We start from the raw sequence: 72,089 nt of genomic DNA on the forward strand, positions 1-72,089 counted from the left end.
TTCATTACTTATATGGCTGATTTTGGAAAACGTGGCTTCTAAGTGTTAGGCAAGTGGGCTCTCCACTACTAAACCCCAGAAACAGACTGACACATCTACACAGTATCAGGTAGCACTGGAGCAGGGAAGGCCCCTCACAAAGGGCTTGGGAGAAACAGAGAATATTTGCTCTTTTCCCAAATGAAAGTGAAGGAGTCTAGTTATGCATACTCAGTTTCTTCTCCCAGACTCTCCAGTAAAGTTGGCTAACTAGGGCAGAGAAAAGCCAAGATGTCTTACCATTGAGATTCTTGTACTGGAAGGAAACATGGAGAGTAGGAAAGAAGCATTCACAAAAGTACTATCTGAATAGGTGATTCAAGGCTGTGCTCTCTGCAAGAGCTTTAAAGCAATGGCTGCTGATTAAAGACATATTCATAATATCAGTGACACTTGGGGGTGTCATATCTGTGTTTCTTTTTTTTTTCACTGTTCAAGGTTTATTTGGTATTTTAGTTGGTATGACACTTAGTTGGTTACATTGTTTATATGCAGATCTTTCTTTTTACATTATATTGCAATGTATACCATATTCTGATACATAGAGTATACAAAATAAGGTCCTTTAGAACAGCTATGCACAATACATGCAATATTGAATTTATCTACTAGATCCCAAGATGGGATTGACTGGAGGAAAAAAAGTTGGATTGGCATGTTGGGCGAAGGAATCGAAAGTTCTGTAACACACAGTAAATACTTGTCTGGTTTGAACAGCAACTACAGCATAGGCAACACTGACAGTGGTGCCTCTGAGGTGGTAGAACTATTTTACATGAACCAATTTAGCACAACACAAGATAGGGTTCATCCAGTATCAGGGTATACCTAGGGTTCATCCAGTATCAGGGTATACCTGCAGGGTTTTGTGAACTATTCCTATTTGTAACTTTAGAAAACTGGTATTTTTCCTAGGCCCTCTTAATATTACTACTTGAGTAGCAGATCAGATAATAAGGACAATACACAACCTCCAACTCAAATCCTGTTGTCGTCTAGACAGTGAAGTAGTACAACATTAGAAAATGTTAACACTGCAGCTCTTTTTGGATCCCCCAAAGTGCATCTGCACTGGTCTTCCAAAGGGCCTCTTCCTCAGCGGTCAGATTCACCTTCGCAATGTTTGAGATTCCATTCTGTCCCAAGATGCAAGGAACACTAAGGAAGACATCATCTTTTATTCCATAGAGATCCTTAGTCATTGTGGAGATTGGATGCGCCCGCCTAAGATTCTTCATTATACTTACTGCCAGATCTGCCACAGACAGCCCAATGGCCCAGGCTGGATAGCCTTTCAGTGTGATCACCTCATAAGCACTGTCAACCACCTGCCTGTGAACCTCTTTCCATGTTCCTCTTCTGCATCAGTGCCTAAGTCAGGGTGCAGATTCTTCAGGGAGACACCAGCAACATTTATTCTACTCCATACAGGCACACTAGAGTCTCCATGCTCCCCGAAGACCCACCCACGACAGCTTAATGGGTGAACTCCCAGCCTCTCCCCCATTAGGTAATGGAACCAGGCTGAATCCAGGTTGCAACCACTCCTGATAACATGGTTTTTGGGAAAGCTACTTATCTTCCAAGCCACATAGGTGAAGATATCCACTGGACTGGAAACAACACACTTGCAGTTTGGGCTATCTTTTACAATATTAAGAATGTTGAATTTGAAGATATTCACATTAGGCTGGATTAAATTTAGATGGCTTTCTCCCTCTTGCTGTTGTGTCCCAGCTGTGATAATAACAAGCTTAGAGTTTGCAGTCATGTTATAGTCTTTGCCAGAGACAATTTTTGGCGTTCTAAGGAAAAGGCTGCTATCTCTCCCTTCAGTTTATCTTCCATGACATCAACAAGAGCAAGTTCATCTGCCAAGTCCTCCATGAAGATGCCAACAGCACCAACCCCAACAACTGTAATCTTATTCTGGTGGTACAGTCTTCCTGAAGAAGATTCTGAATCAGCTAACCATGAAGAGATGCTATATTGGACTTCAAACCAAAAGGAATCGGCAGTGCATGTGGGTGGGCGTTGGTGGCATGTGGCGTTGGGACCGGACTTGGTGGCAGTGGCTTGGGTACTCTGTCACATCTGCACTTCCATGATGAAAGCTGAGAGGTTTAAGCAGTTGTTTACTCAGATGGAGTGCTGCCCCACTGTGGCTTGAGCTTGTAGGCAGGGATACCTGTGAGCAAAACCAAATTCCTCTCCTAGAAGCATGGGCTAGTGTTTGATTGAGACTTCACGCTTCGACACCATAATGCATAAACAAAGTGATTTTTGGCCTAGAAAACAATACATTGTCTGCTTTTACAGCTGTAAAAGGAGGTCCGTAATACCCAGGGAAATGCCAAATTCTAAGCAGCGTAAGCTCTTGGTATGAACACTGGGCTGCAGTAGCTGAAAAATGTACCCCCCAGGTAATGAACACAGTGACTTCCTGAATCAAGTGAACAGGGAATTTAGAGTTCTGAAATAAAATTCATTTTTGGGATAGTTGGAGGTTTTATGGACAAATACATTTGATTTTGAAGGGAAAGAGGAGAAATCAAGATAATAGATATATAGGGTATACTTTTTGATTTGTTGCCAAAATAGTAACCAAAGTATTTCTTATTAAACAACTGAGTGATTTAATGGTTGGTAAGCTAATTAACCACAACCAATCAGTTTTAGTATCATAGCTATATCACAAGCAAGGATTGGAAAGGATGCATGGTAAGTGGTCTGAGCCACTTCAGAGGTGAACTTGAGCAGGGTCGCCCAGAGCAGAATTTCCACCTTTTGCAGCTTCCTTCCAAGGGTTCCACTGGGAGCTTGATAAGAGCAGCCAAAAAGTGTGAGTAACTGTTACACCTCAATTTCTCTCAGTAAAAGGATTTAATTATACTCAATTATACGCATAATTCACACATCTTTGATTGTTCTTTCTCAGCCCCTTTAGATATTGCTATGGCTGCTAATTGTAACTTGCTTGGAGTAGAGGAAGATTTATGCAGGGCAAACATATTGAGTATCTTTGTCTTTACTTAATAAATATGCAGCTGATAAACACATCCAGTAATTAGAGGAGACTACATTAAATATGTATGTACATTAAACATGTATGCCATGGAAGAAGGAGATTTGGCCAATAATAATTTCATAAAGTTAGCAAGAGTCACTATTATTTACTGGCCCATGATGAATTGGATTCTTATTTCTTCATGCTTGTTGGGGGTGCCATAGGTTACGTTGTTTCAGAATCTGCATTGATTGAAATTAAGCTGAAGGCTAAATTCTTTAGTAGGTAAAAGAAAGAAGAGAACTGGTGTTTTCTGCTGAATTCCTCACTGTCCCCAAACTTACATACCTTAAAGCCAGATTTTATACCATTTATCTGCTAAAAAACCTTGATAGCTCTCTATTATCCATAGAATAATTCCTAGAAAAGAAAATTTCATGAGAGAATTCAAGGCCTTTCATAATTTGGCCTAATTTTATCTTTATAGAGACCAAACATTTTTTATTAGTGTGTAGTCATAATAATCAGTAGCTTTTCTTTAAACACTGTGTTTCCTCTTATCTGCTCTTGTTTGCTCAATCAATTCTGTGTGTGTGTGTGTGTGTGTGTGTGTGTGTGTGTGTGTGTTTTCTCCCTGAACTTAGAAAAATATTTCATAAATGGAAGGATTTTGAAAAAGAATCTTAAAAATAGAAGGAAGGAAAAGACAGGAAATTAATTTTTTCCCTTTTTTTTAAAAAATTGAAGTGCAGTTGACACACAATGTTACATTAGTTTCAGGTGTACAACATAGTGATTCAACAAGTTTATGCATTATGCTGTGCTCACCACAAGTGTAGCTACCATCTGTTCCCATACAACACAATTACAATACCATTGGCTACATTCCCTATGCTGTATCTTTTATTCCTGTGGCTTATTCATTCCGTAGCTGGAAGCCTGAATCTCTCACTCCCTTTCACCCATTTTGCACCCCCTTTCCTCTGGCAACCACCAGTTTGTTCTCTGTATTTATGGCTCTATTTCTGATTTTTGTTTGTTTGTTCATTTGTTTTGTTTTTTAAATTCCACAAATAAGTGAAATCATACAGTACTTGTCTTTCTCTGACCTAATTCACTTTAGAATACCCTCTAGGTCCATTTATATTGTTGCAGATGGCGATATCACTCTTTTTATGACTAATATCCCAGTGTGTGTGTGTGTGTGTGTGTGTGTGTATATATATATATATATATATATATATATATATACCATGTCTTCTTTATCCATTCATCTATTGATGGACACTTGGGTTGCTCCGATATCTTGGCTATTGTAAATAATGCTGTGATTAACATAGGGGTGCATATATCTTTTCAAATTAGTGTTTTGTTTTCTTTGGGTAAATACCCAGTAGTGGGATTCCTGGATCATATGGTATTTCTATTTTTAATTTTTTTGAGGAACCTCCATACTGTTTTCCACAATGGTTGCATCAATTTACATTTCCCACAGCAGTGCACAATGGTTCATTTCTCCCCCCATCCTTGCCAACACTTTTCATTATCTGTATTTTTGATTCTAGCCATTCTGACAGGTATAAAGTGATATCTCATTGTAGTTTTGATTTGTATTTCCCTGATGATAAGCATCTTTTCATGTGTCTGTTTGGCCATCTGTGTGTCTCTTTTGTAAAAATGTCTATTCAGGTCCTGTGCCTATTTTTAATTGGATTATTATTTGTTTTTTTGGCCACAAGTTGTGTGAAGTTTTTATGTATTTTGGATATTAACCCCTTATTGGATATATCACTTGCAAATATCATCTCTCAGTCAGTAGGGTGCCTTGTTTGGTTGATGGTTTCTTTGAGGTGCAAACGATTTTTTAATTTTGATGTAATCCCAATAGTTTATTTTTGCTTTCATTTCCTTTGCCTGAGGATACATGCCTAGAAAAATGTTACTATAGCCAATATCAAATAGATTAATGCTTATGTTTTCTTCTAAGAGTTTTGTGATTTTAGATCTCACATTTTGGTCCTTACTCCATTTTGAGTTTAATTTTGTGTATGGTGTAAGAAAGTGGTCCAGTTTCATTCTTTTGCATAAAGCTGTGAAGTTTTCCCAGCACCATTTATTGAAGACTGTTTTTTCCACATTGTATATTCTTGCCTCCTTCATCATAGATTGATTAATCATATAAGCCCAGGTTTATTTCTGGGCTCTCTGTTCTGTTCCATTGATCGAGGTGTCTGTTTTTGTGCCAGTACCATACTGTTTTGATTACTACAGCTTTGTAGTGTATCTTGAAATCTGGGATTGGGATACCCCCAGCTTCGTTCTACATTCTCAGCATTGCTTTGGCTTTTGGGGGTCTTCTGTGGTTCCATACAAATTTTAGTATTCTTTATTATAGTTTTGTGAAAAATGCTGTTCATATTTTGATGGATTGTATTGAATCTGTAGATTACTTTGGGTAGTGTGGGTAGCTCAATCAGTTCCCTATGCATTGTAGCACAGTATTTACAAGCACAGCCTCTGTGCTTCACACTTTGCTCTACTGCTTAGTAGTTGAGCGATCGTGAACAAGTTGCCTAATCTATCAGTGCCTCCACGTATGCATCAATAAAATGGAGCTGATACTATTACCTCATAGTCTTGTCATGAGAATTAAGTGAAATAATGCATATAGACTGCTTAGAGCAGTGTTTGGCTCATTGTAAGCATACAACAAGCATTAGTGATAATGATGATGGTGGTGGTGATGGTGATGTTGACTGGAATATCTCCAATATCTACTTATTAAGTATTTTACTCATTCTAGGTCAATTCAAATTCAACCTTCTCTAAGAAGCCATCTCTCCCTTCCCCATACTCCCAGTTTGTATTCAAATACAAGTTGGAGTGATGATATTTAGTAGAACAGAAGTACAGCTAACTAGCTTCATGAAGTAATGGAGTTTTGACTGAAAATTTTGAATGCAGTGATCATTAACGTAGGAGAGAGAGCAATGGTCAAGTACAAGTGAGGAGGAGGATGCAGTGATGTGATAGGAAAAGGCAGAGTATTTATGGGAAAATGTCATGAGTTTTGTTTGGCTATATATGAAGTCATTCAAGGGAAGATATGATTCTGGTGCTGGGGAAACGGGAGAGGGTTAGAGAGATACTTCTAGTTGTGTTGTGAAATTCCAGTGAACGTGTTTTAAGAAATCTTTCCCATTCCTTCATTATCTGTCTTTTTTATTTTTATACTTATGTGCAACACATTTTTAAGTAGGCTTCAAGCCTAACGCAGGGCTTGAACTCAACACTGAGATCAAGACCTGAGCTGAGATCAGAAGTTGAATGTTTAACCAACTGAGCCACTGAGGCACCCCATGTGCAACATATCTTTATAATAGTATCTTATTTATATGTGTAAGATATTGATGTAGTTATTAGGAGGCAAATAAAATCTGTTTTATGGGAAGATGACTCCAAGAAGTTAAAAGAATGGCCCATGTGTCAGGCCATTAGCGGGGAAACCAGAGCATCCTTTTCCAGGTCATTGATGATCGTTTGAAATACTGTGGCCTTGGTATAGACTGTGTGGTGTTCTATTCAAGTCTAGTGAGCTGGATGAACCATGCTGTGGCCTGCAGTAATGCAGCCCTATTGTTCCTTTGGATTATCCGTAGTACTTCATCTACATGTTCTTTACTCATTAGAGTAGGAGTCCTGTCCTGCTCCAACACTTTTTCAGGCCTGAGAAGATTAAACCCCATTACAGCCAGAATGGTTTGATCCCACTCAACTGTGAACAGTGAGGACCTTTTTCCTAGTAGGCTAAAGCTCTGCTGAATTCCCTAATTAAACCCAGTAAGGCAGCCATATTCAGTAGCTTTGTCCATCTGCTGCTTAGATATGGAATGAATTTTTTGCAAGAAAAGCTATATATGGGCACTCTGGGTGAGCGCAAACCTTCTCCTAATCTTGCTGTGTTCACTGAGCTGACCTCTTGGTTTTCTTATTTGCACAAGGACCAGAGGCTTCCATGAACTTCAACTCAGTTGACCAGGTTTCTGATACTTCTCTGCCTACCCTCGACCATCACTGTTCCCAGAAATTATGTCCCCCAAGAACTGGCTGAGATTTTGTTCTTAACCAGATATACCAGTAGCAATCAGAATACCACCATGATTCTATTGTTATTCTCTGAATTCAGTCCAACTGAATTGGACTACCTTTGATACTAGCATAGCACAAGGTTAGATCAATCCTGCCCGTCGGGGATCAATCCTATGTCTGGGGTGGTTTTTTTGTAGATCATTTTGCCCATTGTGGATTAGCCTGCTGCTGATACCCCAGCATGCATGGAGTTTGTGCCTGCCCAAGACTCTTGAGCTGAGTGTACCCCTGGTCTATCTGGCCCTGAGCATTCTTCTTTGAAAAATATGTGGGAAGGAAACAAGACATTCCTTTATAGGCTGGTCAAATATTTGGCAGGAGTTTATCTCATTTTCAACTCTTTATCTTATTTTATTTTAACTTGTCTTTAGTCAGAATATATAATAGCCTTTAAATTATTTTAGATGGAATAGTAACTTAAAAAATCTGGTTTGTACATTTCAAGTATCTTCAGTTTTCCGCAACTGTCATTGAAAACCCTTTCAAAAAATTTTGTTGTGGTGGTTGGTAAGTGTGACTCTTCAGCCATTTGCACTGTACAGCCAAGCTTAATAGACAGGCTGAAATTCTAGGCTTTGAGCCTCTCAGGTGGCTCATAGAGACTCTGGGATCACGCCCTGAGCCGAAGGCAGATGCTTAACGACTGCGCCACCCAGGCACCCCTGGAGATAACCTTTTGGAGAACTCAAATGAAAATTGTTTCTTCAGTAGGTTACAAGAAAACATGGCCCCAGTGACTGGAAAGAGAATCCATAACAGTAGTCAAGAAGGACTTTTAACAGAGTAAAGGGAAAATATAACAAAACGAGACAGAGCAAACCAGAATAAATCAGCCAACTTCTTATATACATTTGCATCTACTTCTAGACTCTGTTAATCCGCCATTGTTCTATCTATCCCAGTGCTAGCAGTACACTCTTTATTGCAACTCTGTAATGTATCAATATCTGATAGGGCAAGACTGTCTTCATTATTCTTCAATATGCATTTATGATAAAAAGTCTTTCTCAGCAAAATACAATAAAAGGGAACCTCTCTATTCTGCTAATGGACGTCTAGCAGAATCCTGCTGCACACATGACGTTTAATGGAAAATTTTCAAAGAATGCCCTTTAAAGTTATGAATAAGACAAGGAGGCAAGCTATCACTGCTTCTATTCAGTATTGTTGTAGAGGTCCTACCCAGTAAGACAAAATGAGAACTAAATGATAAAAGGATTTGAAAAGAAAAAAACAAAACTGGCATCAGATGACATGATTGAAACCATAGGCATTTGGAGAGAATCTACAAATTTACTACTAGAACTAATATGAGTGCTCACCACCCTCCCTGAGTACGAGATCAAAATACCAAAACCAGTTAGATTCCTGTACATTCAGGAAGCATAACTTTTCAAAGGCTTCCATTTACAATAGCAACATAAACTATACGATGGTCTTAGAGTTTGAGGGGGGCCAGACAATACACCCTTACCTCTCCCTCACCTGAGCTTGGAAACAATTGAAAGATGGACAAAGTCACAAAGAGGGACATCAAAACACAGGCAGAGACTCAAAGAGAGCGAGGGATTGAATCCTGGTAATATCTAGAAAAAGAGATTACAAGGAAAGGGGATAGAGAATGCCAAGATTCCTAGGTAGGAGCATGTGTGGTGAGATGGAGTAATAGTACGGAGGTTGGTGCGGCAGGAGCAAGGGATGGGGGGTGGGGAGGCAGCCAAGTGGTTGAGGTCAGGAAGGTCAACTGAGGTGTGGAAGGCAGACAGAGACTCAACTGATCAATCAATCGATAGATCATTTAGGGTCTTGTGAGCTTGGTGAGAGGAAGATGACACTAGGGGAGCCTTTACATAAGAGTTTTTTAAAATTTATTCATTTGAAAGAAAGAGAGAGCATGAGCGGTGGGGTAGAGGGCTAGAGGGAGGGGGGGAAGCAGACTCCCTGCTGAGCAGGGAGCCCGATGTGGGACTCAATCCCAGGACCCTGAGATCATGACCTGAACCAAAGGCAGACACTTGATCTACTGAGCCACCCAGGCGATTTTTGAGGAAGAGTGTCATGACCACACTTTTGTCCTAACAGGCTTCTTCTGACTGCTGGGGAATGAAGTGTAAGAGGAAGAGGGGAAGCAGAGAGCCTGGTGAGGAGCTGTTGGTGTAGTCCTGGTAAGAGATGGCCGTACCTATATTTGGATGATAGACGTGGAGATACGAGAAATTGTTGTATCAAACATTAGCCAATGATTCATGCAAATAATTAATTTAAATTGGCATGAGTTCTAAGAAAGAAAAAAAATGCTCAAAATGAACATATTACGAAAAAAAATTGCCATAATCTGGCAAAGAATGAACGGCTTAATACATAAAGAACTCATTTCATCCAATAGGAAAACACAAAATCCACAAGAGTTAGAGTGTCTGTTCTGCTTGCCTTTGTGAACTGATTAATAGCCATTCACGTACCTCAAAACAGATCCTAGACAAATATGTTGACTAATAAAATTCCAGTGACATTCAGAGAGGAAAGAGAAACTTTTCAAAGTAGATTGAATTTATTCACTCGACCAGAAAGGGCTGCCCTTCATTTCTGAAAGTCCTAAGAAGTCCAAGTACTTAAGAGTTAAACAACATAAGTAACATATTTTAGTTTAATCTAGAGGATATAAATAGAATTTTCCATCTAGTTTTTATTGTTGTCATTTAAAAATGTTCCCAATGGAATATTTTATATGTGAAGAATCTAGAAAATGGAAAGGAAGGGGGCACACCAGTTTTGCTGGGCCCAACTAGCAGCACTGGGACAGACAGATACAACACCATCAGTGGAAAGGTGCTGCAGAAGGAGACGTGAATAAAAACAGAGGAATGACAGCCGTCACAAGATAGCTACCCAGCCATGGGGATAAACTCTTGAGAAACACCCCAGGGACTTTGAGAAATCTTTTTGGGACATATTGCTGGAAGGTGACATTGCTACCTTACTAAATTTCCCACTCAAAGAATTATTTTGGAAATTAGAGTAAAACACCAGTGAAGATAAAGGTCCTATTTAGAGGGGCTTGAGCTTGCAATCAAACAAAGCAAATGCTTGTTCACCTCTCCAGACAGTTCAAGGGCATAACTCACACTGATAGCATCTGTACCTGCCTGGTTACAAAAGGCCTTCTTCACACTTAAAAAGGACGCATGAGGCACGTGCCATGCAGAATCCATTTATGAGTCCAGGGCAAGTGGAGAGCCATAATTAAATCCTTCTCAGCCTCTGGCTCATCCACTTACTAGCTGTGTGAGCACCACAGCAGCCTAACCCCTTTGTTTTCAGCTTTTGTTTGTCAACATTACATTTTAAAATAAATACATCATGCTTAGGGTACTGTTTTTGAAAAGTCTTTATTATAATAAAATTAGCTATTGAGAAAAAGAGGTGGCAGCTTGCAGAGTTGCCCTGAAAAAGCCAGCAAACACTATCTTTATGAATATATACCTTATAAATAACATATATGTATGTTCTATAGAAACATATATATGTTATCAGGAGAGATGGAATCAAACAACTTGAGCATCAAGAACCCATCCCTTAAATATCCCTGCAAATCTGCTCTCATGGTCTTGAAGGGAGAAAAATTAACATGAACATTGGTATTTATTTCCTATTGTTTCATTTAAATGAGTGTCGTTTCTGATAACGGCCTGCCACCCGAAAGAATCGAGGGAAGAATCAAGTTGCCTTTGAAAACAGGAGCACAGTGCTGGTGATGAGGAGGGGACCTGAGCTAAGGTAGGGCCTCGAAGTTCCCCTGGTGTTTTTGCCAAGACATCCTTCCTACGAAGATGCCAGATTTGGACCACTGCCCCGTGCAGAGTGCTCTATTTCCCCGGCCCATTGCGAGCAACAGAAACTGACCCTGGATGATTTTTGAAACATGTAGAGATGATACTGGAAAGCCCGTATGATCACTGGGGATGCTGGAGATCTAACTGTGCAGCTCCCCTTCTGTGCCCTCAGGGTCCCCCGGGCAACACCGCCAGGCCCAAGCTGCTCTCCCCAACTGCTGGATGGGCCGCCCTGCCATTATACTATCAGTACTTGATTCCTGTCGGGGTGTCACCGTTGGTCAAGTGCAGACCACACACCCACCTCCACCTCGAAGGAGACTGAGAAGAGGATGGGGACTTCTCAGAAATGTTTTCCCTACCACAGTCATAAATAAGATAGGGAATTCCTCATAGGGAAGGGTTCCAATGCTGGGCTGTAAAAACCAAAAACAAAAACAAAACACAAAAATAACCAAAAAAAATGTCCACAGCTTGCCAGGTTTAAGATTCAGGATGCAGTACATTGCTGGCAAATTCGGAACACGGCCACCCTTCCCATCCGATTGTTCAAACTCCATGGCTGCTGGTAAAGAAAACCCCCAATTGGCAGTTAGAAACGTCACGCCTTTTCCTTAATTCTGCACTGGTGTTCACGAAGCTGTCGTACCTTCTTGCCAACAAGTGACACTTTGAGAGCTGTTTTTGGCCACTTCCTTTTATGAATGACTTTGTGGATACAGGTCCGTGCACAGCCATGCCCTCTTGTTGGCTGTTGTTGCAACGTGTGAAGGGAAAACTGCCACACCCCCTGCGGATCAGGCTCTGAACAAGCTGCGCTCAGGTCTTAGTGGGCGGTTGTGGGAACCTTGGACATGGGGTTAAGGGAGAGTGAACATGGGGTCCACACGCTTGAAACGATACTGTGTGTGCAAATAAGAAACAAATTAAAAGGCCAAACTAAAAGACCAAAGGTATTTTCTTCCATCTTCACATTTTGTAAACAGGCATCTGGATGTTTCCATTATTTGCAAGAGAAGGACCTCCTTTAACAGAGCTACCTGCTAAGCGTTGACCCCAGATAAACCAACCCGTTTATGGTACAGAAAATAAGGACACTCTAAATAAATCTGGATTGTTCCAGACCACATCTGTGCATCTCACGAAGATTACAATGGGAGAAGAAAAGGAAAATACAGCAAAGAAAAAGTATGACTCTGGAGAAAGATAAACTGTTGGAGTGATCTGACGTTGGATACCATGTACAATATCTTGCCAAGCATATCTGTCATAGTGGGTTTTGTGGGTTTCTTTGTTTTTGTTTTCCCAATGAAAGTGGGTATCTGGCAACCGTCCCGTGATTTGTGGGATGCGAGTAGAGCACTGCGTCTACCCTGAGTGGTCAACCGACTCTCCTAAAGTTTCACTTGGTAGTTCCTTTTTAACAAAATCTAAGTCCCAGAAAGGCCTCCCAGGCCCTTTACATGTTTTCCTTTGCTGTTGCTCACAGCTGACTCATGTCAGTGGTCACTTAAAGTCTATTTTCCTTGTTGTTTACCCAAGTGTTGGAGATGTGTCTTGCAGATGGCAGATTGTTTTAATGTTGGCTTATAACAAGTCATGTCAATCAGTTTGCACTTCAGATATGCTGAGTGCCAACTGAGCTAGGGAAGGGTTAACTTTCGGGGTGAGAAGTCTTTATGATATTTTAGGGAAAAAAAATTATATTGGCCTTAAAAAAAAAAAAACCAAAACCCTGTGCTCTCAAAAAGAGGAAGTGTTTTTTCAGAACCCAGCAGTAGAGAGATAAAACTAGAATAATTCAGTTGAGCTTCTTAGGTCTGGGGTTCCTCAACAGACGTGATAACAGAATGTAAATATTGATATCCAGCTGTCAGCCTATTGGCCTTCCTCACAGAGGTTAGGAGAACTTGGCCTCTCTTGCTGAGAGCTGGCTAAAGGCAGCCAGGAAATTCAGAAGAGAATATATTTATCGGGTTTTTCTCTTCTAAGTTTAAGACTTAAAAAAACAACAACAAAAATACACGCAAAAACACACACAGAGGAAATACAGGGCTTCCTCCCCAGCGGGTCTCGTTAGCTCCGCTGCTATCTTTCCCTTTGGTCACTGTTCCACGGGACGAAGCAGTTGGCTCTTTCTGAGCGCTTTTCTAAGTGGTTAAATTCGACTTTGGTGGGGAGTACCTGAACTGACTTAGCTGTAAGGCACAGAGCTTAACCTTGAGAGCTGCAAGCTCACCACTGGCCTCCTTGCCTCCCCCCACCCCGGCTCCCCCTGCTTTTGCTTCCGGCCCACTGAGGTCTGCCTTCCCCTTTACAGCCTGAGTGAACCTTCCGAGGTATCAGTCCCATCGTGGTGGCCTGTACTTAAAGCTCTGACTGGGCCCATGCTTAGTGGAATCTTTTCATTTGGTTTATACTCTGACAGTATACAAATGAAGAAAATAGGGGGTGAAGGTAAGTACTGTGATGGAACAAAACAGGAAAGGGGGAGAAAATGACTGATACTCCTTTATATAGGCTCAGGGAAAGCCTCGCTGAGAAGGCGACATTTTTGCTGGGATCTGAATTGAAAAGAAGCAGCCAGCCATTTGAAGATTTGAGAGAAGTTAAGTCTAGAAAGAAGAAATAGCAAAAAGCTCTACAAGAGCTATTTGGAGATCACTGGAGCCAGGGGGAGAGGAAGGACTGGGGTCCAACAGGCATTGGTGGCGTGGAGCACTTGGAGCCATGAAGTCTATGGTAAGGACTGTAGACCTTGTGTCTTCGGTGATGGTAGAATTTTAAACAAGGGAGTTATGTACCTTGGTGTTATGTTTTAAAAAATCTCCTTGGCGGCTGCATAGAGAATCAGTTATGTGTGTGGGGGTGGAAGGAGTGGAAGCAATGATCTCAGTGACCAGATTGTCACAGCAGTCCAGGAAAAAAGGTGCTGCTGGCTTAGGCTTAGGTGGTATTAGTGCAACTGGGACAATGGATGGATTTGGGATGTGGTTTGAAGGTAGAGTTGACAGACCTTGCTGATGAATTAGTTGCTGGAAGTGAGAGAGAGGACTGCCCCATTATGGATGGGTTTTCAGGTTTGAGCAACTGGGGAAATTGCAGTGTCATCTACTAAGGCCAGGAAGACTAGGGAAAAGCAGATCGGTGGATGGGGGACACAAAATCTCTGATTTAACCATGGCAGTTTTGAGATGCCAGTCAGAAACCAAAGTGGATGTGTTAGGTAAGCAGTTAGACGTGCCATCCTAGAGCTTACGTCAGGAGCTCCAGGTCACATTGGGACTATAGTGTAAGCTTAAAAAGTAAAATGAGAAAGTGCTGAAAAAAAACTAAGATGACATTTTATAATCTTGGGCTATTATAAAAATATTATTTCAAATCATAAATTAAAAGACTAGCAGATTTGACTATATGACTTTTTTTTATTGAGGTATAATTGGCTTGTAACATTATATTGCTTTCAGATGTGCAACATGATTTGATATTTGTATATATGGCAAAATGATCGTGACAGTAAGTGTAGTAAACATTCATCACCATACATAGTTACAAAATAGTTTTATCTTGTGATGAGAACTTTAAAGATCTACTGTCTTAGCAATTTTCAAATTGTAGTGCAGTATTATTAACCATAGTCACCAAGCTGTACATTACACCCCAATGGCTTAACTTATTTTATAACTGGAAATTTGTGTCTTTTGACTTACTTTACCCATTTGGCTCTCCCTTTGCTCCCACTCTGGCAATCACCAATTTGTTCTATCTTTGAGCTTGGTTTTCTGTTGTTTGTATTTTTAACTCCGCATATAAGTGAGATAACATGGTATTTGTCTTTCTCTGACTTATTTCACTTAGCATAATGCCCGCAGGGTCCATCCATGTTGTTGCAAATGGCAAGATTTCATTCTTATTTATGGCTGAGTAGTATTCCTCTGTGTGTGTGTGTGTGTGTGTGTGTGTGTGTGTGTGTGTGTATCACATTTTCTTTACCCATTTATCTATTGTTGGACAGTTAGGCTGTTTCCATATCTTAGCTATTATAAATAGTGCTGCAATGAATATGAGGGTACAGATATCTTTTTGAGTTAGTGTTCCCTTTTTCCTTATCTAAATACTCAGAAGTAGAATTGCTAGATCATAGGGTAATTCTAGTTTCAATTTTTTGAGGAAACTTCATGCTGTTGTCCATAGTGGCTGCACCAATGTACATTCCCATCAACAGTGCACAAGGGTTCCCCTTTCTCCTCATCCTCACGAACACTTGTTATTTCATGTCTTTTGAATAATAGCTATTCTGTCTACAGTCATACCACCCTGAATGCACCCGATCTTGTCTGAATAATAGCTATTCTAACAAGTGCAATGGGATATCTTAATTGTGGTTTTGATTTGCATTTTCCTGATGATGAGTGATGCTAAGCATCTCTGTCTGTTGGTCATCTGTATATCTTCTTTGGAAAAATGTCTATTCAGAATCTCTGCCCATTTTTTAATCAGATTTTTTTTGGTATGGAGTTGAATGAGTTCCTTATATATTTTGGATATGAACCCCTTATCAGTTACATGATTTGCAAATATTTTCTCCCATTCAGCAAGTTTTCTTTTTATAATGGTTTCCTTTGCTGTGCAGAAGCTTTTTAGTATGATACATTCCCATTTCTTAATTTTTGTTTTAGTTGCCTTTGTTTTTGGTATCAGGTCCAAAAAAATTATCACCAAGACCAATGTCTAGAAGCTTACCACCTATTTTTCTTCTGTGAGTTTAATGGTTTCAGGTCTTATGTCCAAGTCTTTCTTCCATTTTGAGTTAATTTTTGCGTATGGTGTTATGATAGTGGTCCGGTTTCATCCTTTTTCACGTGGCTGTCCAGTTTTCCCAACACTGGTTTTTAAAGAGACTGTCTTTTCCCCATTGTATAATCTTGGCTCCTTTGGTGTAAATTAGTTGACCCTATATGTATGGGTTTGTTTTGGGTTCTCTATTTTGTTCCATTGATTTATGTGTCTGTTTTTATGGCACTACCATACTGTTTTGATTACTATAGCTTTGTAATAGAGTTTGAAATTAGAGAACATGATGTTCTCCAACTTTGTTCTTTTTTTCTCAAGATTACTTTGGCTATTTGGGGTCTTGCAGTTTCATACAAATTTTAGGATTGTTCGTTCTAGTTCTGTGCCATTGGAAAAATGCCATTGGAATTTTGATAGGGATTGTATTGAATCTATACATTGCTTTGGGTAATATGGGCATACTATATTAAATCTTCCAAGCCATGAAAATGAAATATCCTTCTATTGACTTGTGTCTTTGATTTCTTTCATTATTGTCACAGTTTTCAGTGTGCAGGTCTTTCACTTCCTTGGTTAAATATAGTCTTAGGCATTTAATTCTTTTTGATGTGATTGCAAATGGGACTGTTTTCTTAATTTTTCTTTCTTATTATTATATAGATTAGTATATAGAAATGCAACCTATTTTCGAACTGAATTTGTTTATTAGCTCTTAATGGTTTTTCTGGTGGAGTCTTTTGGGTTTTCTATATATAATATGTCACTTGCAAATAATAACAGTTTTACTTCTCACTTACCAATTTGGATGACTCTTATTTCTTTATGTTGCCTAATTGCTCTGGTTAGGACTTCCAATACTCCATTGAATACAGGTGGCAAGAGTGGGCATTCTTGTCTTGTTCCTGATCCTAAAGAAAAAGCTTTTAGCTTTTCACTATTGAGTATGATTTTAGCTGTGAGTTTGTCATGTATGGCCTTTATTATGTCGAGGTATGTTCCCTCTATACCCACTTTGTTGAGAGTTTTATCATAAATGGAGGGTGAATTTTGTCAAGCACTGTTTCTGCATCTGTTGGGACAATTGTATGATTTTTTTTAATCAATCATTTTGTTACTATAGTGTCTCATGTTGATTGATTTGCAAATGTTGAGCCATCTTTGCTTTCCTGGAATAAATCCCACTTGACCATGGTGTATGATACTTTAAATGTATGGTTGAATTCTGTTTGTTAATTTTTTTGAGGATTTTTGCATCTATGTTCATCAAGGATATTGGTCTATAATTTTCTTTTCTTGTGGTGTCCTTCTTTGATTTTGGTATGAGGGTAATGCTGGCCTCATAAAATGAGTTTGGAAGTGTTCCCTCCTCTTCTGTTTTTTGGAAGACTCTGAAAGTAATTGATATTAATTCTTCCTTGACTGTTAGAATTCACAGTGAAGCTGTCTGGTCCTGGACTTTTGTTTGTTGGAAGGTTTTTGATTACTGATTCAATCCCCTTGGTAGTAATTGGTCTGTTCAGATTTTCTATTTCTTCATGATTTAGTCTTGGTCAGTTATGTTTCTAGGAGTTTCTCCATTTCTACTATGTTGTCCAATTTGTTAGCATATAATTATTCATAGTAGTCTCCATTGATCCTTTTGTATTTCTATGGTATAAGTTGTAATGTTTCCTCTTTTATTTCTGATTTTATTTATTTGACTCCTCTCTTTTTTTCTTGGTGAGTCTAGCTAAAAGTTCATCAATTTTGTTTATCTTTTCAAAGAACCAGCTCTTAGGCATGTTACTAAGTAGAAAAAGCCAATCTGAAAAGGCTATATACTATATGATTCCAACTCTATGACATTCTAAAAAAGTCAAAACCATGGAGACAATGAAAATATCAGTGGTTGCCAGGTTGGGGAAAAGGAGGGATGAAGGATCTTTAGAGCAGTCAAACTACTCTTTATGCTACTCGAACAGAGGACACGTAATTATTCACTGTCAAAACCCATAGAATCTACTGTTAACACCAAGATTGAACCATAATGTAAATTATGGACTTTGGGTGATAATGATGTGTCCATGAAGGTTCATAACTGTAACAAATGTGCAGTTTGGTGGGGGATGTTGGTATTGGGGGATGCTGAGTATGTGGGGGGGGGGGGGTGGCAGGTGCTATATGGGAACTCTCTGTGCTTTCTGTTCAATGTTACTGTGAATCTAAAACTGCTCTAAAACATAAAGGCTATTTAATTAAAAAAAATAACAAAGAACCAGCTCTTAGATTATTGATCTTTTCTATTGTCTTTAGTCTCTATTTCATATTTCTTTTCTTATCTTTGCTATTTTTTTCCTTCTACTAACTTTGGGTTTTATTTGTTCTTTTTCTAGTTGCTTGAGGTATAAAGTTAGGGTGTTTGGGGGCACCTGGGTGGCTCAGTCTTTAAGTGTCTGCCTTCGGCTCAGGTCATGATTCCAGGGTCCTGGGATTGAGCCCTGCATCGGGCTCCCTGCTCAGCAGGAAGCCTGCTTCTCCCTTTCCCACCCCCAATGCTTGTGTTCCCTCTCTTGCTGTGTCTCTCTCTGTCAAATAAATAAAATCTTTTTAAAAAAAAGTTAGGGTGTTTATTTGAGATTTTTCTTGTTTTTTGATTTATCACTGCAAACTTTTCCTCTTAGAACTGCTTTTGCTGCATCTCCAAATTTGTGGTATGTTGTATTTTCATTTTCATTTGTCTCAAGGTATATTTTTTATTTCTCTTTTGATTTCTCTTTGACCTATTGGTTGTATAGTAGCGTGTTGTTTAATCGCCACATATTTGTGAATTTTCCAATTTTTTTCATTTCTAGTGTCATACCACTGTGGTCAGAAAAGATGCCTGATATGATTTCAGTCTTCTTAAATTTATTTAGACTTGTGTTATGGCCTAACATATAATCTGTCCTGTAGAATATCCCATGTGCACTTGAGAAGAATGTGCATTTTGTTGCTTTTGAATGGAGTCTTTTGTATATATCTGTTAAGTCCATCTTGTCTAACATGCCATTTAAGGTTGAGGTTTCTTTATTAATTTTCTGTCTGAATGCCCCATGCATTGATGTAAGTGGGGGTGTACCTTGCTTTAAAGTCCCCTACTATTATTGTATAGCTATTTCTCCCTTTAGGTGTGCTAAAATTTGCTTTATAGAATTAGCTGCTTCTAGGTTGGGTGCATAAATATTTACAAATGTTAGATCTTCTCATTGGATTGACCCTTTTATTATTATGTCATCCCCTCTTTGTCTCTTATTATAGTCTTTGATTTAAAAAATTATTTTTGTGTGATGTAAGTGTAGACATGCCAGCTTTCTTTTGGTTCCATTTGCATGGAATATTTTTTCCCATTCCTTCACTTTCAATCTGTGTGTGTCCTTACATTTGAAGTGAGTCTCTTGTAGGCAGCATATAATGGGTCTTGTTTTTTAATTCATTCAGCCACTATACATCTTTTGATTAGAGAATTTAGTTCGTTTACATTTAAAGTAATTATTGATAGGTATATGCTTATTGTCATTTTGTTCAATTGTTTTCTGGTTGTTTTGTAGCTCCTCTCTGTTCTTTTCTTCTTCTCTTGTTCTCTTCCTCTGTGGTGTGATGACTTTCTTCAGTGGTATGTCTATATTCCTTTATCTTTGTCTATCTACTTGTTGCTTTGTGGTTACCATGAGGCTTACATATAACAACTTATAACAGTCTATTTTAAGTTGCTAACAACTTAAGTTTGAACACATTCTAAAGCTTTACATTTTTACTGTTCCCTCACCATGTTTTATGTTTTTGATGTCACATTTTACATTTTTTAGCCATGTGTATCCCTTAAATTATCATAGTTTTGGATATTTTTACTACTTTTGTCTTTTAATCTTCATACTAGCTTTATAAATGATTAATCCACCAGCTTTACAACATTAGATTATTCTGAATTTTACTATCTATTTACCTTTATCAGTGAGGTTTATATTTTCATATGTTTTTCCGTTACTAATTAGTGCCCTTTCTTTTCATCTTGCAGAAATCCCTTTAATATTTATTGTAAGGCCAGTCTGGTGGTGACAAACTCTATTAGCTTTTGCTTGTCTGGAAAACTCTCTATCTGTTCTTCTGTTATGAATGACAACTTTGCCAGATAGAGTATTCTTAGTTGGAAGTTGTTTTTTTGTTTTAGTACTTTGAATACATTGTGCCACTTTCTTCTGGCCTGCAAAGTTTCTGCTGAAAAATCCACTGATGATCTTATGGGGGTTCCCTTGTATATTCTTTTTCTTTTCCTACTTTTAAGATTCTCTCCTTGTCTTTAAATTTTAACACTTTAATTATAATGTGTCTTGGTGTCGGTCTCTTTGGGTTCATCTTATTTGGTACTTTCTAGCTTCTTGGATCTGGATGTCTATTTCCTTTCCCAACTTAGGGAAGTTTTCAGCCATTATTTCTTCAAATTAACTTTTTGCACACACCTCCCCCCCCTTCCCTTCTAGGAACCCTGTAATGCAAATGTTGATGTGTTTGATGTCCCATAAGTCCCTTAAGCTAGTCACTTTTTTTCCCATTCTTTTTTCTTTTTGCTGCTCTAGTTGGGTGAGTTCCACTGCCCTGTCTTTGAGTTATCTGTTCCTTTCTTCTGTGCCCTCTAGTCTGATACTGAACCCATCTAGTATATTTTTTGGTGCAGTTATTATATTCTTCAGTCTGTCATTTCTATTTGATATTTATATTTTCTATCCCTTTGTTGAAATTCTCACTTTATCCACTCTTCTGAGTTTGGTGAGCATTTTTATGACCATTATTCTGAACTCTTTATCAGGTAAATTATTTATCTTTATTTCATTAAGGACTTTTCCTGAAGTTTTATCTTATTCTTTCATTTGGAACATATTCCTTTGTCTCTTCATTTTCCTTAATTCTATGTGTTGGTTTATATGCATTAGATAAAATAGCCAACTCTCCCAGTCTTGAAAGAGTGGCCTCATATAGGAGATGAACCTTATCATTCAACCCTGCTCTAGTTCTTGGTTGTGTCTTAAAACTTTGTGATCATCCAAACAGCCAATTTTATTTTTAGTGGCTTCCAGTAAGAAGTTGAGGGTGTGCCAAGACCTGTCAGTGTCACAAAGGGTATGATTTCAGTCAACACCTAGATTCAACCTTATTAGAAGCCAGACCCTCAGGCAGCAGCCTTTAAAGTATGCAAATATATATATATATTCCTGTGGGGCTTCAAGCATAAGTCCTGCTGGCCACCAGAGTCACATGATCTAGAGGTGTCCCCAGGGAAGTAATCACAAAAATTGAGGTGTCAGATGGGTGTATAAGCTCCTTTCTGGGCAATACTGGTGACCTGGAGTGAAACAGAGGGAGAGCACAAAGGTGGAATTCACCAGCCACCATCCCCAGAATGAACCTTTTTAGGCCTCTAGATGTGTGCCAAACTAGAAATCTGCCCCTCAGGCTAAAGCTCCAGTATAAGCAAATAGGCCTCTTTCACAGAAAGACTGGGGGTGTGTTTTAGTCAGCTATCTGTGACTCTCTTTCTGATTGTTATAATCCTATGAGACCTAGGAACACAAGTCCTCCTGGTCACCAGAGCTAGGTCACCAGGTTATCAAGGGACAGCCCCTGGGCAGCAGGCAGCAGCTGCAAAAACTTGAGCACTAGACATATATACATGCTCCCCTCCAGGAGATACTGGTACTCTGGAGCATTGCAGAGGGGGAGCAGGAAGAGAGCACCTGCCCTCTGAGGTCTCTGGAAAGGGTTACAGTCAACCCTTAGATGTGTGTTTAATTAGAAGCCTGCTCCTCAGGCCACAGCTATAAGGATAAGTTGATAACCCTCTTTCATGGAAACACTGGGCTCCCCAGACTCTTGCCTCTTTCTGTGCCCTGGGGGTGTTAGCCATTTAGAACTCTTTCTCCATTGGTTACACTTCTTTGGGACCCACGAATGTTGACCCCACTGGCCATCAGAGCTGGGTGATCTAGAGGGGTCTCCCAGTAGTAGCCGCAAAAAAATAATGGCACCAGAAGAGAGTACAAGTTTCTTTCCAGAAGACACCTGTGAGCTGAACTGAAACAGAGGGAGAGCACAAATATGGCATCTGCAGGCTGGAGCAAAGCAGAAGGAAAATGCAAAGATGGTGCCTGCCAGCCTCCATCCCCTGCGAGTACCCCAGCAGGTCCCACATGTATGTTCATGTAGATCCCTGTCCCTCAGGCCAATGCTTTAGGATAAGCAAATAAGCCTCTTTCATGTGAAGTCTGGGTGCATCTCACTTGGCTGCCTCTCTGCTAGTCCTTGGGGTAGGTTAAGTCTGAGTACACAAGCCTTTAAGAGGGGTTTCTCAGTTCATTATAGCCTTATGGGTTTTGTGGGCATGAGCCCCATTTTTTTCAGAGCTAGAGAGTTTAGGGGCTCATTTCTCAGGTGTAGGTCTTAAAAGTTGGGGGTTTTGATGTGGGGTTCAAACTCTTCACTCTTCAGGGAGAAGCTCTGGGTTTTGAGTTCCTTCCTGATTGTGGGTTGCCATGCCAGGGGTGGGGTTTATGGCAAGATTGTATCTCAGCCTCTTCTACCCATTTCTATGTGGGTTTTTTTCTAATTTGCCTGATGTATAGGATTCCGTCAGACAGTTTTTAGGGTTTTTTTTGAGGAAACTGTTCCATATGTGGCTGTAGATTCGGTGTGTCCATAGCAGGAGCGATTTCAGGATCTTACATTGCCATCTTAAACTGGAATAAAAAAGATTTGTCCTTGAATTTATGAGAGGGGTAAGCTGGAGGAAGGAATCAAAGACATCCTTTAAGGTTTCAGGCCTAAAAGCTAAGAAAAGAATGGTGCTAATCAGAGAAATAACAAAAAATGAGGGGGTGGGAAACCATGTTGACTAGGGAAAGGATGAGCTTGGTTTTAAACAGGTTGAATTTCAGGTGACAACATTTATCTGAATGGCATATTGCTCTCAACCAGGTGGAAATGTGAGTCTGAAGCCTAGAGGTGTCGGAGCCAAGGACATAGATTTGGGACTCATCCATACAACAGTTATCAAAGCAGGTGAAACTGCGAAGGGGACCACAGAGAGGAGCCTGATCAGAACAAGGCTGATTCTTGAGCATTATTCACATTTCCAGGTCTGAAGGAGGAAACTAAATCATAAAAGAAGAGAGAAATATTCAAAAAAAGTAGAAGGAGAAACAGGCAAAGGGAGCATCACATAGGAGATGACAGTTTTAGGGTGAGGGTAAACGACAAAGACAAATGCTTCAGAAGGCCATAAAAACGAGCTCTGAGAGAAGTTGACATGTAGCTAAAAGAAGCAGAATGCCAAGGTCAAAAAGGACTCTTAGAGGTCACATAGATCAAGCCCTCATTTTATAGATGAGGCCTTTGGGTCTCAAAGAAGTTGGTTATATTAAAATAGTCCAAGATAACACAGATCCTGCAGTGTACCAGTGGAATTTTATCTCTGCCTGCTGGTTGAGTGTTCTTTCAGCTGAGCCAAATCCTGCCATCCTGCCAATTTTCTGATTGTGTCATATAATGTAATCTATAATCCACCATATTTAAGCTTGTAAAGTTGGGGGGGGTCCATATAAAAAAAAAACTAGATGAGAAAGTCTGTGTAACCTATTGGTGTCCATAAAAAATGGTTCATGATATTCTTTTTTTTTTTTTTAAGATTTTTAAAATTCATTTGAGAGAGAGAAAAAAACAAGCAGGGGCAGAGGCAGAGGGAGAGAATTTCAAGCAGAATCCCCGCTGATTGCAGAGCCGGATGCAGGGCTCAATCTCACCACCCTGAGATCATGACCTGAGTTGAAATCAAGAGTTGGCCACTTAACCAACTGAGCCACCCAGCACCCCGATTCCTGTTATTCTTATGTAATGTTCAGGATGATGCTGGTGAATGACGAATTAGAGAAGTCTAGCAATAAGATAAACATAAACATAAAATACATTTTATTTTGTAAATACTAATTTATTCTCATTATAAACTGGCAAACAATTTAATAAAACAAAGAAAAGACAGAAACCTACCTATAAGAGAATAAATATCACTGATAATTCCCCCACCCACTGACAGTTACCTTTAACATTTTGGTAATTTTTCTCATGTTGTGTCTATTGGTTTATAAAGCTGAGGTTATACACAAGAGATGGTTTTCTTTCTGGTCTTTTTTTCCTGTTAATGTTATATTACAAACATTTGTTGTGGTTTACACTCTTAAATGCCTACCTTATATCCACTCTTCCCTTCTGTGTTACTAACAGAACTGAGAGTTTGCTTAAGGAGCAATGTTCCCAGATAAAATATTCACCTGTCTGGAGCTGTTGGCAGCTGGGGTTGGTGATGTGACTGTTTTAGGCAGTGACACATAAGGAGAAGTTGCTGCTGCTAGTGGTGGTGGTGGGGGAGCTTCTGAGAAAGCTTTAAAAAGGAACAGACTCAGCAGACATGCTACTTTTGTCCTTTTGTCCTTTCCCTCTTCTTCCTGCCCAGTATGCATACCTGATATGTTGAGGGTGACAGGTGCAGCAGCTGCCTTGGACCATGAGGATGAAAGCCACACATAATGGATGGTGGAGCTGAAGGGTGGAAAGACCCTGAGTCCTTGGTTATCTCATTAAGCATCCATATCAGCCCCGGACCGCATTTCTCTAGACTTAATGTATAAAGTAAAGACTGTAAGCCACAGTAGTGTCAGGTTCTGTTACGTCCAGACAAAAACAATATTGATAGATGTATTTGGTGAATACATTTTAAATGCTCCCCCTTTGCATCATAAAATGCTGTTGTGCACTTGATTTTAAATTTGTGCCTCATCTTCTTTCAAAAACCATCTGAAGTAGTTTATTATAAATGGCACAAATAGTATAGAACCGTTCAGACCATGGTAACAGGATAAGATCAAAGTAAGGTGAGAGAAAGATAGTCATTCTAGAAAACCAAGGTGAATGAGAGCTACTGATATTAAATTTAAAATTTACCTCTGAGTTTCTGGCATCAAACTCAGGTTATCTAATGACTGAAAGCATCCCAGTGTATCAACCTCTTCCTAGCAGAGTCCTAAAAAATGTATCAAGTAAATCTAATAAAAGGATATCAGAAGCTATGAATATCTTTTTTTAAATATTTTATTTATTTATTCGACAGAGATAGAGACAGCCAGTGAGAGAGGGAACACAAGCAGGGGGAGTGGGAGAGGAAGAAGCAGGCTCCCAGCAGAGGAGCCTGATGTGGGTCTCGATCCCATAACGCCGGGATCGCGTCTAGCCGCTGTGCCACCCAGGTGCCCTGAAGCTATGAATATCTTTAAAAGCAGTCTTTAAAAGATGCAGTGATATTATCATGTATTATCTAATACCAAATCCCAGAAAAGGGCAAAATTCAAAATATTAAACTATAATCCAGTCTGGTCCCTTTCCAAAAAATATAATCTCAAATTGTCTGTGGCTATCTTTTGGGGTTTTCTGTTTGTTTGTTTGTTTGTTTGTTTGTATGTTTTGAGGATTTGGGGAGTTTTGTTTTTGTTTTTGCCAGAACAGTTGAGAGGAACTATATAAAATGGAAGAGAATTTAAAGGACATGAAGTTCCCCTCTTGCTCTTCGTGGTCTATGTTTTCTCTTAGATAAAGCCAGATCAAAAAGAGAGGTCTCAAATTGGAACACCTTGTCTTGAGCTCCCACAACTGCCTTCACCATGTTTGGCTTTGTTCACTTGGCATATACTCTCATATTGAATCAGTGAATACATTTATTGTCCAGATATGACGAGCACATTAGCCATTGTAGCCCACAGCAAGTCTCAGTATTCACATATGAAAAATCAGACAAAACATTTTTTTTAATACCCAAGTGTCAGGAAAATATTTTTATGTACTGTTTGTGTTCCTGAGGAAATGGTGTACTTTCTTCTTTTGGACAATATAGATATATAGCCAATCGTATTTCCTTTTTCTTTAGTTTTCAGGAAATTTAGAAGCAAATTTGCATCCCAGCCTTATTTTTAAGATTTTATTTATTTATTCGACAGAGATAGAGACAGCCAGCGAGAGAGGGAACACAAGCAGGGGGAGTGGGAGAGGAAGAAGCAGGCTCATAGCGGAGGAGCCTGATGCGGGGCTCGATCCCAGAACGCCAGGATCACGCCCTGAGCCGAAGGCAAACGCTCAACCGCTGTGCCACCCAGGTGCCCCAACCAGCCTTATTTTTATGTCCATCATGTCTGTGTACTATTTACTTTAACACTCAATTTTATTTGTAATTTAAATAAATTATATAATTTAACTTATATATAAAAGATATTAAATATGTAATTAAATATTTATACATATTAAGATATGTATACATATGTGTATATATATATACATACATATCTGTATATATATAAGATATGTATATATATATAAATTTTATCTCCCCCATTTATATTTTCCCTGGATATAATATGTTTTGTTTTGTGTTGTTTCCCAAGTACTCATTTAAAGACCATTCAAGGTGGAGTAGAGGTGTAGGTGGGGAATTGTTCAAGAATATTCAAAAAGATTGACTCTTTAAAATAATTTTTTTTAAATTGAAGTTTAGCTGACGACAATGTTATATTAGTTTCAGATGTATGACATAGTGACCCAACAAGTCTATATGTTCTGTGCTTACCACAAATGTAGCCACCATCTGTCACCATACAACACTATTACAATACTGCTGACTCTATTTCCTATGCTGTACCTTCTATCCTTGTGATTTATCTAATCCATAGCTACAAGCCTGAATATGGATTTTTAGAATTTCTATTTCATTTGCATATATGGTTTCAAATCCTTGGTAGAATAAGAGGGATTAGAAATAATTAAATATCGACAGTCAAAACTTGTCCAAGTCTGTGGTTTTCTGGTTATCTAGTAACAAAGGGTTAGAACTAGAGAACCAAGGTGTGACTGGTTAGCATATACCTCTCACATATTGATAATGAAGCTTTGGGCCAGGTTTAGATAGCTGTCACTTTGTGACCAGTGTCATTTGCAAATACCAGATAACTGAAATGATGACTAGTGCTATAAATAGCCAGCTGTTCCTGATGCAGTTCTGAATAGTCTTAATGTGTCATTCATCTGCTCCTCCCAGCAGCCCCCCTGGGAGGTCAGTATTATTATTACCATGGCTGTTACAGATGAGGAACCTGGGTGTGGGGAGTCCCCATGGTTACCTGGAAGGATAGCCATGGGTTATTTAGAGACCACCTAGATAAAGCGCAAGAAAAGTTTTGAAAGTTTGTATACTTTTAACTTTTCCCTATTTCCTCCACCCCCACACCCTGGCAACCACTTTTTTCCTTTCTGTTTCTATGAATTTGGCTTTTTCTTTAGATTCCATATATAAGTGATACCATGCAGTATTTGTCCTTATCTGACTTATTTCATTTAGCATAATGCCATCAAGGTCCATCCATGTTGTCACGAATGACAAGATTTTTTTCTTTTTCATGGCTGGATAATGGATAATATTCCAGTGTGTGTGTGTGTGTGTGTGTGTGTGTGTGTGTGTGTGTAATGTTTATTCATCTATTAACCAGGCACTGAGGTTGTTTCGTATCTTGGCTAGTGTGAATACTGCTGCAATAAACATGGGAATGCAGGTATTTCTTTGAGATAATGATTTCATCTCCTTTGGATATATACCCAGAAGTGGGACTGCTGGGTCATATGACAGCTCTATTTTTAATTTTTTGAGGAACCTCCATACTTTTTTCCATAGTTGCTGCCCCAGCTTGGGAAGCATCTTTGACTCTGCCCAGATGCTCATTGGTATTGGTTGAAAACCCTAAATTCTGCACCCTAAGCACAAGAGAGGTCATCTTGGTCTGGAAGAACTTTGGGGACAAGAGGTAACAGTCATCCACTTCCACTATAACAGCTCCTTTTCCTATTGCTTATGCAATGTTCGGCTTTGAGCAGGGCTGTGGCCTGACCAACCCTGTTGATTTAATTCTGAAACCCACCCTTAAAATCAGTGCAAACCATGAGTGCCTGGGTGGCTCAGTTGCTTGGGTGTCTGACTCTTGATCTCAGCTTAGGTTGATCTCAGGGTCGTGGGTTCAAGCCCTGCATTGGGAGCCTACTTAAAAAAAAAAAAATCAGTGCAAGCCAGAGAAGTCACAGAGGCTCTGATCTCATCAACCCTCAGCTCCCTGGTATGTGACACCCAAACCACATCTACACAGAAAGCTCCCAAGCTCTCCCGAGTAAGCTTTAAATTTAGGGTCTTTGGAAAAATCATATCATCTATGATCTGTGAGATGCCATTTTGTGAAATTTCTGCACGTACACAGTTGCCTCTTTCACTGCTGCACAAGCCTGACAGCTCCTGAAAACATTGTCCAGAGTCACCCAGGCAGACAAGCGATGCAGAAAACCTACAAAGTGCGGGCACAGATTCAAGAAATAAGAGCGGGCCTCTTAGAGTTGAGCCAGGAGCTGTAACTTCAAACAGAATTATCTTAATTAGCCAGCGTGGAAAAACAACGATGATGTTTGCATTTCACGCGCAGCAAGGCTCTCACCAGCAGCCTGTGTTTTCAGTCCCCAGACCGTCTTTTAGGAATAAGTAGGGTCCCTGGACCTTGCAGACCTCTAGTTAGTAGGTTCTAGCTGTAGCTCCTGCCCTCTGCCTCGTTCTTCCCCGTTCCCAGGCCCCAGGGTGTAATTGAGTGAATCTCCCTTTTAGCAAGGAAGGTGAGTCCCTTCACTTTTCCAATAAGGAAATAAGTATCCATGGACATATGACCTGGTTGGACAGGAAATAATGCCATTTCTCCAATTCTTTCGTGGCCAAGTTCTGTGTTTTAAAATAAATATTTATGGTTGTCATTGTGTTCATGAATAGGCAACTGTTAATCAGAGGAGCCCCCCACCCCCACCCCGCCAAGCCAACAGTGGAAAGAGTAGTGGGCAAGGTTATTTTCCAGGGTCTGGACGTTCTCTTGCCACCACTCTCAAAGCTATATCATAAGACAGAACTTTAAACATTTCCTTGGCTTTCACTCAAATGCATTCATTAGGCATTGCTGTCTTGAGAGAGCTTCAGAGAACATATTGAAGTCCAAGCCACACAGGGAATAGGGGAAGAAGAAGGGGCCACCCAGGGCAAACACAGTGCTGGGGTGGGGAGGGGGGTCTGTGTCCTCTTCTGGTAAGCTGGCCATTGGGAGATATGCAGGTCCTCCATGTTCAAGGATGCTGGCTGGGATTGGGCAGAGAAGGAGGGGTTGGAAAGGGAGTTCATAGGCTTCCCCTGAGGGCTTGGCTGCTTCCTCAAGGATACACAGGGACCTGTAATGGTAGGGCACCAGGGGTCAGGGAAGAAAATGATGACAACATGAAATCTCCATTTTGAACACTTGAAGCAGGCCTTTGTCCCAATTATAGAGCAAGAAAAATAGCATGGCCAACATCATAGAGTGTACCCAGAAGTGCTTCCAGATTGGGCATGTCCCACACATGGGGAAATGCCACCAGCTCAACAGATACCTCATCCTACTCCTTGTATGTGTACTGTGGCGAGTTGGGAGGGGAGCTGAGGCACTTCCAAGCATGGCACCCCAGTTTGCTATTCCCTTTCTGCTCCTAAGACCAGCTCTGGAGGTTAATGGGATATGGGAATGGGTATAAGGTAAGACCCTATCTCAGGTTGCCTATCTCAGGGATGTCGGAGGTTGTGTATTCCAGGAGCGGACACTGAGCCTGAATTGGGGGTGCAAGATATTTATTAGGGGTTAACATCTGTGGAGGGGAAGGAAAGGAAAAAGAATTGGGCAGAAGGAGAAGTCCAAAAAATGCAAGCTGAAAAAGACTCCACCACACACAGGAGAGCTCTGGACAGGGACTTGCCCATCACAGTTGTCCTGTGTCAGGCCGCTACCCCTTGCCAGGACCAGAATCCTTACCACTTTCTGAAACATTAATATCATGCTGGAGCAAGGCTACTCTGAAGTCACCTGTGTCATCTTGTTTGATGTTGCTTTCATAAATTGCTCAGTGACAGAGATTTTCATCCATGTTCCATCCTGAGATGGACACATTCTGGGCAGCCTCCCTTGTGATCAACACACAAAGACAAAGACTTGCCTCCATCATAGAAGACCCCAGTCAGCAATGAACTTCAAAGCCTTTATATATGGGATGAGGGAAAGTGTTTGCTAGCCATAGAGGAATATTGGCTTTTTGTAAACTTTTAAAATCAGATATTCAAACAAGCACAAGTATTTGAAAGCTTGCTACAATATAGTAATCAAGGGTTCATTCAGTTTCTCACCTACAGGTTAGTACCTGCTACTTTCATTGCTCTTTATCCTGCTTTGTGCAGTGGTTTTGTCTTGTGAGCTACATAAGATGAGACTTTGGTAGCCTTTAGTGACAGATATTTGGAGAAAACACAGGTGTTGCTGGAATTTGTGATGGCAATTTCCTTTCTGTTGGTCGTCTGACGAGCCCATGTTTATCATGTTGCAAAGAGAGTTTGTCTTGCTAACAAAAGCCATATTTTGAGGGAGACATGCGCTTGTGATGAGACTTGTTTGAAAATCTCAGAGTCATTTTAGAACTTAAAGGAAAACACTCAGTAAGGGCTAAACAGGCACAGTCCCACAAATATAATGTGAGTCACATACGTAATTTTAAATTTTTTATTAGTCCCATTTTAAAAAGTAAAATGTATCTAATATATCACAGTTTCAACATGTGGTCAATATACAATTACTAGTGAAACATTTTTACATTCTTTTGCTCCAGGTATTTGAACTCCGGCACGTAGTTTACAGTTACATCTCAATTCAGGCTAGCCACATCGGAAGTGCTCAATAGCCAAAAATGTAGCTACCATACTGGGCAGCACAGATTTAAATAGTACTTTCCGTGAATTAATTTTGCAAGCCAAGAAAGGGACTGCCTTCTGCCATCCACCTGTTCCACTCCTCCTTCACTTCTCCAACAGATAGTCGCAGCTTCACTCCGCTGGAGACCCATGATTGGGGGGAGGGAAAAAGGGGGAAGGACCGTCCTTACTAAGCTGGATGGTTTTGAGCTCTAAGACTTCAGGGTTTGGCCAGGTGAACAATCTAAGCTGACTTTCTTTCATGGTGATGCTTTCCTTTGCTCTTGGGTAGGTCCCTTGGAACAGCTCTAACGTCCTCACCTGGTGTCTGTTCACTTTTCTGGCAGCCCTATTGTCTAGGACTCAGCTCTCTCCTGCAGCACCCCATCATCTGGTCCACCGGGGAGCCTACAGCATGACTGGCCCCAACAACCTCTAGGAGTGCAGATCTGTCCAAACCCAACAGCCTCATCCTGGCTCTGCCATCAAAGTGATAAGCCAGTCAGCCTTTCTCTTTCTGTACACCACAGCTGAGTGAGACCTCAGTCCACTTTAGGCAAAAGTGTGACACAATTTCCTCTGTCTCACAAATGCAGGAGATAGGGGCGCCTGGTGGCTCAGTCTTTGAGTGTCTGCCTTCGGCTCAGGGCGTGATACCAGAGTGCTGGGATCAAGCCCCACATCGGGCTCCTCTGCTGGGAGCCTGCTTCATCCTCTCCCACTCCCCTTGCCTGTGTTCCCTCTCTTGCTGGCTGTCTCTCTCTCCGTTAATAAATAAATAAAATCTTTGAAAAACAAGACAAAACAAAAACAAATGCAGGAGATAGCGAGATTCCACTGAAACTGGCCCCCTCAACCTGGCACTGGAAAGTAACACCTTTGCCCCTCCATGCAAAGAGGTGGAGTGGGAATTCCAAGCTGTACAGCCACCCTTCCAAATAAATTCTTCAACAATCTCCCGACAAAACTGTCTTCCACACTGTAGCCCTTATTCTCTAAGCGGGTAAGGGAGTTTAGTCATTGACAGCTAACTCCTGTGTCCCCTCTGTAAATTTTGCACTTGGTGGGGGTGGGGGTGTCTTGCCTCTCACTCACATTAAGACTCTGATGTCCTCTGTCTAGTCCCCTCAGTTGACATCGAGGTCAGAGGTGTCTACCAGCCAGTTTTCCCTGCATTACCTTATTTAATCCTAAACTTATCATGACGTAGAGGCCAGGATCCTCATTTCACATACAAGAACACTGAAGCAGATAGAAGTTACGTGGGTGGTAAAGCTAGACATTGCATCCAGGGCTTTCTGATTCCAATCTATGCCCTTAACTGCCACATGGGCTCCACAGTTTAAACTAAATGCAAATTGTTTTGAAATTAAATAAAATTAAATTGTTTGGGTTTATTTTGAATTATACTAAATGGAAATAAATACCACTTCAAAGGGGAGCCCCATTTTGTTGTAATATGATTTCATTCATTTAAATACATTGCTATAAATCATGTTCCCAAACTACAGGATTCCAGAGCTCCCTGGAAAAAATGCTGTTGTATACATGAGCCAAAGATGGCCTCTGAGTATTGACTCCATTGTTTTTTTCTTCACTCAAGGCTGAGACTTGTTAGCTCAAAAGCCCAGCAGTGCCACATTCAAATTTCTATACATCTAAATACCTAAAAAATAGCCCAGATAAGCAGATTTTAAGCCTTTAAGTCCCATCTGCTTTGCATACTCCATAAAACCTCACCCCACATCTGCTGGCATTGGTTAGATAGAGCCTCATGGCTCTAAGGTCCCAAGCTGTTATGGCTGACCTTTCAAGCTCTCTGACTCAGAGACTCCCTGCCATGCTGCTGAGTGACATCATCTGGACACATAAGCCACTCTCTGGTCTCCCTCTCCCCTGAGAGTTCCCCTGCCCTACTCCCCTTCTGGGTGGTGGCCTCCCACACCATAGCCTCTGGACAGATTCCTTCAGTGAGGTACTTAGCCACATGCAACCCTAAGTGCCACCCAATAAAGCTAGCTGTGGGCTACTGCTTCTTGTGGTCATATCTTTTTCCTTGATTGGCCCCAAATCCATCAAACCCCAACAAATACATAGTAAATGGAAAAATGAATTTAGGAGTAGAGAGATTACTACTTTTACTTTGTTTTTTAATCACTTTTATTTCTCCTTTCTTATATTAAGCTCCTTAATACTATTGGTGTCTATTTTCTCTAAGTTTGGTGGCTTGGAACATTTATGAGTGTATCTGAGCACTTACCTCTACATTGGCTTGCCTGAGATGAATCCCAACAACATTATCTGCTAGCCTTACCCTAAGTGTTAATATTTGTAAAATCATGCATTTGATGTGTTGGCTTATGTTTCTATCATACATAACAAACTCAAAACTATTTCTTAAAATGTACATGTGTGACTAAAATAATTTTGTGCCACACTTTGAGAATCACTGACCACATTCTTACTCTTTGGTCTGACTCACAAGGACCTTCAAAACCTTCTCGTTCTGACCTTTTCCCTTAACATTTGAGCTCTGGAAATATGCTATATTTCCCCAATAAGCTATATGCTTTACGGGTTATGCCATATAAGGTATCTTCACTTTGTCTGGGACAATCCTGTTGAGTTTTTGAGACTGGTACATGATCTCCATGGTGAAGCCTTCACACCACCCTACCCTCCACCCTTGGCAAATTCTCTTCACACTCATTGTCCTTGATCAGAGTTTCTCTCCAGACTCCAGGTCTCCCCTTGCAAAGAGTATATAATGCAATTTTTATACTCACCCCATTGGCTATTGCCTGCTTTTCTCTTACTGGTCTTTAGACCCATAGGAAGTCAGGGATTACACTGTTTTCGTATTCCCAGTGCCTACAATAATGCCAAACACTGAGGAGACACTTAGCATATGTTTTTTGAATCAGTGAAAGAGTGAGAGAACATACATGTGAAAATCATTGTCCTAGTTTATTTTTATTTTAATAGCATTTGTTGTCCTGCAGTTTGCCTGTGGGCTGAGTGTATGGAAGTACAGAGTGGGGAGAGAGGGAAAGTGAAGGGGAAAAAAAGGATGGGGAGATAAAAGGGATCTCGTGCTCTTTCTGTGATGCTGAGTCCTTGAAAAATTATAGGCTTCCAGTTCAAGACAGAGAAAAGAGTCTTCCTGTTTACTTCTTCTGTCTCCCTAGGTCCCACTGAAATAACAGGAATAATTTATTTTTTAAGAAATGAAAACATAACCGAGAAAACAAGAACAGGAAGTTTGAGGAAATCCTGAATGAGGAAGCAGCAGGATAGGAAGCTTGAAGAAAATAGAGCAGAGTAAAACATTAGCCCAAACCAACTCCAGCTCATGATTCCCCATCAAATGAAATGAGTGGGAGAGAGCTGGCTGCTAACCCATAAATTAACTGATGAGCTATTCAGAATAGCTGAGACAGTAAGATCCCTGCCTCTTGCCCTGCCCTCCCCTCTTTCCAGAGCATCCTGCTGTCAGGACAGAGGCCTTAGAACTGCTCCCTAAAGATAGTTATTAGCCTGTTGGGGCTCCGAGAATGGGGAAATAATTCCAGACTCTCACAAGGGATAAAAGAAGGGACAAAAGGGCAAAGCAGCTTTGCCCCAGAAAGACATCCAAGTCAAGCCCTCTATTGGCCAATTAATATCAATCCTAATTTGGCATCTGGGGTTGAGAGAGGGTAGCTTGCCTCCTTGTTGGTGCCCATACAAACCCAGATTAAAGCTTGACAGTGAACACAACCTGCCCATGTCCATGGGGCTCTGATCAGGCCGGAAGCCAAGATGATGTAAAAGTCAGGTGTGGACAGTGTCAGGAAATGCTCTTCCACGGGGCTCTCCTGTTCCTACACATCTTGCTGAGTGTGCCAAGAATGCAAAGCCCTGACCATTGTACTTGTAGTTAAGTAACCTTGAGGAATAAGATCATGTCTGCTTTGGGATAAGAAGTCTTGCTTCCTGGTTGCTATAAAACAGAAAGTTCCCCAAGCTCAGTGCTTCTCTTCTATAACATGACCCACTGTGTATGCAGATGTTCGTCTAGGCCCATCTGCAAATTGGGGCTTGTACTGATACAAACATGTTGATACTCTAGATACTGCTTTTGTCATGAGTGAAAAAGTCTTTCATCACAACCCAGACATCTTGTGTCAGATTGCAAGAGTGGTGGCAAGCTAACTTTGTTACCTTGCAAGTAGAGTAAAATTCCAGACCCTTCAGTTCTTGACATGAGGCTGTCTTTTAAAAGAATTTTTTTTATTCAAGTATAGTTAACATATAATATTATGTTAGTTTTAGGTGTGTAACGTAGTGACTCAATAATTCTATACATATTCAATACTCACCACAATAAGTGTAGTCACCCTCTGTCCCATACAACATTATTGCAGTATTATTGCCCATATTCTGTGTGCTGTACTTTTTATCTCTGTGATTTATTTTATGACTGGAGGTTTGTACCTCTTAATCCTCTTTTCTAATCACCCATTCCCCCTGAACTTCCTCTGACAACCACCAGTTTGTTCTCTGTACTTAAAAGTCTGGGGTTTTTTGGTTTGTTTGTTTTGTTTTTTAGATTCCACATATGAGTGAAATCATATGATATATGTCTTTCTCTGACTGACTTATTTCACTTACCATTATACCCCCCAGGTCCATACATGTTGTCACAAGTGGCAAGGTTTCATTCTTTCTTATGGCGGAGTAATGTTCCTCTGTGTGTGTGTGTGTGTGTGTGTGTGTGTGTGTGTGTGTGTGTGTGTGTATACCATGTCTTCAACCCTCAGGTTGCTTCTGTATCTTGGCCATTGTAAATAATGTTGCAATAAATATAGGAGTGCATATATCTTTTTGAATTAATGTTTTTATATTCTTTGGGTAAATACCCAGATGTGGGATTCCTGGATTGAATGGTAATTCTATTTTTAATTTTTTAAGAAACCATACTGTTTCCCACAGAGGCTGCACCCATTTGCATTCCCACTAACAATGCACAAGGGTTCCTTTTCTCCACATCCTCACCAACACTTGTTATTCTTGTCTTTTTGATTTTAGCCAACTGACAGGTGTAAGGTGATACCTCATTGTGCTTTTGATTTCCACTGCCCTGATAATTAGTGATGTTGGGTACCTTTTTCATGTGTCTGTTGGCTAATTATATGTCTTCTTTGGAAAAATGTCTAAGGTCCTCTGCCCATTTTTTAATTGGATTGTTTGTTCTTTTGGTGTTGACTTGTATAAGTTCTTTACATATTTTGGATATTAACCCCATATTGGACATATCATTTACAAATATCTTCTCCCATTCAGTATGTTGCCATTTCATTTTGTTGATGGTTTCCTTTGCTGTGCAAAAGCTTTTTATTTTGGTGTATTGTAGTCCTAGTTTATTTTTGCTCCTGTTTCTCTTACCTGAAGAAATATATCTAGAAAAATGTTACTAAGGCCAAGGTCAAAGAGATCACTGCCCATGTTTTCTTCTAGGAGTTTTATGATTTTAGTTCTCACATTTAGGTCCTTAATCCATTTGAAGTTTATTTTTGTGAGTCCTGTAAGAAAGTGACCAGTTTTATTCTTTTGCATGTAGCTGTCCAGTTTTCCCAACACCATTTGTTGAAAAGACTCTGTGTTTTCCCCATTGTATATTCTTGCCTCCTTTGTCATAGATTAATTGACAGTCTAAGCATGGGTTTATTTCAGGGCTCTCCATTCTGTTACATTGATATATGTGTCTGTTTTTGTGCCAGTACCATATCGTCTTGATTACTACAACTTTGTAGTACATTTTGTAATCTGGGATTGGGTCACCCCCAGATTTGTTCTTCTTTGTTGTCAAGATTGTTTTGACTATTTGGTATCTTTTGTGGTTCCATAGAAATTTATTATTATTTTTTTAGTTCTGTGAAGAATGCTGTTGGTATTTTGATAGGGATTGCATTGAATTTGTAGATTGCTTTGGGTAATATGGACAGTTTAATTATATGAATTCTTCCAACCCATGAGCAAATGGAATATCTCTCCATTTGTTTATGTTGCCTTCAATTTCTTTCACCAGTGTTTTATAGTTTTCAGAGTACAACTCTTTCACTACCTAGATTAAGTTTATTCCTAGTGTGTCATTTTTTTATTGCAACTGTAAATTGGGAAATTGTAAATTTCTCTCTCTGCTACTTTGTTAATCACGTATAGGAAAGTAACAGATTTCTGAATATTAATTTTGTATCCTACAACTTTTACTAAATTCATTTATCAGTTCTAATAGTTCTTTATGGTTTTCTAAGTATGGTATCATGTCATCTGCAATTAGAGACAGTTTTACTTCTTACTTATCAATTTGGATCCTTTTGTTTCTTTTCCTTGTCTGATTGCTGCATATAGGACTTCCAGTACTATATTGAATAAAATTAGTGAGAGTGGATATCCATGTCTTGTCCCTGATCTTAGAGGAAAAGCTCTCAGTTTTTCATCATTAAATATGATATTAGCTGTGGTTTTTCACATATGGCCTTTATTAAATTGAGGTGTGTTCTCTCTAAACCCACTTTGTTGAGATTTTTTGTCTTGGATTGATGTTGTATCTTACCAAGGCTTTTCTGCATCTGTTGAGAAATTGAGGTTTTTATCCTTTGTCCTGTTAATGTGATGTATCATGTTGATTGATTTATGAAAATTGAACCACCCTTACATCCCTGGAATAAATCCTGCTTGATCATGATGAATGATTTTTCAATGTGTTCTTGAATTCAGTTTGCCAGTATTTTGTTGAGGAGTTTTGCATCTATGTTTGTCAGAGATATTGGCCTGTAGTTTTCTTTTTTTTGTACTGTCTATATCAGGTACTGTCCAGTTTTCTGGTCTTTATCCTGTCCAGGATATCCTGTACTGGACAGGATAAAGACAGTACCAGGATAATACTGGCATCATAAAATGAATTTGGAAGTTTTTTTTTTCTCTTCAAGTTTTTGGAAAAATTCAAGAATAGGTATTAGTTCTTCTTTAAAAATTTGGTACAACAATGAGATATCATCCCACACCTGTCAGAATAGCTAACAGTAACAACACAAGAAACAACAGGTGTTAGTGAGGATGTGGAGAGAGGGGAACCCTCTTGCACTGTTGGTGGGAATGTAAACTGAGGCAACGACTCTGGAGAAAAGTTTGGAGGCTCCTTAAAAAGTTAAAAATAGAACTATCCTATGATCCAGCAATTGCACTACAGGGTATTTACCCAAAGGATATAAAAATACTGATTTGAAGGGGTACATGCATCCCAATATTTATAGCAGCATTATCAACAGTAGCCAAACTATGGAGAGAGCCCAAAATCCAACAACTGATGAATCAATAAAGAAGATGTGGTGTATATATACAATGGAATATTACTCAGCCATCAAAAAATGAAATCTGCCATTTCCAACAAAGTGGATGGAGCTAGAGTGTATTATGCTAAGTTAAATAAGTCAATCAGAGAAAGAAAAATACCATATGATCTCACTCATATGTGGAATTTAAGGAAAAAAACAGATGAACATGTGGTAAAGGGGGAAAAGAAAAAAGGAGAGAGGGAAACAAATCATAAGAGACTCCTAATGATGGAGAACAAACTGAGGATTGATAGAAGAGGTGGGTGGGGTGGGCTAGAGTGGGGGATGGGTATTAAAGAGAGCACTTGTTGTGATGAACACTGGGTGTTGTATGTAAGTGATGAATCACTGAATTCTATTCCAGAAACCAATATTGCACTGTATGTTAACTACGTAAAATTCAAATAAATAAAAAAAATTTTAGTAGAAATCACCAGTGAATCCATCTGGTCCTGAACTTTTGTTTATTGGCAGGTTTTTGCTTAGTGATTTGATTTCATATCTAGTAATCGATCTGTTCAGATTTTCTATTTCTTCCTAATTCAGTTTTAGAAGATTATATGTTTCTAGGAATTTGTCCATTTCTTCTATGTTCAGTTTGTTAGCATGTAGTTTTTCTTAATATTCTGTTATAATCCTTTGTATTTTTCTGGTGTTGGTTGTTATTTCGCCCTCTTCATTTCTGATTTTATTTATTTGAGTCCTCTCTCTTTTTTTCTTGGTGGATCTGGCTAAAGATTTATCAATTTTGTTGTTTTTCAAATGAACCAGCTCCTGGTTTCATTGATCTTTTCTTCCCTTCTTCTTCTTCTTCTTCTTCTTCTTCTTCTTCTATCTCTATTTCATTTATTTCTGCTCTGTTCTTTGTTTTACATGAGGCTGTCTTTATTTATAGATGATATGACATGTACAGATAAAGTCGAAAAGAATCTACAAACAAATTATTAGAATACATAAGAGAATTTAGCAAGGTTGCAGGATACAGGGTCAAATAAAAAAGTCAATTTACTTGTATATACTAGAAAAAAAGCAGGAAATAAAAATTTTAGAAATACCATATAAGCACAAAAAGACACATCAAAAAACAAGGAATATATCTAACAAAAGAACCACAAGATCTTTATACTGAAAGTGCAAAATATCACTGGAAGAAATTACAGATATTTTTTAAATGGAGTGATAATAATATGTTCTCAGATTAGTAAGATATCCATTCTGCCCAAAATGTTCTATAAATTCAATTCAATCCCAAGCAAAATTCTAATAAGTTATTTGTGAAAACTGACTAGATGATTTTAAATTTTATTTGGGAATCTTGAGGAAGAACAAAGATGGAAGACTTTAATGACCAAATATCAATGTTTACAGATTTATAGTGCTTAAGAGTGTGCTAATGATGTACAAATAATCAAATAGATATATGGAATGCAATTGAGACCCAGCAACAAATATAAACATATACATAGATGTTTTTTGTGACAGTGGACTTATTTACTAAACTCAGTGGGGGAAAGGATAGTTTTTTAAATAAATGATGCTAGGTCAAGTAGATATATATTTGAAGAAAAAAAGAATCTTGACCTCTACTTCATACTGTACACAAAAATTAATTCAAGATAGATCTTAAAACTAAATGTGGAAAATAACACAATAAGCTTTCTACAAGAAAACATAAGAGAATATTTCCATGACTTGGGGACAGATAAAGATTTCTTATAAAGACTAAAAAAAAGATTAATAAATTGAACTCTTTTGATATACCCAAGATATAAGAGTGCTTATGTCCATAGAAAGACATGCTCAAGAAGAGCAGTATTATTCATGATAGGCAAAAATTAGAAACTACCCATATGCTTGTCAACAATATAACAGATAAATTGTGATATAGTCATGTATGGAACTACATAGCAATGAAAAATAAACTATTGATATACTTAAAACATGGATGAATCTCACATACATTATGTTGAATGACAAAAATCTTATTTGAGAGGAGTATATAAAATGATATCTCACTGTGGCTTTAATTTGCATTTTCCTGATGATTAGTGATGTTGAGCATCTTTTCATGTGTCTATTAGCCATCCGTATGTCTTATTTGGGAAAATGCCTATTCAGATCCTCTGCCCATCTTTAAATTGTATTCTTTGGGGTTTTTTGGTGTTGAGCTGTATAAGTTCTTTATCCCTTTTGGATATTAACCCCTTATCAGATATATCATTTGCAAATATCTTCTTCCATCCATTAGGTTGCCTTTTTGTTTTGTTGAAGGTTTCCTTTACTGTGCAAAACATTACACCTGCCACACTGGCTAAAATAAAAACACAGGAAATACAAGTGCTGGCAAGGATGCAGGGGAAAAAAGGAACCCCTGTGGTAAGAATGCACATTGCTGCAGCTACTGTGGAAAACAGTATGGAGGTTCCTCAAAAAATTAAAAATACAATTACAATATGATCCAGTAATTCCACTACTGGGAATTTACCCAAAGAATACAAAAACTAATTCCAAAAGATATATGCACCCCTTTGTTTATTGCAGCATTATTACATTAGCCAAATTATGGAAGCAACCCAAGTGACTACTGATAGATGAATGGATAAAGAAGATGTGGTGTATTTATAATGGAATATTGTTCCGCCATAAAAAAAGAATGAGATCTCGCCATTTGCAACAACATGGATGGATCTAGAGGGTATAATGCTAAGTGAAATAAGTCAGAGAAAGACAAATAACATATGATTTCACTCATATGTGGAATTTAAGAAACAGAACAAACAAAGCAAAAAAGAGACAAAAAAATCCAGACTCTTAAATACAGAGAATAAACCGGTGGTTACCAGAGGGGAGGTGGGTGAGGGAATGGTGAAATAGGTAAAGGAAATTAGGAGTACACTTATCTTAATGAACACTGAGAAATGTATAATTATTGAATCATTATATCGTACACCTGAAACTAATGCAACACTGTATGTTAATTACACTGTTAAAAAAAAGGATAAAAGTATATATGATTCTGTTTACATAACATTCAAACACTTGTAATACTCATCTATGTTGTAAAGGAGAAAAGTAATTATCTTTGGGGGAACACTGCCTGGGAAGGGGTAAGCCTTCTTGGAGCTAAAATGTTCTGTAGCTTGATTTGGTAGCAGTTAATAGTGACATGGTTGTAGACATATATAGAATTTCTTTGAGCCAGCCTAGTATTTGTGCACAACTTTCTGAATGCAATACCTAAATTGAAAGGAAAAAAGAGTTAAAGTACTAATAAACATATTATTTTAAGGTATGTTAATTACTGGAAAAACTTTTTCAAAAAAAAAAAAAAGAAGAAAAAGAGCCAACTATCAGGATTGAATTGAGAAAGAAGAATTTTGCTTTTTATGTTACGCAATACTGTGAAATTTGCATTTTGTTTAACTGTGGCTTTTTGTGGTACACAAATATTTTTTTAACTTTGAAAAATGGCCTTTATTTTATAAATACTTTACATTATGTTGTATTTATATTATAGTTTTATCACCTTTCATATTATGCTTATTAAATGTTCTCTCTAAGCGGGCAAAGTTACGGATAATGTTTTGCTTTTTCTACTTTTCTATATTGTATGACTTCATACACAACTTTTAAAAATCAGAGGAGAAAACGTTCTTAAAAAAGGGGATTGCCTACTTTGCTAAGTTTAAAAGAAAAATGTCTAGACCAATTTTAAAGAAAATTGTCCAGAATTTTCAGAAGAATGGTAGCAGTAAACTGTGTGTTTTAATAGTGCAAGGACATTGCCTAATTTAGATTTAATGGTAATTTAGTTCACCTCATTAGTACCTTAACAAATCAATAATTTTATTTAGTGTAATTCGATTAAGGGTAACACTTCAACTTTGTATTCAGCAACCTTTATTACAAAGTTGGAAGAATTTTGCTTTTTTTAAAAAACCATCTCCGTGAGTAGAATTTTTTTCTGTTAAATGAATTTTTGAAAAATTAAACTAAAAAAATATTATGTCACTTTCGGGAGAGCTAAGAAAGAAAACTGTTTTGAAATTTGGTAGCATTACCACTGCTGCCTATGCATACATGTGTATAATTGCTGCTTTCCATACAAAATTTCATTTTTAATTATTCACTTTTTATTTTCCTTCATAAAAACTTCAGCATATTTAGCGAAAGGAGACCCCATGAACTAATGAGATACATCATTCTCATTTATCTGCTCTGTCAGTTTGCTGTAATACTATTTGAGTGCAGAAATTGCTTTGATTTGACTTGATTTTTTTTTTTTTTTGTCACACACACACAAAGACTATTTGGAAAATCTTTCAGGTGATGTGTCTTCAGCAGGGCCCAGGATCACCTTGGTAGAACCACCTGAAATGATCCTTAAACAGGCATGGCCCTGGGCCACACCTCAGAACTCCTTGACAATCATTCAAGAAATGCGCTTTGGGGGCTTTCTCTGTGAAAATTCTAACCAGGTACAAACTTAGGTGACTCACAGGCCATTCAAGTAGGGTAAAAGCGAAAGGAAGCTTAAGGCTGTTTGCCCTGGGGTCCCCTGGAAAAGGTGCATTCCATTTAAAGTCATTCATATTCAGTTTATTTACTTACTTCTTTTATTTAAATTATTTTTTATTTTTTAATTTTTTAAAATAATAATATTTTTTATTATATTAGTCACCATACAGTACATCCCTGGTTTTTGATGTAAAGTTCCATGATTCATTAGTTGCGTATAACACCCAGTGCACCATGCAATAAGTAAGCTCTACACCCAACCTGGGGCTTGAACTCATGACCCCGAAATCAAGACTCACATGCTATGCCAACTGAGCCAGACCGGCACCCCCATTCATATCCCGTTTTTTTAGAAGAACACCGAGTTGGCCAAACTAAGCACATCCACAAGCCACAGGCTGACTACGGATGGTAGAAGGCCAGGCTCTAGTTCTAGATGGGGAATCTGTTCAGTATCTTACATTGTTGGTATCCAGGCACACCAACTGCTGTTGTGATGGATGGATTTTCCTATTCGTAGATTTTTCATTAATTGCGCCTAATCAGATACCTCGTAGTAATTTGATGAGCCATCAAAGTGCAGAAAGAAAAAAAAATAAAACAGAAAGAGAGGAGAGATCATGAAAATGGAAAAACTGCAGAGGCAAAAGATAATTTGCTAAAAAGAGAGAAGCGTCAATACTGATTGAAACCAAACTGGCATCGCGATCTCAAGATTTTCTTGCCTCTGCTAAGGAAAAGCGTGCACTGTGTTTTGTTTTTATATAGAAATCCAGAGAAGACTGTTATAAAAACTGAAAATAGTAAGCAGTTAGAAGGGCCCAGATGTTTGTTTAGGCTTCTCTGGTCTTCGCGGAGCCCAGCTCGTATTTCAGCGTGAGAGCACGAAGCGTCCTTGGCCCCCAGCCAGCATTTGCATCACACCAAGGCAAGCCTGAATCAGAGTTTGGCCTGACAAACATTTTGTTAACTTATAATTTCTTTAGAGACATTAATTGAACCAGGGTGATTAAAACTTTTTTAATTAGCAGAGTTCAGGATGAGTAACTCAGCATCTCTGCACTTTTCCAGTGTGCCTAAATGTCTGTTGGACTCTAACCATCTGATCTGTTAAATTTCCACCCTCCATCTTAGCTTATTGATGGTGTTAGCTAAATTTAAGTAAAAATTCTTCAGAAACTAGCACACAAGTTCTCTCATGTGGTAACTTTAGACTGCAAACTCTAGCTTGAATTATAATCCTACTCTTTAATCCCTAATAGGACATTTAAAATGTATGTGGTATTTCATGGCACTGGAAACAAAAAAATGTATTTAGGTTTTAATTTATTTCAAAACTTAATTTGCTCTCATTATGACTCCAACTAATCATCCACCTCAATTAATTATGTATACTTAACTATACCAATAATCATACATCATATAACCTTATATTATAGCACTGTATGTACATTTAATGTGCCAAAATTTTGTTCTTGTGCTCTGGGGGCAAGGGTTGCAGAGTTACAGACTTAAAAATCAAATCAAATCAAATCAAATCAAATCAAATCAAAGGGGATTTTGAACTCAAATTCCTGACTCTGTTCCCTTTTGGTTTCAAGGCCACCCAAACAACTGTCCACTCTTGTTGAAGCCAGGAGGAGCACCCAAATACAGCTGAGGCCTTGAGTTCTGGGACAAGTTCAGAACATCACCGTGTCCAAAGTTAGGACTTAACAAGCTGTGAAAAAGGCTTGTTTCTATGGTGGTTCAGGAGTAGAGATTGACAATAGATCCCATCGTGCCTGGGATAAGGGGCACCAGTGGTCTCAAACAGACACCTGTTTTCTGACATTGGCCAGTAAAACACAGGGCTCCACCTACTGAGGGATTTTATATCTAAAGATATGAATCAGCCAAAAAGACCATCAACCATTTAGGAGAGACTATCACTTAAAGGAGGCATGCTACCAAATAATCAAAGCAGATAGTGCCTAAGAAGGCAGACTTAAGTGGCTTTAATTATAATGTAAGGGTTGTTGAAGGACATATAATTAAAGCACAAAAGATGTTTTCTGAAAGGCAGAACTCAATTGTCTACTTAAAATTTAAAAATTCAATGAATTGAAAACAAAATGGTTACCGCTAAACCTTCCATCAGAGTTTAGGTAGACTGAATGGAGAACATATTCCACCACCGAGAGCAAATTCATCAACCACTAAGGAAAAAATGACAAATTTTAGAAGTCCTATAAGGAAAAGAAAGAGGAAGGACTTGGGTCTTTGGTTTGGTCAAGGTCATCAAGTTAAAGGAGAGATTAATGAGAAAAGTTACCTATACCCTGGTGAAATTCCTATATCCCAAGGAAGAAGTCTTGCAAGCTTTCATTCAAAGAGAACTGGTTGCTGTCTAAGGGAGAGAGAAACAAGCAAGTATCAGTATGAATCTTCTCATCTCCAACGCTGGAAGTTAGAAAATAGAAAAACCACAGTTAGAAGACAGGAAGTGATCTAAGAATCCACAACACAGCCAAGTGATGGCAAAAGAAGAAGCATTTTCAACACATGAAGAGCTCAGGAAAATATACAACCATGTTCTCTTTCTGAGGAAACTACCTAAGGAAGAACCTTAAACAAATTGAATCAAAGAATATCTCAAGACAGGAAAAAATAAAAGGTAAAGGAGTAGAAAGGGCCTTGGAGTTTTGTGATGTTTCTACCCCAATTAGCCCTCTCCTTTTCCTGTCATCCTTCTTCACAAGGAAAGCATTACAAACATGCCTGAGGACCTCGCATCGAAAACCCTTCTTTGACCTACCTGTCACCTACTCCTCACCTCCCATATTCTCATCCCTCTGTTTAAATGTCTTGTGAAAATCACCAGTAGCTTCTTTGTTGCCTAAGCCAGTGGTCACTTCCTTTAGCCATCTTACTTCATCCATTTATAACATCCAACATGGCGATGGACAAGGACAGCTCCCTCATTCATAAAAAAACCTTCTTTTGGATTTCACGACACCACACTTTTCAGGTTCCTCCCTTCCCACCTCAGGTTGCTCAGGTTTCTGTGCTTGCTCCTCCTCCTTTGTTAGCGTGGAGCAGAGCTAGCACGCCGACCTCTTTCCCGGTTCTAGCTACATTTACTTCCTCTGCAAGCTCTTCCAATCCCATGGCTTTAAATGCCACCTATATGCCAATAACTTCCAAAATGTTTAACACCTAACACCTCCACTGAACTCCAGATTCGTATTCCAAATGACTTACTTGATACTCTACCTGGATATCCCAAGAAGAACTCCTGATTTCTCTCCCCACAAAAGACCAAAAACAAACAAACAAAATCCTATGCAAACAAAACAACTAACTCTTACTTCTTCCCTAGTCTTCTCCATTCGTAGCACCACCATCTACCTAACTTATGAAGCCCCCAAATTAGGATTCACCTTTGCTTTTCTTTACCCCTTACTTCCCACATCCAGCACATGAAAACATTCTGTAGTCTCTACCACAATCACATCAAGAATTCACGGATTTTCTCTATGTCCAACACTACCACCTTCATTCAAGTAACCATCATCTTTTCAGGATGTTTTTAAAGGTCTTATCTCTCTATTTCCACTCTTACCCAACTCCCCCATAATACATCTTCCACATATCAGTCAGAGTGATCTATTTATAATGTAAATCAGATTATATAACGTTTTTACTTTGAAATCTCCAATGAACAACCCAATTTTCCACCTTTAGAAGACTCGAATAAGCTATGATGTATTTATATAATAGAGTACTCTGCAACTATAAAAGAAATGAGAAATCTGTCTCTATACTACTATAGATGATTATTCAGAGAAAAAAAGCAAGATAGAATTTAAAAAGCAAGATGGAGAAAGTGTGGAGAGTATGCTACTATTTATGTAAAACTGGGAGGAGAGTTTTTTTTAAATACTATTTTTCCCCATTTTAACCATTTTTACTGTACAACTCATGACATTAATAATACTCACAATGTCATGAAATCATCACCACTATTTCTGGAACTTTTCCATTACTCCAAACAGAAACTCTGTACCCATCAAACAATAACTCCTCATTCCCCCTTCTCCACAACCTCTGATAATTTTTAATCTACTTTTTATCACTGTAAATTTGCCTGTTTTAGATATTTCATATAAGTAGAATCATATGCTATTTGTTCTTCTGTGTGTGGCTTATTTTAGGGCTCATCCCTGTTGTGGTCTCTATCAGACTTTTATTCTTTCTTGTGGCTGAATATTTTATTGTGCATACATACCATATTTTGTGTACCCATTTATATGTTGATGGACATTTGTCTTGTTTCCAACTTTGACTATTGTGAATAATTCTGCTGTGAACGTTGGTGCACAAATATCTCTTTGAGCATTTGCTTTTAGTTTTGGGAATGAAATTATCAGATTAAATGGTAATTTTATGTTTAATTTCTTTTAAGGAACCACCAAACTATCTTCCACAGCAGCTATACTATTTACATTCTCACCAGCCATGTATGATGGTTCCATGTCTCCACATCCTCACCAGAACTTACCTCAAGTGGAAGCAAAATCAAATTTTAAAATTATCTATGAGAAGAAAGGGAGGAGGGTGGTGAATATATCTATGGATCGACATTGTTTTGTAGTTTTGACTTTGTAACCATGTGAATATATAACTTTAAAACAAAAATTAAAACAAGCAATCCCCAAAACAAAAAGCAAAATAAATAAATGTATTTGACGGCTTTAAAAAAATTTTTAATTTAAATTCAATTTAGGTAACATATGCTGTATTATTAGTTTCAGGGGTAGAAGTCAGTGATTCATCTGTTGCATATAACACCCAGTGCTTATTACTTCAAGTGCCCTCCTTAATGCCCATTACCCAGTTACCCCATCCCCCCACACACCTCCCTTCCAGCAACTCTCAGTTTGTTTCCTAGAGTTAAGAGTCTCTTATGGTTTGCCTCCCTCCCTGTTTTCATCTTATTTTATTTTTCCTTCCCTTCCCCTATGTTCATCTGTTTTGTTTCTTATATTCCACACATGAGTGAAATCATATGGTATTTGTCTTTCTCTGACTGACTTATTTCACTTAGCATAATAGCCTCTAGTTCCAGCCATGTCATTGCAAATGGCAGGATCTCATTATTTTTGATGGCCGAGTAATATTCTATTATATATGTTTACCACAACTTTTTAATTCATTCATCTGTCAGTGGACATCTGGGCTCTTCCATAGTTTGGCTATTCTGGACATTGCTGCTGTAAACATCAGGGTGCATATATCCCTTCAAATCACTATGTTTGTATCCTTTGCACAAATACCTAGTAGTGCAATTGCTGTATCTCAAAAATCCCAGATTATCCAATTTGCTGGCATACAATCTCTCATAATATTCTCTTATAATTGTTTGTATTTCTTCAGTGTTTGTTGTGACCTCTCCTCTTTCATTCATGATTTTATTTATTTGGGTCCTTTCTTTTTTCTTTTTGATAAGTCTGGCTAGGGAATTATCAGTCTTTCAAAGAAACAACTCCTAGTTTCGTTGATCTGTTCTACTGTTTTTTTTTTTTTAATTTCTATTTCATTGATTTCTGTTCTAATCTTTATTATTTCTCTGCTTCTGCTGGATTTAGGCTTTATTTACTGTTCTTTTTCCAGCTCCTTTAGGTGTAAAGTTAGGTCGTGTATTTGAGATGTTTCTTTTTTCTTTAGGAAGGCCTGTATTGCTATATACTTTCCTCTTAGCACTTCTTTTGCTGCATCCCAAAGGTTCTGAACTGTCATGTTTTCATTTTTATTTGCATCCATATATATTTTTCATTCTTTTAACTTCCTCGTTGACCCATTCATTCTTCAGTAGTATGCTCTTTAACCTCCATGTATTTGTGGTCCTTCCAAATTTTTTCTTGTGGCTGACTTCAAGTTTTATAGCATTGTGTTCTGAAAATATGCATGGTATGATCTCAGTCTTTTCGTACCAGTTGAGACCTGATTTGTGACCCATTATGTGATCTATTCTGGAGAATGTTCCGTGTGCATTCAAGAAGAGTGTGTATTCTTCTGCTTTAGGATGAAATGCTCTGAATGTATCTGTGAAGTCCTTCTTGTCCAGTATGTCATTCAAAGCCCTCGCTTCCTTATTGATCTTCTGCTTAGAAATCTGTCCATTGCTGTGAGTGGGGAGTTAAAGTCCCCTACTATTATTGCATTATTATCAATGAGTTTCTTTAATTTTGTTATTAATTGGTTTATATATTTGGCTGCTCCCAAGTTAGTAAATAAATATTTACAATTGTTAGATCTTGTTGGGTAGACCCTCTTATTATGATACAGTGTCCTTCTTCATCTCTTATTACAGTCTTTGGTTTAAAATATAGTTTGTTTGATATAATCTGGTAGTCTGATGGCTACTCCAACTTCCTTTTGATGTCCATTAGATTGATAAATAGTTCTCCACACCCTCACTGTCAATCTGGAGGTGTCTTTGGGTGTAAAATGAGTCTCTTGTAAGAAGCATATCAATGGATATTGTGGGTTTTTATTCATTCTGATACCCCTGTCTTATGATTAGAGTATTTAACCCATTTACATGCAGAGTAATCACTGAAAATATTTTAGAACCACTGTATTACCTGTAAAGTTGCTCTTCCTGTAGATTGTCTGTATTCCTCTCTGGTCTTTGTTACCTTTGGGATCTCTCTTTGCTCAAAGGATCCCCCTTAATATTTCTTGCAGGGCTGGCTTAGTGTTCAGAAATTCCTTTACTCTTTGTTTGTCCTGGAAATTCTTTATCTCTCCTTCTATTCTGAATGACAGTCTAGCTGTATAAAGTATTTTTGGCTGCATATTTTTCCCATTTAGCACACTGAATATATCATGCCAGTCCTTCCTGGCCTGCCAGGTCTCTGTAGACAGGTCTGCTGCCAGTCTTATGTGTCTACCCTTGTAGGTTAAGGAACTCTTGTCTCAAACTGCTTTCAGGATTTTCTCTTTATCTTTGAAATTCGCAAACTTCACTATTAATGTAAAGGTGTTGACCTTTTTGTATTTATTTTGAAGGGGGTTCTCTGCGCCTCCTGAACTTGAATGCCTGTTTCCTTCCCCAGATCAGGGAAGTTCTCAGCTATAATTTGTTCAAATAAACCTTTTCCCCCTTTCTCCTGCTTCTCATTTTCTGGGACCCTTATTATATGGATATTATTTCACTTTATGGAATTGCTGAGTTCTCTAAGTCTCCCTTCATGATCTAATCGTTTTCTTTCTCTCTTCTTTTCAGCCTCCTTATTTTCCATCATTTTACCTTTGTATCACTGATTAACTCTTCTGCTTCGTTCATCCTCATTTTTATAGTCTCCACTTATGACTGCATCTGGGTAATAACATTTTTAATTTCAGCCTGGTTAGATTTTAGTTCTTTTATTTCTACAGTAAGGGATTCTCTAGTGTTTTCTATACTTTTTTCAAGCCCAGCCAGTATCTTTATAATTATTGTTTTAAATTCTATTTCAGACATCTTACTTATATCTGTATTGATTAAATCCCTGGCAGTGAGTACTACCTCCTGTTCTTTCTTTTGGGGTGAATTTCTCATCTCGTCATTTTGTTCAGAAAGGAAGAAAGAAAGAGAAAAAACAACAACAATGGAAAAAAACAAAACAAACAAAACAAAACAAAAAGTCAATCCTGGATACATTTGGTCTGCTTATTAAAAGAAACTAGATCCCATACTAAGAAAGAAAAACATATATATATAAAATAACATACAATACAATGAAAGGAAAAATATGTATATACATATATATAATGTATATATAAACATTAAAATTTTAAAAATAAGAATTGAAAAAATAAGAAAATAACTGAAAAATAATACTGAAAGACTAAAGAATTAAAAAACAAAGGATGTTATATACTGTTTTCCCAAAGAGCTGAAGCTTTGCAGCCCTCTATGATCAGTAAACTTGGTGTAAGCCAGTTGTTTGTGCTGGTCTTTTGGGGGAGGGGCCTGTTGCGCTGATTCTCAGGTGGACTTGCCCTATTGCAAATGTGCCTCCTTTAAGCCAAGGCAGGGCCCAGTGTAAGTGGCTCCACATTCCACTATGTGGCACTGTTTTGCTCCATGAAGGCTTTCAGCACCAAGGGACAGGATGAATATGGCGGAGCCCCACTCTCTAGCCCTGGAGCTGAAAGTTCACTGCCCCAGCTCTTCAGTGAGCCCTCACAGAAAAGCAGCCCCTCACTCTTGTCCCCCTGGTTTCCATCAGAACTCTGTGTTCACCTGGCCTGTGACTGAGAGTTTTTATCTCAGGCACACAACAGAGTTTCAAAACTCCAAATTTTATAGACTCCTGGGGTGCGGACCTGTAGTGTTCCTCTGCACTTCTGGTCTTTTACTGGACCCCTCCCAGGAAAGCAGTTGCACAACCATGCAATGGTTTGCAGTTTATGGCAACATAGAGCAGAAAGCCGGTGCCTGGACTCATTGTTCTCAGCCAGCTTTCCTACTCCTATGCCTGGGAGCTCTGCTGCACTCAAGCACTCCCATTCTTCTTGTGATGCCAGGGATCCTGGGACTGTCACACGGTGGTGGTGGTGGGGTTCCGCCCTGCTTTGCCACCTGAGCACCTTTAAGCCAGAGACATACCCTACTATATCAGATTTCTAAAAGTTCTGATTTGGGGCCCTGCTGCTTATAATACTTCGCAGTAGCCTCCTTAAGCAGACTCCATCCCGTCTGCCATATCCTCAGATATATTACCCTGGACTCAAGTCTCTGCACCTGCTACCTTCCAAAAAGTGGTTGCTTTTCTACTTGTAGAATTGTAGCATTTCTTTTCTCAGATCTCGGTTTGATTTCTCAGGTGTTCAGAATGATTTGATAACTATATAGCTGTATTCGAGGGACCAGACAAACTTAGGGTCCACCTCTTCTCTGGCCTCTTAACTCCTCCCCCATGAGACTGACTGTTTACTGAATTGGTGGCATATTCACATAAGGAGGAATTAATTCAAGCGCATCTCTTGTGAGCTATCACCAAAGGACAAAAAATATGAAGAAATTCTTAAGCTGCTTTAGTAATATTGCTGATGGTAGTGTTAGTTATTGTTATTTGAGAATTGCTGATTGTAGTGTTAGTTATTGTTATTTGAAATTGTTGTATGAATGAATTGTGGGATAAAGCAAATGATTAATTGTTTTGATATCATTGGGAAATGGAATTTGTTGGTCATGAGAGAAAGGAAATACAAATCAAAGAGTTTAAGTAAAATCCTACAGTTTTGAATTTAAAGTATCAATATAAACTCATAGTGTATGGAAGTTTCTTTTATAAAAAGAATTTCTTCGTTCTGTCCCCTAAAAGGGGCTGGAAAAAACACGCAACTCAGTAGTAATGAGTACTGCTAGCATCCTAGCCTCAACCATTCCCACTAAAGGGAACAAAAGTAACTTGGACAAGTGGCTGATTCCAGATCTGCAGCAGGAAATTAGAGATGAGTCTGGAATGCCTGATCCCATCAGAAAGTAAGGAAATTATTATCAAAGACACTAAGGCCATGACGAAAGACTTTAGTCACAGCTTTAGGGACTTAGGACTGGAAAAGTCTGACTGGAGAAGGTTGTGAACAACCAAAGTGGAATAATTCTTGTATCAATAAAAATAAGAATGGTAACAAATTTTAAAATATCAATGAATTGTTCAAACTCATGAGTCCATTATGAAACTTAAAAAACATCATTGGTCACTTTTGGAAGATGCTAAGGAACCAACTCATTATTCTAAAAACTGATGGATAAAGGTAAACTGGTAATATCAAGCATTCATCCTGCCTTACCTATACAAACGTACCTTAGTATATTAGTTTGCTCTGACTTTCATACCACCACGGGGTGGCCTAAACAGCAGAAATTTATTTCTCACATTTCTCGAGGCTGAATGTCCAAGATCAAAGTGTCATTTCTTCAAGTCCTCTTTCCTTGGCTTGCAAATGACCACCTTCTCAATGTGTCCCCACATGGTTTTTCCTGTGTACCTACATCTCTGTGTCGCTCTGTGTGTCCAAATTTCCTCTTCTGATAAGGACACCAGTCAGATTGGATTAGCACCAACCTTAACAGCATCTTTTTAACTTAATCGCCTCTTTAGAGACCCTAACTCCAAATACAGTCACATTCTGAGGTGCTGGGGGGTTAAGACTTCAATGTTTGAATTTGGGAGAGGGAGCACAATTCAGCCCATAATATTTAAGGTAACCAAGCAACTGAGGGGAAGTATTTCTTTACTTCCAGTTAATAAACGAGGAAAGTGTAATAGAACGAAATATAACCTTTTTGCATTCTATAATGAATTAATGCACTTAAGCATGGCTGGTAACATCACAAGACAGAAGACTAGACATTACGAATCGCCTGATGGAATATTCGTGTCAAAAGAAGAAGAAGAAGAAGGAGAAGAAGGAGAAGAAGAAAAGAAGAAGAAGAAGAAGAAGAAGAAGAAGAAGAAGAAGAAGAAGAAGGAATCAGACCTAAATGTGAAGCCTCTATCTCTAACTACCAACTTATAGGAAGGCTGGGGAATGAGGAGGAGCGTGTTAAACACCACCACTGAGGAAGCAATCAGCAAAATCTATACTACAGGAAGTGCTATAGGCCAAGTAACCCAGTTTCTTCAGTAAATAGATTGCAAGGAGAAAAAGAGGGGGATGTGTAAACATTATGGGGACTGAAAAGACCTGTCAAGCTATTGTAACATATGAATTTTTAGTGAACAAACACTAAAAAATAACTGTGAGACAATTGGGAATCCGGGATACTGACTGGATATTTGTTTCTATTGAATCATTGAACTTTACATCGAAAACCAGGGATGTACTGTATGGTGACTAACATAATATAATAAAAAAATGTTATTATATAAAAAAAGGAAATATTAATTTTAAAGTGTGATAGTAAAAAAAAATCCTTGCCTTTTAAGAATACATGCTGAAATACTTAAGAATGAAATGATATCTTGATTTCATTTCAAAGTATTTCAGGGGGTGTAAATGCAGGTGTGAATAAAACAAGATTGGCCATGTGTGGGGATAATTATTAAAGCTGGTTGATGGATATATGAAGGTTCTTTACACTATCCTCTCTACTTTTGTGTCTGTTTGAAATTTTCCTCAATAAAACTTAAAAAATAAACTCCAAATGAGTTCCTATTACATTTGGAATAAAAGTCCTAATTCCTCATCTGAGCCCCCAAACCCTTTGAAAACCACTTCTAAGACCAATCTCAAACCGTTTGACTATTTTACTTGCAGTTCCTTCTGCCAGGAGTGCTCCGCCCACAGGTCTCTTTATGGCTTCTTTTAATTCGTGTCTCTGCCCAAACATGAACCTTTACAAGGAGATCTTCTCAGAGCTGTCTTGCCCTATACACACGCATCCACTCACCCTGTCACTTCTTATCATGTAGGCTTCATATGAGCCTGTTTTCCTTCACATTTTATTTACTGGCTTTTTTTTTTTTTTTTATCAAACTCTCTCACTATACTTGTATGTGGCTTGTACTATACTTATGCTAAATGGCTATGGCTGTAGAGCCTAAAACAGCATCTGACCTACAGTGAGCGCTCAGTAAGTATTGTTGAATGAATGTTTAAGTGAAGAGGTTGCCTACCAACTGGTTTTTGGTTTTGGGGTTTTGGGGTCCTAGAACAGGCCCCTCTGCCCTCCCTCCTTCTGCTTGGTTGATTCCCGTTGGACCTTCTGTTTAGAAGTTCCCATTCTATGAAGATTTCCCTGCTTCCTAAGTGTAGAGGCCCTCTGACAGACTTCATAACATCTTGTACTTACCCTTGCTACAGTAGTTGTCAGATGGACTCATAATTGCCTATTTATTTGTCTCTTTCCTTCCATAATTCCTTGGAGAATGGAATGTATATTCACTTGTGTAGGACCAGCACCCAACCAATTGCTAGATAAATACTGGCTAATTAAGAAATATTTGTTGATAGGTGAATATGATTGTTTACTCTCATCTATGACTTTTTAAAAAATCATTAATGCAGTTTCTATCCTAGAGGAGTCTAGGTGAGACCTTAAAGTTTAACTAACCAACCTCCTATTTAAGGGCTTCCATTCCCTGCAGTCATCCATACCAGGTGGTAATTTAGTCTCTTTGAGCCTCTAATGAGCATCTCATTCCTATAAAAATAGAATTTTTTAATCTTTGAGTTGCTCTAACTAAAAATATGCTTCACAATTTACATTGCCTGCTTTTACCAGCCTTTTAAAGACTCTGAGCCCTTAATCTTCCCCCTCACTTTGATTCTTGGTGTTTTCCTCCTCTGCCATACATATTTGGGTTGGTGATTTAGGTAGGTGATTTAGAATCAGATTTAGATTCAGGAAGGAAGAGAAAAGCAAGACATGAGAATTATCTTAAGGGTAGCAATAATAGCACTTTAATTTGAAATTTTTCTAATAAAGACTATAACTTCTAATGGTGAATATAAATTTTAAGGCTTCTGGCTTCAGAAAAGATGTAGTAAGCATACTCCACGCTGTCTTTCACTGAATGCAGCTATGAAACCTGGAAAGAATTCTTGGAGCTGCTATTTGGGCACTCTGAAAAGTAAATAGTAGCAGGTAAATTAGAGAAGAAGACCCGAATTTAAAATAATACTGAATTGTCAGTGGGTTTACCATTTTTCTCCCTGCAGAGTCTGTTGGCCTAGACTTAAGGCAGCCTGAAACATAGAGTGGGTATTGGTGCAGAACAGGTGTCCCTGTTCACAGATGACATGATTGTTTAAGTAGAAAATCCAAATTTATTTACAAAAAACCCTCCTAGAACTTATAAGTGAGTTTAACAAAGTTGCAGGATACACAAGGTCAAAAGGTAAAAATCAATCATGTGTCTTCATATTAACAATGAATAATTGGGACTTGAAAATTTTAAAAAACCTGCCATTTACAAGAGCTCAAAATTACTTAGGCATAAATCTAAAAAAACGTACAGAATTTGTATGCTCAAAACTACAAAACAACAAAGAAATCAAAGATGATCCAAATAAATGGAGAGATATACTGTATTAATGAATTAGAAAACTCCATATGGTAATGATGTCAATTCTATTTAACACAATTCCAACCAAAGCCTAACAATTTTTTTTGTAGATATCCATAAACTGATTCTAAAATTTATATGAATTTTTAATTTATATGAATTTATAAGAAAGAAACTAGAATAGCTGAAACAGTTTTGGAAAAAAGAATACAGTCAGAAGACTCACACTAGAACACATGGTCAATGGAACAGAATAGAGCAGAAATATACCCACATAAATACACTCAATTGATTTTTGACAAAGGTACAAAGGTGATTTTATGGGGAAAAGGCAAGTCTTTTCAACAAACAGTGTTGAAACAGTCTAGACCCTTGGATATTTGCCTGGAATGTTTCTAGTATTTCAAAGTCTGGTTAGTACTCTGAGCTACAAGCCTAAGGAATAAAAGGAGCGGGATTCCTTCTTTGGTTCCACTTCAAGTAGTATTTGACTGGAGATGAGTTTGAGGAGTAGCCAGAGTTAGAGGTGAATTCTAGGTTTCTTGATAAAAATCTCAGCATCCTGTGACTTTTTACAATATAGAATTGGGATTGTGAGGGAATGAGCAACTAAAAGGAAAACTGCATCCTTATATGGAGAACCGACCACAGCTGCCTCATTCTTACCAGTCAGGTCTTAGATTTCAGTGATAACGTAGGCTACAGATTTTTTTTGCATATGAATGCAATTTATATTAATATGCAAAAATTAACTTCAATCTAAAAATTTTTAACTTAAATTAATGTGCAACGCCCATCCATGACAAATACTTTTGGTAAACTAGGAATGAAGGGGAACTTTCTTACTGATCAAATAAAACAAGAAAAGGAAATAGAAGGTATACAGATTGAGAAACAATACATAAACAAATAATCCAGTTAAGAAATGGGCAGAAGGTGGGTGGGTGACTCAGTCAGTTAAGCAGCTGCCTTTGGCTAAGGTCATGATCCCAGGGTCCTGGGATCAAGCCCCATATAGGTCAGCAGGGAGCCTGCTTCTCCCTCTCCCTCTGCCTGCCACTCCCCTCTTTAAAAAAAATATTATATTTATTTATTTGACACAGAGAGAGTACAAGCAGGGGAATCAGCAGGCAGAGGGAAAGGGAGGAGCAGACTCCCTGCTGAGCAGGGAGCCCGATGAGGGGCTTGATCCCAGGACCCTGGGATCATGACCTGAGCCAAAAGCAGATGCTTAACCATCTTAACCAGGTGTCCAGTAAGTAAAATCTTAAAAAAAAAAAATGGGCAGAAGACATGAATAGACATTTTTCCAAAGAAGACATTCCGATGGCTAATAGACACATGAAAAGATGCTCAACATCATCATCGGGGAAATACAAATCAAAACTGCAGTGAGCTACCACTTCACACCTGTCAGAATGGCTAAAATTAACAACACAAGAAACGACAAGTGTTGGCAAAGATGTGGCAAAAAAGGGAACCCTCTTGCACTGTTGGTGGGAGTGTAAACTGGTATTGCCACTCTAGAGAACAGTATGGAGGTTCCTCAAAAAGTTAAAAATAGAACTGCCCTATGATCCAGCAATTGCACTATGAGGTATTTACCCAAAGGATACAAAAATATTGATTCGAAAGGATACATGCACCCCAATGTTTATAGCAGCATTATCAACAATAGCCAAACTATAGAGAGCGCCCAAATGTCCATCGACTGAGGAATGGGTAAAGAAGATGTGGTGTGTGTGTGTGTGTATATATAGATATTATATATATATATATATATATATATATATAATATGTATACATAATATACATATATACATAATATATATACATGGGGGGGTGTGTATAAAATGGAATATCACTCAGCCATCAAAAAAATGAAATCTCTGTGGACTCTGGGAAACAAACTGAGGGCTTCAGAGGGGAGGGGGATGGGGGATTGGGATAGGCCAGTGATGGGTATTAAGGAGGGCACATATTGCATGGTGCACTGGGTATTATATGCAAGTAATGAATCATGGAACATTGCATCAAGAACTGGGGATGTACTGTATGGTGACTAATATAACAAGATAAATATTATTTTAAAAAAATTAAAAAAAAATCTTGCCATTTCCAACAATATGGATGGAACTAGAGGCTATTATGCTAAGTGAAATAAGTCAATCAGAGAAAGACAAATACTATATTATCTCACTCATGTGGAATTTAAGAAAGAAAACAGATGAACGTATGGGAGGGGGTAAAGGAGAGAGGGAAATAAACCATAAGAGACTCCTAATGATAGAGAACAAACTGAGGGTTGGTGGAGGGAGGTGGGTGGGGGATGGGTATTAAGGAGGGCTCTTGTGATGAGCACTGGGTATTGTATGTAAGTGACGAATCACTGAATTCTACTCTAGAAATCAGTATTGCACAGTATGTTAACTAACTTAAATTTAAACGTGAAAACCACACAATTTATATTAGCTTCCAAAATTAATGAAATACTTAGACATAAATTTAACAAAATGTGCACAAGATCTTTGTGAGGAAAATTCTAAAACCCTGATGACTGAAATCAAAGAAGAACTAAATAAATGGAGAGATAGTCCATGTCGATGGATAGGAAGATACATATTTTCAAGGTGTGAGCACTTCCCAACTTGACCTATAGATTCAACACAATAAAAATCCCAACAAGTTATTTTATAGATATCAACAAACTAATTTTTAAGTATGTATGGAGAGGCAAAGGACCCAGAATAGCCAATACCATATTGAAGGAGAAAACTAAAGTTGGAGGCCTGATACTACTTGACTTCGAGACCTACTATAAAGACAGTGGTATAGGTAATGTGGTATTGATGAAAACATAGGCAAATAGATCAATGGAACAGAAAATAAAACTCAGAAATAAACTCACATAAATATAGTCAAGTGATGTTTGGTAAAGGAACAAGGCAATTCAATGGAGCAAAGATAGTTCCTTCAACAAGTGATGCTGGAACAACTGGACATCCATATGCAAAAAATATGAATCTAGACACAAAATCTACCCTTTTCACAGAAAATTAACTCAAAATGGCTCATAGACCTAAATTTAAAATGCAAAAGTGTATAACTTCTAGAAAATAACAATAAAAAGGGAGAAAACCTAGATGACCTAGGGTATGGTGATCCCTCTTTAGATACACCAAAGGCATTTACATGTGAGGATTAATTGATAAGCTGGACTTATTTAAAATAAAAAATTTTATTTAGTAAAAGAAAATGTCAAGAGAATAAGAAGATAAGCCACAGACCGAGAGAAGATATTTGCAAACAATTCAGCTGATAATGTATACAAAGAACTTTTAACATTAAGAAAACACAACCCAATTTAAAAATGGTCCAAAGACCTAAATAGACACCTCACGAAAGAAGATACGCAGATGGCAAATAAGCATGTGGAAAGATTCTCCACATCCTATCTCATCAGGGAAATTCAATTTTTTTTTTTTTTTTTTTTTTGAGAAAGAGTGTACGCACTCTGTGGGACAGCGGAGTATTGCGGGGGTTCGGGGGGGAAGGAAGACAGAGGGAGAGAGAGAATCCTTAGCAGGCTCCATGCCCAGCACAGAGCCCACCCTGGGGCTCAATCTCACAACCCCGAGGTCATGACCTGAGCCGAAATCAAAAGTCAAACAGGACGCTTAACTGACTGAGCCTCCCGGAAGCCCTGGGAAATGCAAATTTAAACAACATCAGATAACATACATGGCTATTAGAATGACCCAAATCCAGGACAACACCAAATGCTGGCAAGGAATGTGGAGCCACAGAAAATCTCACGCATTGCTGGTGGGAATGCAAAGGGTATAGCTACTTTGGAAGGGAGTTTGGCAGTTTCTTTCAAAACCAAACATAGTCTTACCATATGATCTTTGGGATGTACCGAAAGAGGTCACAAACATGCCCACAAAAATACCTGCACATAGATTTTTATAACAGCCTTATTTATATTTGCTAAAACTTGGAAGCAACCAAAATGTCCTTCAGTAGGTGAATGAATAAATAGATTGGTACACTCGGTAAATGAAATAGTATTTAGTGCTAAAAACAAATGAGCTATTGAGCCACGAAAAGTCATGGAGGACTCTTACGTGCATATTACTAAGTGAAAGAAACCAATCTGGATAGGCTACATATTGTATGATTTCAACTATATGACATTCTGGAAAAAGCAAAACTATAAAGACAATGAAAATATCAGTGGTTGCTGGAGTGGGAGGATGAATAGAGCACAGAGCTTTGTTTAGGGCAGTGAAAATACTCTGTATGGTATTATAATTATGAATATATGTCATTATACTTTTGTCCAAACTCATATAATGTACAGCACCAAGAGTGAACCCTAAGGTAAACTATAGACTTTGCATGATTATGATGTGTTGATATAGGTTTATTCTTGGTAACAAATACACCATTCTAGTGAGTGACGCTGATAATGGGGGAGGCTATGCATGTACGGTGTGGCAGTGGTTATGTGCAAAGTCTCTGCATCATCTTCTCAACTTTGTTGTAAACCTTAAACTGCTTTTCTTTAAAAAAAAAAAAAGCCTTTTTAAAAGAAACAATAGCTGGGTGCCTGGTTGGCTCAGTTTGCTGGATGTCTGACTCATGGTTTAGGCTCAGGTCATGATCTCAGGATCATAGGATTGAGCGGACGTCTGCTTCCCATCTCCCCCTCCCTTTGCCCTCCCCCTTCAAAATTAATTAATTAATCTTTAAAAAAACAAACATAGCTGAGGGAGTTCATCAGCACTAGACCTGCCTTACAAGAATTGCTAAAGGGACTTTTTCAAGCTGAAATTAAAGGATGCTAAACAGCAACATGAAAGCATATAAAAATATAAACTCTCTGGTAAAGGTAAATATATAGACACATACGAAATCCTATATTACTGAAATGATGGCATGTAAATCATTTTCAAGTCAGGTGTAGAATTTAGAAGAGAAACTGTAAAACTGTAACTATAACATAAAACTGAAACTGTAACTAAAGAAACATAAAAACTGTAACTAAAAGCTTGTTAATGGACACCAAGATAAAAAGATGTAATTTGTGACATCAATAACAGAAAGTGGCTTGGGATGGATATAAAGAAATAGTTTTTGTATGTGATTGTAGTTAAGCTGTTATCAATTTGAAATAGCTTGTTATAAGATATTCTGTGTAATCTCATGGTAACCGCAAAGAAAGTACCTAAAGAAGATGCACAAAATAAAATGAGAAAGGAATCAAAACATGTCACCAAAAGGAAACAAATCAACAAACACAAGGGAAGGCAGAAAGAGAGGAAAACAGGGGGAAAATAACTGCAAGGCATTTAAAAAATAATAAACAAAATGGTAATATTAAATGCTTCCTTACCAATAATTACTTTAAACATAAAAGGAGTAAACTCCCCAATCAAAAGACATAGAGTAGCTGAATGTATAAAATAATAAAATCCAATTACATGCTGTCCTTAAGAGACCCTTTATTTTTTTTTTTAAAGATTTTATTTATTTGAGAGAGAGAGCACGAACAGGGAGAGGGGCAGAAGGAGAATCAGACTCCCTGGTGACCAGGGAACCCAATACAGGGTTCCATCCCAGGACCCTGGGATCATGACCTGACCTGAAAGCAGGTGCTTAACTGAGCCACTCAGGCACCCCTACAAGAGATACTTTAGATATGAGGACAGATACAGGCTGAAAGTCAAAGGATGGAAAAAGATAATTCTATGCAAATTGTAACCAAAAGGTAGAAGAGGTTGCCATATCTGACTTATATCAGACATAATAGACCTTGAGTCAAAAATTGTCAGAGGAAACAAAGAAGGACATTATATAGTAATATTCAAACAACGTGTTAAAGGCCCCTATTCACCAGGGAGATATAACAACTATAAATATTTATGCAGTTAACAGCAGAGTAGCCAAATATATGAAACAAAATTGACAGAATTGAAGGGTGAAATAGATAGTAACACAATAATAGTGGGAGATTTCAATACCCACTTTCAGTTAGGGATAAGTCACCAGACAGAAAATCAGCAAGGAAACAGAGGACTTGAACAACACTATAGACCATATACAAAGGTGCCAAGCTATACAATAGGAAAAGGACAGTTGTTTTAACAAATGGTGTTGGGAAAACTGGATAGCTACATTAAAAAAAAAAAGTTAGATCCTTACCTTACACCATATACAAAAATTAATTCAAAATGGATTAAAGACCTAGATGTATGACCTGAAACCACAAACCTGCTTAGAAGAAAATTTAGAGGGAAAGTTCATAACATTTGATTTGGCAATGATTTCTTGGTTATGACACCAAAAGCATGCATGGCAACAAAAGAAAAAAAAACCCTCAAAGCTAAAAACTTGTGCACAGCAAAAGAAACAATCAGCAGCGTGGAAAGGCAACCTATGGAATGGGAGAAAATGTTTGCAAACCATATTTCTGATAAGGGGCTAATATCCAGAATATATAAACAACTCTTACAACTGAACAACAAAAGACCAAATAACCAAATTTAAAAATGGACAAAGGTCTTGGCTAGGCATTTCTCAAAGAAGATACACAAATGACTAAAAGCAAATGAAAAGTTGCTCAACATCACTAATAATTAGGGAAATATAAATTTAAACCACAATAAGAGATCACATTATGCTCAGTAGGATGACCATTATATAAAAAAAACAAAACAGCAAATAGCAATTGTTGGTGAGAATGAGGAGAAATTGGAACCCTTGTGAACTGTTCATGAAGATATAAAGTGGTGCAGCCATTATGGAAAACAGTATAGAGGTTTATCAAAAAAAGTTAAAAATAGAATTACTATTCTATATATAGCAATCTCACTTCCAGATATATATACAGAAGAATCAAAACAGGATCTTTAAGAAATATTTGCATGCCTGTGTTTATTGCTACATTATTCACAACAGCCAAGAAGTGGAAGCAATCTAAATGTCTATCAACAGATAAATAGATAAAGAAAATGTAGTATAGACATGCAATGGAATATTTCTTATTCAGCCTTAAAAAGAGAAGGAAATCCTGTCAGATGCTATAACATGGATGAACCTTGAGGACATTCTGCTAAGTGAAATTAGCCAGTCACAGAAGGACAAACACTACATGATGTCACTTATATGAGAATCTAAAACAGAGCCTTAGAAACAGAAAGTAGAATGGTAGTTTCCAAGGCTTTTGGGGAGGGGGAAAAGGGGAGTTGTTCAGTGAATATAGAGTTTCCATTTTGCAAGATGAAAAAGTTCTAGAGATATATTGTACAACAATGTGCACATAATTAATACTACTGTGGTCTACACTTTAAAATGGTTAAGATGGTAGATTTTATGTGATGTGTTGTTGACCACCATAAAAAAATAATCCACCTCAAAGAACAACAGCAAAGTTATATATAATTCCATTTACATAACACCTTCAAACAGGCAAAAGTATAGTAACAGAGACAAAGGTCGTTGCTGGAGGTTTGGGGTGGGAAGAGAGTTGCAAAAGGAAGTAGTTGGGGATGATGGAGCTCTTCTGTCACCTGAGTGTGGTTTGGTTACATGAATCTATACGTATGTTAAAACCCACACCACTGTTCACTCTCCCTAAAATCAATTTTTCGATATGTTAGTTTTTAAAGTAAAATAATCAAAAAATCAAATACAAAATGCAAACATTTTAAAAATAAAATAACAAGTTAAATACAAAAATGCATGATTCTGTATCATATTGGAATTTAGGTCAGTAAATTATATGTATCGTTGATAGAAATCAGAGTTTTTTTTAAGAGAATTGTATTAATAATGACCACTGGTGCTTCTCTGCCATGTTACAGATTGCTTTCTGTGGCCTCTTTCAACATTGCTCTTCCTTCACGTGTGTTTTTTCCCCCTTTTAATAACTTGAAACTGTTCTCACACCAAGATCTCATTTTATTCTTTTCCCGATGAATGGGGGAAGGAGCATTTATCATTCTATCTATCTCTTCTAGTTCTTTTTCTTATATCATGTATAACACCTCCCCGCTTGAATTCACCCAAACACGTAATTAAAGGGTTTTTAAAATCGAACTCTTCTAGATTATTTATGAACATGTTAAACAAAGCTGGGTTTGACTTAAACTCTACCAGGTCTCCTAATCTAAACCATGATCATTCAACCACATGCTGCTTGATTTTAAGCTCTCCATTGTTTACAGTCCTATCTGAGATCCATTTCATGGTATCAATAACTAAAGGAATTCATTTCCATTTCTCTAATGCGTATGCTACCAAATGCTTATGCCAAAGTCCAGATGTTTTATATCCTTTTGTCTATTCATTTGATAATTGCATGAAAAATTTGATTTCACATCCTCTTAGTGGCCACCTACAAGGAAGCGAAGAGCAATGTGAGTCCATTAGAATCAGTTTGTTCCTGAGTTAGAGAATAAGTCAGTAAGTAAATAGAAGACACGAGCAATAAAGACAGATGCCTTGTAAAGATAAGCAGATCTTCAGCTTGGAGCAACAACACATAGAAAAGAAAGAAAGCAAAGCAAACAGTAAGGCAGAGAAACTTCTTATTATGAAGGATAACGGTCCATGAGTTCACAGACGCAGTTAGAATTAAACACGCCGATGATGATAAGTCCTAATAAGCTTTGTAATAGATGGCACAGGGTGGTGTTTGGATGCAGAGACAAAAAGAACAACAGAAAAGTGGAATCAAAGCTGCACTGTGAAGAGAATTATGGAATATGAAGGCTTTGAGTAAGATTCCTATGACAATGAATGAATATAATCGAAAAGAAATAGCATTTGGACTCGTTCAATTTGAGACACAAGTAACAAGTCCCAAATAAAATGAGGGGAGCTCAGAAAAGAAGAGCTTAAAAGTGAGAAGATGCTTAAAATTGAAATGTTAAAATAACTATTTATAGGGTGTCCTATAAACAGGCCTGGAACACAGGCAAATAGGCATAATATTGTCAAAAATATCTCTAGTCTGTAAAAAATAATAAATGAAATACCATTAAGCCCTCTTTCTAGATATGAGATACCGGTGACTTGATTTGCGGGAGGAGAATGGTGAATTTGATCACAAATGGTGATGAGGAAAGAATATGTCCTCTTACGGTGGTTACAAACTAAAAAATGATACTGATTATATCATTTCTCCGTGTAAAATCTTTATGTAACCCTGACTGAATAACCTTCGAGGCCCTTTGCGAAATGGGCTTACCCCCCTACTATCTCCTGACCTGTACCAAGTAACTGTCTTCCAAGTGCCGCATTGCTACCTCACAACATTCTTGCAGGAGAGTTAACGATACAAAGTACCTAGAACCAGGCACATAATAAGTGCTTTCCAAATGCTAATGGCCTGACTTTTCAATTCCCCTTCCCTGGAGCCCTATCTTCTCTACACACCAGACTGGAGCATGCTGTGCTCATAACAGTTCTGTGACTTTTTTCATATCCACTCTGAAATACCATCTCAGATATTTTCTTTGTTTTTAATTTTGCAAAACAATTCCTCATGGAGAACCAGCTTCAGTGTCTTCTCTGTTTTTCCCTGCCAGGCGGAAATGATCACTACCCTTTGAGGTAACCCCATAGCACTCTGGTCCTATTGCCAGAATTTACTTATTTCATTGTTTTTTTCTCCCACTGACTGCCAAGTTCCTCGAGGGCAGTCAATGGGTCTAATTATTTTCTGCATATCCAGAGTTTAGCAAACTTATTCATTCATTCATCCCATCACTAAACACTAATTGGGCACCTATAATGTTAGAAGCACCTTAGATACAAATTTAAGGACAATTGGTCACTGCTTTCTAAAAACTCCTGTCTATTGTGGGAGAGAGGTTGATAAACAAATCTAGTTAATAATGACTTCCAGTGGGATGTCAGGGGATTTGTGATTTCTTCGTAATGCTATATGTGGATTGTGTGCATATTTAAAATGAGGACTTTGTAAAATAAGTAAGATATGGATATTCTGTTTTCACTTGTAAAAAAAAAAATTGCAGGTATGATGGTAGAATTCTGTAAGGTGTAATGGGGGCCCTAAGGAGGAAGCTAGAAAGCAGACAGGTCACGAGAAGCTTCGTAGAGGAGAATAGTAATGAATTAGAAACACTAACAACAGGGCTGGGGTCCCGGTCCTGTTCCTCCATCCAGCAGTGTACCAAGAAGGCTGAACTATGCTCAGAGAATTATCTTCTGACTTTGCCGTACTTTGGTTTCTTCATTCATATCTATTAAATTGTATGCTTAAGAAACCCCACATCTTATACCCAAAACCAAGTACTCACAGACCACCAAAGTTGACCTCTGGCCTGATTCCAAGGGGCCATTCAGATTATTTTGTTTTATCTAATATTCTGTCATTCAAGTCATTTAAAAATACTTACTGAGTACCACCTTCAAGGTACACTGTTCTGTGATCAACAATGGCTCATTAATTTCAATTATTATCTATGACTGACTGTAAAAATAACTAATATTTTTGGGGGTGCCTTGGTGGCTCAGTCAGTGAAGCAGCCGGCTGTTGATTTCAGCTCAGGTCTGGAGCTCAGGGTCAGGAGTTCAAGCCCCGTGTTGGGCTCCATGCTGGGTGTGGAGCCTACTTAAAAACAAAAACAAAAACAAACCCTGGTATTTTAGTATTTCATACACTAAGCTTTGCAACATTTTCCCCCCATGATTTGCCTACAGAATTGTATCCTAACCATACCTGCCAATCCTCTCCTTGCTTTGGCGCCTGCCACTTCCCATCTGTGAGCTCCCAAATATGTGTCTATTACTGATAACCTAAATGCAGAGGACAGAAGATGAATGAGGCAGAGTCCCCGCTTTCAATGGACTCCCATTCTTGAGTCCTCTGAAGAGGTATGAGTAGAAGAATAACTTCAGGTCTCCATGTTATAATCCAGTAGTTTCTTTCTTTTTTTTAAAGATTTTATTTATTTGTCAGAGAAAGAGAGCAAGAGCACAAGCACAAGCAGGGGGAACAGTAGACAAAGGGAGAAGCCGGCTCCCCGCTGAGCAAGGAGCCCCTAGCGGGACTTGATCCCAGAACTCTGGGATCATGACCTGAGCCAAAGTCGGATGCTTAACCAACTGAGCCACCCAGGTGTCCCAATCCAATAGTTTTTTTTCTTTCAATTTTTTTAAAATTTTATTTATTTATTTGAGAGAGACAAAACACGAGCAGGGGCAGAGGTAGAGGGAGAAGGAGAAGCAGGCTCCCCCCTGAGTAGGGAGCCTGATGAAGGGCTCAATCCCAGGACCCCAAGATCATGACAAGCCGACGTCACTTAACCGACTGAGCCACCCAGGCGCTCCCCAATCCTAGAAACTTTCTAGGCAGAAATGTTACAATCAGCCTTGATCAAAAAGGGGGGATAAGTTAGCCCGGTAATGGGTATTAAGCAGAGCAGGTATTGCATGGAGCACTGGGTATTATACGCTAATGATGAATCGTGGAACTCCACATCAAAAACTATGCTGACTAACATAACATAATTAAAAAAGCCGGTGGGGGGGGAGGCTAATGTGCATGAATTAATAGCTTTTAAGGTCAAATATTTTATTTTTTTTAAAGATTTTATTTATTTATTTGACAGAGAGAGAGACAGCCAGCAAGAGAGGGAACACAAGCAGGGGGAGTGGGAGAGGAAGAAGCAGGCTCATAGCGGAGGAGCCTGGTGTGGGGCTCGATCCCATAACACCAGGATCACGCCCCTAGCCGAAGGCAGACGCTTAACTGCTGTGCCACCCAGGCGCCCCAAAGTCAAATATTTTTTAAGAGAACACATTTCCAGATAACAAAATAAATATCTGTGGGCATGACATGGACATTTGATTAAATTATATCATTTACTATGTTACTGTAACTATTTTGTATGGGCTCTGCATAAATTTCACATGCTTTGCTATTAAAGTAACAAGTTATACAATTTTATCACTTTCATAATGAGGTTTGTAATATTTTAGAATTTATGCGTTGCTTTTCTTAACACTGTGCTTTATTTTGAGATATTATTATATTTCTGAAAAACCTAAATGAATGCTAAATTTTAATTTTTAAAGTTAAAAGGAAAAAGCTTATTTTGCAAATTCGCTTTTACAAATGAGCTTTGTTCCCAGTTTTTAAAATAACTGCTTCCAGATAGCAATGGTGCAGGTTCATCTGGTACAGGTTATTGTGTTACTGTGATTTGGTCTCCATCCCATTTCTGTCACAGAGTTCCTAAAACCTATAGAGAGTTTATGTGAATGAAATGACTTTTGGAAAGCACCTACAGATGGGGGCTGGTTGCCAGGGGAACCAACCGTGAATAGAAGGTTGGAACTTTCCATCTCACCCCCTGATTTCCAGGGAGGGGAGAAGGACTAGAGGTTGAATCAATCGCCAACAGCCAATGATTTAATCAATCATGCCTATGTAAGGAAGCTTCCATAAAACCCAAAAGGAGGGGATTTGAGAGTTCTAAGTTAGTGAACCAGAGCACCTACACATGTCATCATGTGCCCCAAATCCACAGGGACAGAGAAGCTCCTTTTTTGGGGACCTTACCCTATGCGCCTCTTCATCTGGCTGTTGATTTCTATCCTTTAAATAATAAACTGGTAGTCTAACGAGTGAACTGATTTCCTGAGTTCTGTGAGCCACTATAGGAAATTGATTGAACCCAAGGAGGGGTCATGGGAACTTCTGGTTTATAGCCAGTTGGTCAGAAGCACAGCTGACAACCTGGACTTGTGATTGGCATTTGAAGTGGAGAGCAGTTTTGTGGGACTAAGTCTCTAACCTGTGGAATCTGATGCTGTTTCTGGGTAGACTTTATATGCATGGGTTTATTTCTAGGCGCTCAATTCTATTCCATTGGTCCATGTGCCTATTTTTTTTTTAAAGATTTTATTTATTTGACAGAGAGAGACACAGCAAGCGAGGACACACAAGCAGGGGGAATGGGAGAGGGAGAAGCAGGCTTCCCGCTGAGCAGGGAGCCCGATGTGGGGCTCGATCCCAGGACCCTGGGATTATGACCTGAGCTGAAGGCAGAAGCTTAATGACTGAGCCACCCAGGCGCCCCCATGTGCCTGTTTTTATGCCAGTACCATACTGTTTTGATTACTATAGCTTTGTAATATAGTTTGAAGTCTTGACGACCAATTCTCCAGTGAGAAAGGGGAACACTTGTGTACTGTTGGTGGGAATGTAAAGTGTTATAGCCACTATGAATAACAGCAGGAAGGTACCTCAAAAATTAAAATATAACAACCATATGATCCAGCAATCCCACTTCTGGATATTTATCCAATGGAAATGAAATCACTATATCAGTTCGTCAGTGGATGAATGGGTAAAGGAAATGTGTGAGATACAAACACACACACACACACACACACACACACACGAATATTATTCACCCATAAAAAAGGAAGGAAATCCTCCCATTTATGAAAACATAGATGAACCTCGAGGGCATTATGCTAAGTTAAATAAAACAGACAGAGAAAGACAAATACTGTATGATTTCATGTGTGGAATCTAAAAACGCTGAAGTCCTAGAAATGGAGAGTAGAATGGTTGCAGGGGCTGTAGGGTAGGATAAATGGGAAGATGTTGGCCAAAGAGTACAAACTTCCAATGACGAGGAGCAAGTTCTGTGGATCAAATATATAGCATGGTGGCTGTAGTTAACGATACTGTATTGTATACTTCAAAGTTGCTAAGAGAGTAGATCTTAAATATTCTCACCATAACAACAACAATAAAAAATGGTAATAATGTGAGGTGAAGGATGTGCTAACTAACCTGGTTATGGTAATCATTTTGCCATATACACACATATGAAATCATTATATTGTACACCTTAAACTGATACAGTGTTCTATCTCAATAAAGCTGGCGGATGGGGGGGAAGACATGAAGGACACTGCTATCCTAGGGGTGACTCCTGGTGTTTGATAGCTCTCAAGGCCGGGGTCCAGTCTGGGGGGCTCCAAGTGCCCCCTACTCCAGTGGCTCCCGCATATTCATAAGACAGCTTCGCTCTACTGCTTCCTATCCACTTTTAGTCCCTGGGCTTCTAGAGCCCAAGTTCCCAGTGAGAGAAAAACTGGCTGAGCTGATTAGTCTCAATCCAGTATGAAAGGCCTTTATTGGCCACTGTTGGTGGATTTCCAGGGTCTAATCAATTGTGGCCGAGGCAACAGGATCAAATGACATGAAGCTTGACAACTTATGCGTAAGCAGCATTTAGGGCTGCTTTGTCCCAAGGAGTCTATAAGTGTCAGTTACCTAGAGTTTCATGGTCTGTCTAGTTCACTTCTATAGCTGGCTTTCATCCACTGATTGGTATTATTTCATATTTTTATACCAAGAACTACCCAGGATGCTAGGCTTTGAGTTACTAAGTGTAGAACAGAACAAACATCGTGTTTGATTAAAGAATAAACCACGTGTTGTACTTTTTCTAGGGTACTGAATCTGTAGGGTAACTCTGATAGTAAAGATAATAATAATAGAAGGCGTTATAGAACAAGGTATCAAAGTAGATCAGCCTAGGTATGGATAAAATGGAGAGACAGATTCTAAATCTAGGGTTTTGGAAAAAGTCAAGGTAATTTACAGCATTTATAGGTGTTACACGTAACTAAAGAATCGTTGAACACTACATCAAAAACTAATGATGTATTATATGTTGGCTAATTGAACATAACAAAAAAATAGTAAGTGTAAACCTTTGCTTCAGCCTGTAACATCTGGGAAAGAAAAAAGTCTTATTATTACATAATCAGATACAAATACATAAAGACCAACACTTAAAGGTCACATCAGGGAAACGTTTGGTAATCTCTTCCTTCTGTCTTTGTTTCCTCAGTGTCTTGCTCCCTTGTCTGGGCTCTCACCCTGTCCCAATCCCAGTCAATTGATCACTTCAGTTTTCTCCTCAGTAAGGCTGACAGGGTGGCATCTGCTCTTTGGAAGAGAATTTTAGGCCCCTCGGAGAAGAGAAAACATCCACCAGACCAACTCTTTTTTCTTCCCTTGTTGATACTGATCACCTTTATAACATCAATGCAGAGGCTGTTACATTCTCCTTCTTTTCTCCACTTAAAAGACCCTTCATAAGATGGAAGATGGGGAGTAAAAAGGGGGTTGATGGGGGAAGAAAAGCCTGCCTGCCACCGAGTCTTAATGACAATTAATGGAGACTAGACTCTGTAAAGCCCCGGTGTTGCTGTTGCTGGCTTTCTCATTACATTTGCTTGCTCCCCCTAGTATACAAGTAATTTCCATTCAAGTTGACTCAGTCCCAAACAGGAAAGGAAGAATAGATTACATTATGTTAAAGCGTATAGTACTGAATGACAGAGCTACTGCAAATGCATTGAAACTTTCTGGATTTAAAAGACAAGTCCAGCACTAGGTGTTATATGCAAATAATGAATCATGGAACATTGCATCAAAAACTGGGGATTTACTGTATGGTGACTAATATAACAAAATAAAAATTAAAAATAAAAAAATAAATAAAAGACAAGTCCAGTTGTAAAGTTTCTGTAGCTTTGTGTATGTTGGTGAATAAGGAGAATTGAATACATTTGCCTTCATTTGATGGTATTTGTGTTTCATTTAGTGAAATTTCAATTATAGTAGTTCATAAAAGCAGGAGTGTATGTTTAAAAAGGGGGAATTGACACAAAGCCAAACTGGAAAAGTATAATCCTAAAGTTTCCGATGTTTTCAAAATCTACCACTGACAAAAAAACAAAGGTAATAATACTGATTTTAGTTTTAAAGATTTTATTTATTTATTTGAGACAGAGAGAGAGATGAAGAAGGGTGGAGGGAGAGAATCGTAAGCTGACTCCACACTGAATCCCACAACCCTGAGATCATGAGCTGAGCCAAAACCAAGAGTCAGATGCTTAACCGACTGAGCCACCCAGGTGCCCCTGATTTTAGTTTTAAATGAAACATTTAGAGAAGAGGGACACAAGCTTGTCAATGTGGTAAAGATAAGTTTTCTTTAATCAAAGAGCTTGCAAACTCAAATGATAATATGTGGCCAAAGTCATTTTTACAGAAATAATGCCATCTCAGATCATTATTGAGCCTTCTAACCCTAAGATTTATGTGTACTAATTAGACTTAATATGATTTCATTGTTGGCTCTAATTGTATAGTTAATTATATTTCATTATTAACACTCCTGACCACAAATTCATTTCAGATTTCTTATCATCTTCTCATCATCACAAAGTCCTGCCAACTCCACCACCAACACCACCCCCATTGCCATCCCACACTCATACTGTTGGCATAAGCTCCTGATTGGTCTTCTGCTCTCTTCACTCTGCTCCCTCTCCCATCTGTTCTCCACATTGCGGACAGAAGGA

The 72,089-nt window shown here is 38.4% G+C and overlaps 1 pseudogene; it reads right to left on the bottom strand.

Annotated features, from left to right (window-relative positions):
* Positions 1 to 1,067: 1,067 nt before the first annotated feature.
* Positions 1,068 to 24,344, bottom strand: LOC113241309 (L-lactate dehydrogenase A chain-like; annotated as a pseudogene).
* Between the last annotated feature and the right edge of the window lie 47,745 nt (positions 24,345 to 72,089).

The sequence above is a fragment of the Ursus arctos genome, unplaced genomic scaffold, assembly GCF_023065955.2.
Source record: "Ursus arctos isolate Adak ecotype North America unplaced genomic scaffold, UrsArc2.0 scaffold_30, whole genome shotgun sequence".
Taxonomy (NCBI): domain Eukaryota; kingdom Metazoa; phylum Chordata; class Mammalia; order Carnivora; family Ursidae; genus Ursus; species Ursus arctos.